This window comes from Pleurodeles waltl, chromosome 10, assembly GCF_031143425.1.
Source record: "Pleurodeles waltl isolate 20211129_DDA chromosome 10, aPleWal1.hap1.20221129, whole genome shotgun sequence".
Classification (NCBI taxonomy): Eukaryota; Metazoa; Chordata; class Amphibia; order Caudata; family Salamandridae; genus Pleurodeles; species Pleurodeles waltl.
This window is the reverse complement of record NC_090449.1, coordinates 368,894,157-368,966,245: the sequence shown is the minus strand read 5'-3', so window position 1 is coordinate 368,966,245 and position 72,089 is coordinate 368,894,157.

Below are 72,089 nucleotides of genomic sequence, written 5' to 3'. Positions count from 1 at the left end.
CAAGCGCTACACTAGCCAACCCAGGTGTCTGTCCATTGGGGGACTGTGCTCTCTTGGAACACTGGGAGTCGCCCTTAGAGTCCCAATGCTGATAGCACTCTAAGCATTTGGGGATGAATTTCCCTAATGTTCTATCAAAGTACTCTGGCTTGTTCCCAAATCTAGAAGAGGAATGTTTACCAGCCCCCCTTGGGAATTCTTTTGTGGGCCTTTTGAGAACTCCTTATCTTTAAGTTTTTCTCCCCCCTCTTTCTTCTGTTGGGATCCCTGGCCACCTTTGTGGGTGTCCACAAAGATGCCTTCTTGGACACTGTGGTGCTAACCCAGAAGTCCGCCTCCTCAGCAAGCTTCCTGGGATCAGTCAGCTTGCTATCTAGTAAGTGCTGGCGCAACTCTGTAAATGAAATACTGAGCATATGCTCTCTCAGAATCAAGTCATATAACCCTTTGTAATCATCTACTTTGCTGCCCCGCAGCCATCCATCCAGTGCCTTATTAGAGAAATCATAACAATCTACCCAAGTTTGTGTTGAAAGTTTGGTGCTGTCCCTGAACCTCTGATGGTATTTTTCAGGGGTCAGCCCAATCTTGGCCAGTAAAGTGGCTTTCACGGGTGCATAGACGTATCTATCTTGTGGAGCTAGTGTATGAAGTGTGTCCCTCACCACTGCTGGTAAGTAAAACCGCAAAGCCGCCCCAGTGCTCTTCAGAGGTCCCATGGGCCCTTAGTGCAACTTCATAGGCAGCCAGCCACTTGTCAATGTCATCTCCCACAAGAAAACTTGGCACCACATTCTTTAGTATACAAACCTTTTTCTCCCCAACAGGTCCTGCATGTATGCTGCCACCATCACTGCTGGCCTCAGGGTGTCTCGCCTTGATCTGCAGCTTCTTGAGACTCAGTTCATGAGTCAACAAAAGCTTTTTCTCAGCTATGGCTCTCTCAGCTGCTTTTGCTTCTCTCTCTGATTGTCAGCCTTGCCATTTGCAATTGAAATTCCCTCTCATCTCTCCTTTCCTCTGCGGTCAGGCCTTGATCAGAGACAGTGCTTCCCGGTTTGGCAGGGGGCACAATTGCAGTGGTAACATCATCCACTGATGGCAAAAAATCATCTGAGGAGCCATCTTCTGGCTCCTCCTCCTCAACATCCTCCTCTGAATGGGCTTCTGCCAAGGTACTCAGCGCCATTTGAAATTCCTCCTTTCTGGAGGCACCTTGGGTGGGTACTCCAATATCCCTCCAGAACCCCTTCAGCTGTTTGACAGTATATGTCTCCAGCAGGGCCAGGTCAAAATATCCTGCTTGAGACCCAGCCTGAGACATGTTGAGTGAGGATTTTGGTTAAAAAATTGACAGGAAAAATGAAATTGCAGAAAAAGATAAAAGTTAAGTTGACCTTCAACTGGGGGTAGGCAGTGAAATATTTAGCTACTGTATGTCACTGCACAAATACAAGGCCTATCACACCGCTGATCACCAATTTTAGATATAGGGTCTTTGTTTGGCAGTCAAGTTACCCCCTGTCCAAACAAGGACCCTCACTCTAGTCAGGGTGAGTCACACACAATCCAATTTATCCTGTACCCACCCTTGGGTAGCTTGGCACTGGGCAGTCAGGTTTAACTTAGAAGGCAACGTGTAAAGTATTTGTGCAATAAATCATACAATACTACCATATAGCACCACAACAATACACCACACAGTGTTTGGAACAATATATAATATTTATCTGGATAAATGCAGGTCAAAATGATCAAAGATGCAATAAGTAAATGTAGAGATATCACTGAAAAGTGATGTAAAGTGTCTTAAGTCTTTAAAAGCAAACAAAGGGACAGATGTAGGTAGGTTTCCTTTTGTGAGGTGCAAATTGCGAGTCCCAGCGACTCGCAATTTGCACCTCGCAAAAGGAAATGCAGAAAGGTGTCTCAGACATCTTCTGCAACTCGCTATGGGGTCGCAAAGACACACCTCATAAATATTTATGAGGTGGGTCGCAGTTTGCGACCCTTTAGCGAGTCTAGGCACTCACGGGGATGGTGGCCTGCTGGAGACAGCAGACCACCATGTCCGTGACTGCTTTTCAATAAAGCAGTTTTTTTTTTTCTCTTTGCAGCCCGTTTTCCTTAAAGGAAAATGAGCTGCAAATAGAAAAAATACCGAAACCTTTTAGTTTCGTTTTTTTTCAGAGTACGCAGTGGTCCATACGACCACTGCCTGCTCTGAAAAAATATTATTGTGAGCATTCACAAAGGGGAAGGGGTCCCATGGGGACCCCTTCCCGTTTGCGAATGAGTTACCATCCACTTCAAGTGGATGGTAACTGCGGGTTGATTTGCAACCGCTTTCGCGGTCACAAATCAACCCTACATGGCGGTGCGACTCGCAAATAGGTAGGGAATGCCCCTTCCTATTTGCGAGTCAGAAACACATTTTGCGAGTCGGTACCGACTCGCAATATGTGTTTCAGCATCGCGTGAGGGCATTAGCGCCTCGCAAACGGCATTTTTCGCCGTTTGAAAGGCGCTAATGCTTTCCTACATCTGGCCCAAAGTCTCTTTCAAGCACAAAGTACCTGGTTCACCTGAAAAATCTCTGCAAAGGGCCACACAGGAGGAGAAGCGTGGAAACAAAGGGGTGTGCATCAATTTCTCGGGCTGCACACATCGATGCGTTGTTTAGTTTCCACGCAGTGATGGCTGTGTGCCGATTTCTGGCACTCAGTCATGGATCTTCTTTGGGTTGCGGGGTTTTCAGATATCCCGGGGACGGTGCATACATTTCCTGTGCTGGCAGGACGAAGTCACAGGAGCTGCGTTTATCCGGTGGGTCAAATTTTCTACAGCAGGGCAGGTGCTGCGTCGATTTTTCTCTGGAAGTCAGGCTGCGTTACTATGGCTCGGCTATGCTTCGATCCAGTGGGCCGTCGAATTTCCGGTCACTATGCTGGTGCTGCGTCGATCTTCTTGTTGCGAATTTGGGCTGCGTCATTCCGGTTTGGAGTGCAGTGAAAGTTTCACTGTGGTGCAGGCAATGCGACATTTCTAGCAGGCTGCACATTGAATTTCACAGTTGCTTGCTGGAGCTGACGTTGCAGAGGAAAAGTAGCCCTTCTGGATACTTTGTTGCTGTTACAGTGGTTCCTAGAGTAGTCTGTGGTCAATCGGAGGTCAGAGGATGAAGTAGTAATTGCAGAGGATTCCTCCTGGAAACTTGCAAGTAGAATCTGAAGAGAAACCCACAGGGGAGACCCTAAATAGCCCTGAGAGGGGAATTGGCTACCTTATCAGGTATGGACTTTTCAGGATGGGTCTCTGACATCACCTGCTGGCACTGGCCGCTCAGAGGCCTCCAGAGTGTCCCTACACCTTATAAAACAAGATGGATGAAGCCTGGAACACACTGGATGAGCTCTGGGCACCACACCTGGGGTGGTGATGGACAGGGGAGTGGTCACTCCCCTTTCCTTTGTCCAGTTTTACATCAGAGCAGGAAATGGGGGTCTCTGAACTGGTGTAGACTGGCTTATGCAAGGAGGGCACCATCTGTGCCCTTCAAAGCATTTCCAGAGGCTTGGGGAGGTTTTCCCTCCCCAGTCTGTAACACCTATTTCCAAAGGGAAAGGGTGTAACACCCTCCTCCCAAAGGAAATGCTTTGTTCTGTCTTCCTGGGACTGAGCTGCTCAGACCCCAGGAGGGTAGAACCCTGTCTGTGAGGTGGCAGCAGCAGTAGCTGCATTGCAAGCCTCAGAGAGCTGATTTGGCAGTACTGGGGGTCCATGGTAGAGCCCCCAGGATGCATGGAATTGGCTCCCCAATACCATTTTTGGAATGGGGGAACTATTCCATGATCTTAGACACCTTACATGGCTATATTTGGAGTTATCATTGTGAAGCTACATATACGTATTGACCTATATGTAGTGCACGCGTGTAATGGCGTCCCCGCACTCACAAAGTTCCGGGAATTGGCACTGAACTATGTGGGGGCACCTTTGCTATTGCAAGGGTGCCCTCACACTTAGTAACTTTGCACCTAACCTTCAGTAAATGAAGGTTAGACATATAGGTGACTTATAGGTTACTTACGTGCAGTGAAAATGGCTATGAAATAGTGTGTGCACTATTTGACGCAGACTGCAATGGCAGGCCTGTGGAACGGTTTGTCTGAGCTCCTTATGGGTGGCAAAAGAAATGCTGCAGCCCATAAGGATCTCCTGGAACCCCAATGCCCTAGGAACCTAGGTACCATATAGTAGGAACTTATAAGGGAGGTCCAGTGTACCAACTGAAATTGGTAAATGAAGTCACTAGCCTATAGTGACAAATTTAAAAGCAGAGAGAGCATAAGCACTGAGGTTCTGGTTAGTAGAGCCTCAGTGACACAGTTAAGCACTACTGACAACACACACATTAGGCCATAAATTATGAGCACTGGTGTCCTGACCAGCAGGATCCCAGTGAGCCAAGCAAAAACATACTGACATACGAGTAAAAATGGGGGTAACATGTCAAGAAAGATGGTACTTTCCTACACTTGAAACATAACCTTAAACCTCTCCATTCTGAGCTAACTGGACGATAATAAACTTCTCTTTAAACCCTTTTCATTTTGCTTCTACATATTACTGTAATATTTTGCATACTGTAAGATCTCATCTCAACCGGCTTGCTATGTAAGCAAAGGACATCCTGGATGAGTTGGCTGTTAATCTCTGGCTTAGTCCATACATAAAGGATGCTAAAAACCCTGCCATATTGTTTCCCTGTGAGTAATTCATCCCACTTTGCTCTTGATACACCGTCATCATTCTCTCAAACTATGTATGCACTGATTACTTCAGTTCTTCAGATGTTCAGATAAAACTTAGGCCAACTTATCTCCTTTTGGGGAAACTTTGTTTTTAGGTTCTTTATAGCCTTGTTGTACTTGGTTTTAACAATTGGCAAAAGTCCATTGGTGTCTGCCACTCAAGGCCATTTGACTGCCCTCAGATCCTTTGGGACTGCCACTTCAAATAACACATCCAAGTCATCCCACAGAACCTTTGAAATAGTCACAATCTGTTCCATCTGGGTGTCCACTTATTGGGATTCTCTTTAAGCTTTGGAAGAGTGTTTGTGAAATGAAGACGGTCCGATCGAGACCATGGGATATGTACATAAGCTCCTCCCTGTTCATCAGGCAAGGGTAATTCCTTTACTATTCCCTCGCATTTCCTTCCTCTCCCTCTTTTGACTTTTTTCTCTTTTGCTTGACCCTCTCTTTCTTAGACCAGATTTCCCTAAAATGTTTGATGAAGCGCAAATTTTAGGTGTTTTTAATCAGAACCCTCACATAGATCCTCAACTCTCTCAACTTCATAGCTCCTTCTCACTCATGGCTATCTTAGCATTCTTCCACATCTTCTTTTCCTGGGTTACATCAATTCCACATTAATCCGCCCCTTCTAAATTTGTGCATACACCTCTCCCATTGCTTTTACAGCTTACTCGCTCAGGTAAAGAAGCTCTTGCTTCCGGTAACATCCTAGAAAATCCATAAAAAAATTTCTCTTCACAATTTCTTCAAATTCTGTTTTTATCTGTGCAAAATGTATTCAGTGTAAAGTCTGCCCTGCGTTTAGAGTTTATTGGACGGGGTTACTCCATTACAAATGTGAGGGATAACCCAACCGCCATATTTTGATTTCTATAGGCTATTATGTGATCGTAATACAGTGGAGGGATATTCCTCACATTTGTGACAGACTAACCCCTCTGCCAAACTCTAAATCAGCCCCTATGTTCTCTTGTTGGGGAACTAATGCAATGCCTCCAGGCGTTGATGCTAAGTCCTGAGTTACAATTAAGATAAGTTGATTTGGGATGGTATTAACACATGCTTTAGCTTGGGGAATGATCAGGGCACTTAACAAAGGCAAAGTACTTATTGTGACAGACTGTTCTGTGCGAGCCACTCACCTGAATTCCAGGCATTCCGATAGGGGGATGACGATTCCCCAATCCTGGTGAGAACTAATGTGACCGCGATGTAGAGTACATTGCCTTCTCGCAAGTCCTCAAGGGGAAGGTCGTTTTGGGAAGAGAAAAAAAGAAAATACCAGCTTCTGCTTTGTGGACTGCAGAATTGAACTGCTAGACCTTGGACTGTGTGTAGTGTTGAGAGTCAGAAATTCTGATTTCTGAAAATACTGGGTTCTTGTTTTTTTAAGATTCTGGGGTGCAAAAGAATTACTTCATTATTTCATTGAACTTTGAACTTGTATAACCTATTGTACATTGCATAATGTCACTTATTGTTGACACATTATGCATACGTTTCTATAAGGCTGACAAGTACCTTCCTCTCTTTACAATACTTTCAGAGTCTCTGAAGCAATGTCCAAAGTCAAAAACAATCAACTTGACTAAAGAGTCTTTTTGTGTGCTGGCATAAGCTCTTGCCAATAGTAGTTCTGATTAAGTTGCTCTATTTCCAATCTCCTAATTCTCAGGGAAGCATTTGTTACAAGAAATACATCTTTCCTTAATGTGTCTGTTTAGCAGTATCTTGGATTCCCACCAAAACGATAAATCATGCTAGTTCTTACTGTCATAAATTATTTGAAAGACAGAGGTCTGTTTTGTTACATTTGAGTGATTAATCTTTCTTTTTCTTGAAATGAACGTACTTGCTTGAAAATTCTAGAAGAACCCAAACTGAGGGCCGTATTTATACTTTTTGACGCAAAACTGCGCTAACGCAGTTTTGCGTCAAAAAAATTAGCGCCGGCTAACGCCATTCTGAAGCGCCATGCGGGCGCCGTATTTATTGAATGGCGTTAGCCGGCGCAAGCAGACCGGCGCTGCCTGGTGTGCGCGAGAAAAACCACGTACACCAGGCAGCGCCGGCGTAGGGGGAAAATGGCGCATGGGCGTCTTAAAATGGGGCAAGTCAGGTTGCGTCGAACAAATCATCGTAACCCGACTTGCGCCATTTATTTTCGACGCCCATCCCCCATCAACATGACTCCTATCATTGTAAAGATAGGAGTCATGCCCCCTTGCCCAATGGCCATGCCCAGGGGACTTATGTCCCCTGGGCATGGTCATTGGGCATAGTGGCATGTAGGGGGGCACAAATCAGGCCCCCCTATGCCACAAAAAAAAAAAAATATATACTTACCTGAACTTACCTTAATGTCCATGGGATGGGTCCCTCCGTCCTTGGGTGTCCTCCTGGGGTGGGCAAGGGTGGCAGGGGGGGTCCCTGGGGGCAGGGGAGGGCACTCTGGGCTCATTTTGAGCCCACTTGTCCCTTAACGCCATCCCTGACCCAGGCGTTAAAAAGCGGCGCAAATGCGCCGTTTTTGGCCACGCCCACTCCCGGGCGTCATTTTTGCCCGGGAGTATAAATACCACGTAAAGGCCTGGGAGTCATTTTTTAAGACGGGAACGCCTCCCTTGCATATCATTAACGCAAGGAAGGGGTTCACGCTAAAAAATGACGCACATTCCGGGAACTTTGGCGCTAGACGCGTCTAGCGCCAAAGTATAAATATGGCGTTAGTTTTGCGTCGAATTTGCGTCGAAAAAAACGACGCAAATTCGGCGCAACCAGAGTATAAATATGCCCCTGAGTTTTTTCACCTTTCGTATTTTCTCTCTTTTACAGGAAATACGGGATCGTCAGCAGAAGATGAAAGAGGAGAGCTGGGACTCCGCAGGAAGCCAACTGGAGGGTAAGGATTGCCAGAACTCGACTGGAAGCTGGCCGGAGGACAAGAAATGCTGGAACTTGACTGTAAGCTGGTCGGAGAACAAACAACACTGGAACTCGACTGGAGGCAAGCTGGAGAACAAGGAACTTGACTTTGCCTGGAACTCGACTGGAGATATTCTGGAGGACAAGGAACTCGACTTGACTGCAAACAGGTAAGCAGAGCAATGGGCACGAAGTCAAGCAAGGCCTCAGACTCACAAGTATAAAATGTGCACATGTGCCTTTTGGCATTGGATTGTTAAGGAAATGAGCATTTATCTTGCTGAATGTGGCATGTTCAATACAGATCACATTGTGAAAAACACATGTTTTGGCAGTTACCGTTGGAGAAGGTGAAAAGGCATTTGGTTGCTTGTTAAGGAAATTAGCAATTATTCTCCTGATTGTGGCACATGTTCAATACAGATCACATTATTAAGAGCACATGTTTTGACAGTTAGAGTAGGAGCAGGTGGAATACAATGTGCATAATCAACTAGCATTGGTTATAATAAATAATACATTTAACAATCATTTGTTATTGCAAACTTGATATTCAAGGATGTAATGAACATACCCAAATAAGTCTGAATGTTGCAAGCAACAGCCTCTTACTTTAATCAAGCACTTGGATGTGCTAGTGTACCAAAAACACAGAAACAGATATCTTCACAACAGGTAAAACAGCAGTTTCAGAATACTTTTGAGGGCTCCACAACTGTTCCCATTTTTGTCAACACCAAGGCAGTTGCTCTCGGTGTAGTGGCTGTCGCATTGCATGGGTAGAGTCTTATGCTAAAGAGCTCATCTATGAAAGTGTCTTCCTCCTCGCTCTGTTTCTTGAATAAAAACACCAACTAGCATGAGCCCCTCTCAACTGACGCTCTCTATGCAAGCACACCACTGAGATTTGGGACCTCATCTCCACCCTCACATCCGACATCCTCTTCTTCACTGAGATCTGGCTCAACCCTTCTGCATCTGACATTGCCACTGCAGTACCTGAAGGATACAAGATCATCTACCATGACTCCATCACTGCATCAACAAACCTGACAGAGGAATCTCCATCATACACATGAAATCCATCTAACATACCACCACAAATGAGAACATCACACCAGCCAGACAACACTTGCACTTCTGACTCCAAACAGACAGGAAAACCACCATCAGTGGCACCCTCGCCTACTGTCCTCCAAGACCATGTCCAGCCTTTTGCAACTTCATCGCCCCCCCCTCACCATAGACTCTAATAATTAAATTCTAATTGGTGATTTCAACTTTCATCTCAACATCAACACTACCAATCTCCTCAACAGCATGACCAACATCATATTCACCCAACTCATTCTCAACCCTATGTACAATGCAGGCCATGGAACTCACCTGGACTGACCACTTAATTGTCTACTTCAACATCACCAGCTCATGGACTTCTGACCTCAGTCTGTCCAATGCCCCCTACTGCACCTGTAGCAAAGGACACATGGACCAATGCCTTCAACACCACCCACCTCAGCTCCTGCAACAATCTAGACCAGAACATCAGAAACTTCAACAATTGGAATACCAACTGCACCAACAGCATGATTCCTGTTGGCAACAACACCCACAGAGGGTTCACCAAGGTCACCAACCAGGCTAGCTGACATATAGAAGACCTCCAAAATGCTAACTCATACTGTAAACAACTGGAAAGGAGATGACATACTAGCAAGGGCACAACCAACAAGAACACCTTCAAGACAACCCTCAACTCCTAACACAGACAGTTGAGAGAATCAAAGAAAATTGCCTTAGTTTCACACATTGAATCAAGTTCCTAAAACTATTCAACATCATCAAAGAATTTACCAAGTCCTCAGCTGCAAGAAAAAACATTACTCCCTCACTGGAAGTTTGCAACAACTTTGTAAACTTCTTCCACAACAAGATTGCCAACATCTATAGAAACTTGAAACCCCAGCCCAAGACCATCGACCTCTTCAAGCAACACAACAACCTTGCTACCACCATAAGCATTTGACTAACAGAAAGGAGCTTGCTCAACCCCCAGGCACCGCGTCCATCATGATCTCGGTCCACTCAGGGGCCTCAACCGATGCATGCCCTAACCACATCTTCAACCTAGGCAAAGCCAGAATCACCTACGTACTCATCACCTTGTCCGACACCTCAGTTTGCTACAGCCATCTTCCCTGATGACTGAAAACACACAGACGTCCATGCCCTCCTAAAGAAACCATTGGCAGACCCCAGCAAACTCAACAACCTGACCGATCTCCCTGCTCCCGTTCCCAGCCAAAGTATTAGAAATAGTCATAAATCAAAAACTCGCCTCACATCTGGAATGACTTCTCCAAATCCAAATGCTGCAGCAGTCCCAACACCGAGGCAGTACACATCACAGCTACGGACAACATCTGAGACCTACTCGACGAAGGTGAGACTGCAGCTCTGATCCTCCTAGACCTCATGGCAGACTTTGATATCGTCTTCCACCACACAGTCATCACAAGGTTGCCGAACACATGTATCCAATGAGCCACCTTCAGATGTTTTGCCACTTTCCTCATCAGAAGAATGAAAAAGGCCCGCCTTACCCCCTTCTCCTCCGAACACAAAGAAATCATATATGGAGTACCCCAAGGATCCTTGCTCAGCCCAACCCTCTTTAATACTTATATGACATCTCTGGTCAACATCGCCAAAACCTACAGACTCAACATCATATCATATGCCGATGACATACAACTCATCCTCTCCCTCTCCAAAGACAACAGCAAGAAAAACTCTCACAACTGTATTACAGACGTCGCCAAATGGATGAAGGTCACCTGACTGAAGCTCAATACGGTCAAGACAGAGGTACTGATTTTCGGAAACAAACTCCCCATGGGACACATCCTGGTGGCCATCAGAACTTGAACCTACTCCTACCTCCACTGACCTTGCTAGGAACCTAGGCACCATTCTGGACTACAAGCTAACCATGGCGACTCTGTTCAACTCCGTCTCCTTCTCCTGCTTATTTAGCCTCCACATGCTTTGTAAAATATTCAAATGGCTGGCTCCAAACGCACCATCTCCCAGGCCCTCACTCCAGCCGACTGGACTACGGCAACTCTCACTACGCAGTGAACAAAGTTCACCTCCTCAGAGTACTACAGACCATACAGAATGCTGCATTCAGACATATTCTGGATTTCCTTAGATAAATCCACATCACCCCTCTACCTCAGGGAACTCCACTAGCTCCTTATAAAGAAAAGATGCAAGCTCTTGACCACGCCCACAAGGACCTACACAACTGCAAACCTGTCTATACATGAACCACCACCCAAACTTCTATTAGCCCACCAGACACCTTTTCTCAGCATCCCTATCTTTAACCCACACCCCCCACATACGGCATAGCAGATGCGGAGGTCGCTCCTTCTCCCGCCTACCAGCGAAGACATGGATCACACTACCCTTTCATCTACAGACCACCCCATATTTTCCAGCATTTTCAAAATCCCCGAAGATGTAGCTGCTTGGAAAATCAACCAGACCCTGCCAGTGCCTTTATACCCTCATGTGTAACAAGTAGTGCTCTACAAATCTTCTGATTGATTGACTGAGGAGGTCCAAATTTCTTTCTTTTCTTCTTGCTTGCCATCTGTTCCCAAAAGTTAAGACTTCAAAGTGCGTGGGACTAGGCTATTGTTTCATGTTGTAGATTTTTCTCCTTAAGTCTTGTATTCCATTGATATGGAAAGTACCAATCAAGGGGGATTTAGAGTTCCCCATCTTTGCATACATATCCGTGCCATAAGTTCAACAACATGCACATCTGAAACTCTTTCTTCACTGCCATTTCCCTGGCTGGAATGCCTTTAGGAGGAAACTTTTGCTCTCTATTTACTCCTTTTCCTTCTTTTTCAAGAGATTCCTCATTCCAGCAATATCTCACTGACTCCTTGGATTCAAACTCCCACTCTTTTGGCAACAATAAGCTCACAGTCCATCCATCAATTCTAGTGCATCTCTGTCAAAGGTCACCCTATCACAGCATGGTTACAGTGTCTGTTAGCATATTACTGTGTGGCACCTTAGTGATACAATGCTGCAATACCACCAGTCCTTTTCTGAACACTTTTTACATCATTTCCATCATCTGCTTCAACAGATCAAGGCCCTGATTCTAACTTTGGAGGACGGTGTTAAACCGTCCCAAAAGTGGCGGATATACCACCTACCGTATTACGAGTCCATTATATCCTATGGAACTCGTAATACGGTAGGTGGTATATCCGCCACTTTTGGGACGGTTTAACACCGTCCTCCAAAGTTAGAATCAGGCCCCAAATGTTTCTGCAACAATAAGAATGCTACTTACTTCAATCCAATAGTGAGCCTTCAACCTGCAAAAGACATTATACTTGGTGTGTTCACTCCCTCTGCACTCAGGAATGAATCTCCACCGAGCTCATTTAGTACACCCTTGCAAGAAAGGATTAAGAGGCATATGTATAAGTGGGGTTGCATAGATCTTGCAACACCCAACATGGTGCATGAGCAGCACAAGCCCAAAATGCAATTTGTGCAAGGCTTAATAAATACAGAGTAATGCAACACAGTGCAACTTACTTTGTTGCGTTACTCTGCCCCAGGGTGACATTCCATACGTGCTGCAGTGGTGTTCCCACGCAACACCCAAGCAGTTTCATGCATTCCCAGATTTACAGTCGTAGACCTGGAATGAGCCAAAATGCTACACCTTTCCAGGTGGGGCCTAACGAAGAAAAATATAATGATTTCTCCTTATTTTTACCTTTTTCTGTGTGTGCGGCATTCTGCAGCACACATAGAAAAAGGAAAATGCCTCAGGAAATTGTGACCCTTCCTGCACAAAAACAATCCTTCTCACAACTAGGACACCCTTGCACCAGAGTGAAAGGTTGCCTTTGTTAGTGCTAGGCAGCCAAAATGCACCAGCACAGGGATAAAGGCAAGAATGTGCACATTCCTGCCCTTTCCTGTCACGCAGTAGTGTGCAGCAAGTTGACTTGCTAATCTGTGCTACATCACTTTCTTTAAAATATGGCCCTAAGTGTCTAATTTGAGTATCTGATGCACCTCACAATACACCTCACCTAGCAGGCAAGTTCAACAGTTCAATGTTCTACTTGATGTACCTCTTCAATAGTCCAAAAACAAAATAACTATTTCTCCAACATGTCCATATAATAATTTCTCACATTCTGTCACTTCATCCCACTGTTAAGCACTTTGCACCATTCCCAACATGCACTTTTCCATGACTATTTCATTTTTGCTTTTTTTCATGCAATCTATATAGATACTCATGTTATTGCTCTCTTTCAGTCACCTAGGCCCATATTTATGGGAAAAGGATGGAGCACAATGGTGCGCCAAAATTGGCAGCGCCAAAATTGGCAGCACCACACTCCATCCTTTTCATAAAGCAGGGATGCACCGTATTTACGTGAATATGGCGCACCCCTGTGTTGTCCCCTGCGCTGGCGCTAAATTTAACTGCCAGTGCCATCACAGGCATCCTTGCATCATCGTTCAAGGATGTCTGCACTGAGCAGTGTGATTGTTTTTATGTGCGGGAAGGTGTCCCTTCCCGCACATAAACAATCACTAATGGCGCTTTGGCACTTCTGTGTGTGCTGCAGAATGCAGCACACATAAAGTGCCAAAGCGTTGTTTTCAAATAATTATTTATGTGCAGGAAGAGATATCTTCCCGCACATAAACAATCATTTCTGGCATTTTGCTCTTTCTATGCATGCTGCAGAATGCAGCATGCATAGAAAAAGCAAAAAACACAGAGAAATAAAAGTATTCCTCCTTGTTGTGCCTTGCTAACGCCACCCTGGCGTTACACCTCCTTGTAAATATGGAGCAGAGGTTAGCACCACATGAGCGGAAGAAAAGTGACCCTCCAGTGGAACTTAGGGGATCATAAATATGTCCCCTAGTCTCTCTGGAATCAGGATAGTGTTGGGACTGGGCCAATTTAGCTCTTGTGCCAAACCATCACGACTATGAAGGTGCAGTACTTGGTTCTATGGCCAATTCATTTGTCAATTTGGGTCGGGTTTAGTCATAACTATTACCGCTGCTGTAGAAAGCAGGTCCAGGTATCCTTCTATTAGTGAAGTGTAGTCATTGCCTAGGAAGCCAGGCTCTAAAGAGGTAGCTGTGGATGAACAGCTAAGACTTAGCCAGGAGAAATGCAAAGCTTATGCAATACCACAGCACACCTCATTTACACACATGAAAGAACCACATAGGCCCTCATTCTGACCCTGGCGGTCTATGACCGCCAGGGCGGAGGACCGCGGGAGCACCGCCGACAAGCCGGCGGTGCTTCAATGGGGATTCCGACCGCGGCGGTAAAGCCGCGGTCGGACCGGCACCACTGGCGGGGTCCCGCCAGGTTACCGCGGCCCCATTGAATCCTCCGCGGCGGCGCAGCTTGCTGCACCGCCGCGGGGATTCTGACCCCCCCTACCGCCATCCAGATCCCGGCGGTCGGACCGCCGAGATCCGGATGGCGGTAGGGGGGGTCGCGGGGCCCCTGGGGGCCCCTGCAGTGCCCATGCCACTGGCATGGGCATTGCAGGGGCCCCCGTAAGAGGGCCCCTAAATGTATTTCACTGTCTGCTGCGCAGACAGTGAAATAGGCGACGGGTGCAACTGCACCCGTCGCACAGCTTCCACTCCGCCGGCTCGATTCCGAGCCGGCTTCATCGTGGAAGCCTCTTTCCCGCTGGGCTGGCTGGCGGTCTGAACGAGACCGCCCGCCAGCCCAGCGGGAAAGTCAGAATTACCGCCGCGGTCTTTCGACCGCGGAACGGTAACCTGACGGCGGGACTTTGGCGGGCGGCCTCCGCCGCCCGCCAAGGTCAGAATGAGGGCCATAGTGTTCCAAAAATAAGGTACGTTACTATGGTAACTCAAATACCAAAACACTATATAGTCAATACCCCAACTGGAGGTAAGTAAACACACTATTATAAGTACATTAGAAGGCAGGAATTAGCAAAAAGGGTAACAGAAAACAGTGAAAGCAATAGTAGCACTGAAGGCCCTGGGGGAGACCAAACCATATACTAAGAAAGTAGAATGAGAAAGTCAGGCCCCCACCCAAGGAAGTGGAATCGGTAGAGGAGCTTCAGGAACTAAGAAGCCCAAAATGTAAGTACCAGAGTGCCCCCAGCAACCAGGAGAAGAGAGGTAGGTACCTGCTCCCCCCAAACCCACCAAAAGGACTTCAGAAAAAGATAATGCAAGACCCAGACAAGACTACAGGAAACCAAAGATGGATCCTGGGAGAGGAACACCTGAAAAGGAAGGGGATCATGTCCAATTCATGTTGGAGTGTCCGGAGGTGGAAGGAGCCACTACGCACCCGTCAGTGGATGCAGGGCCAGGTCAACGGTGGACGTAGACAGTCAGCACTGCAGCGCTGGTGCAGCTGAAGAGAGTTCCTGGACTGATGCAGTCAACGTACCACACCAGAAGAAGGACTGCAGTCAGTCAGTGGTGTGGAAAAACCAACAATAAGCCTTGGCAAAGGAAAATGTTGTGGAAGAAGAAATGCAGAGCTGCTGGGGACCAGCAATGTCCAGGAGGACTGAAGCCATAGCGGGGAGTTCCAGGTGACCCTCAGCAATGAGGAGAGTCACAGGAAGAAGAGGCAGCCCCCACAGGTAACCCACATGCAGCAAGCACAGGAGTCGAGGTGCGGCCCATGCAGCACACCTAGAAGGGAGTCCCACATTGCTGGAGAAGCACACACAGGGCTGAGCATTGCAGGGAACAGTGGTAGGGCTGGGGCTGCACAGAGCCTGAAGATCCCTTGGAGGAGATGCCAACAAGCCTTGGTACCTGCAAGAGATGCAGTGCATGCGGTACTGTCACACCTAGAGAGGCAAGGGCTTACCATCTCCCAAGTTGGTCAGCTAGTAGAGAGGACCAAGGGGACCACTCAAGACTACCACCCGTTTTGCAGGTTCCATGCAGCTCTGGAGGAGAGGAGATAAATCAGCCAGTCATTGTTTCAGTTGCTGCCTGCGGATGCAGGGGAGTGACTCCTTCACTTAAAGGGAGATCCCTTCTTGCTTCTCAGGCAGACTGAAGACTTGTCCCACTCAGAGGATGCACAACTGGGGAAATGTTGCACTTGCTGGAAGGTCCCATGAAAACAATGTTGCAAGCAGAGATGTCACTGTGGATGCAGATTGTTTGTTCCTGGTGGGTCCAGTTGCAGTTCCAGTGCCCAGAAGATGAAGTAAACAATGGCAAAGGAATCCTGCAGGAATGTTGCACATTGAATCTGAGGACCCACCCAAGAGGGAGACCCTAAATAGCCCTGGAAGGGTGACTGTTCACCTAGCAGGGTGACCACCTATCGTGAGGGGCCTGTTAAGTCACCTGCCTGACCTGGCCTCTCAGATGCTCCCAGAGGCTTCTTCCCACCTTGGATTCAAGATGGAAGAATCAAATGGCCACCTGGAGGAGTTCTGAGCACCACGCCTGGGGTGGTGATGAACAGGAAGGTGGTGAGGGACATTGTCCAGTTTCGCACCAGAGCAGGGACTGGGGTTCCCTGGACTGGTCCACACCAGTTTATGCAAGGGGTGCACCAAATGTGACCTTCAAAGCATACCAGTGGCTTGGGGATGCTACCCCTCCCAAGCCAGACAACACCTATTTCCAAAGGGAAAGGGTGTTGCCTCCCTCTCCCAAAGGAAATCCTTTGTTCTGCCTTCCTGGGCTTGAGCTGGTTAAGTAGCAGGAGCGCAGAAACCTGTCTGTGGGATGGCAGCAGCGCAAGCTGCCTAGGAAAACTCTGAAAACTAGTAGGAACAAAGCTCAGGCTACTCTAAGGAGCCCCCAGAGTGCATGGAATCTTACAACCAACACTGGCAACAGTATCGGAGTGTGATTCCAACATGTTTGATACCAAACATGCCCAGGTTCAGTGTTACCAATATGTAGCTGGACGTAGGTAGTGACCTAGATCCAGTAAGCGGGTAAAATGGCTTCCCCGCACTCACGAAGTCCAGGTAAATTCAGCTGGAGTTTGTGGGAGCACCTCTGCTCATGCAGGAGTGCCCTCACACACAGGTACTTGCACCCTGCCCTCTGGGCTCGGAGGGCCTTCCATATGGGTGACTTATAGTGACCTTGTGCAGTGACCTGTAGTGAAAGGGTGCATACACCTTTTCACACAGGCTGCAATGGCACACATGCAGACACATTCTACATGGCTCCCAAGGGTGGCATAATATATGCTGCAGCCCATGGGGAACCCCTGGTGCCCTTATGCCCTGGGTACCTAGGTACCATATACTAGGGACTCTCATGGGGGCACCAGTATGCCAATTGGGAGGTGTACTAAGTCAGGAACAACCACAATTAGGGGAAGAGAGCACAGTCACTTTGGTCCGGGTTAGAGGTCCCAGTGAACACAGTCAAACACACTGACAGCAGGCAAAAAGTGGGGGTAGCCATGTTAAAAACAAGGTACTTTCCTACATATGCAGCTAGTCTGTCAGTGGTGAACACTCTACATTAAATCCATTTCATGGGGAGCACCAACAACTAGGTTTTGAAGTGGTGTTGTCCCGAAGTGGACTTTGGTTCTCACTGACTGGCGCTGTCACTTAGGTTATCTCAATTTACTTTAGTAGCAAGTGATAAACATTCTGGTAAGAATGACAGACAAGGGTTACAGTTTCAAAGCTTCATATAAAGTGTCATAGGCAGGTTACAGATTATGGCCCTCATTCTGACCTTGGCGGGCGGCGGAGGCCGCCCGCCAAAGTCCCGCCGTCAGGTTACCGTTCCGCGGTCGAAAGACCGCGGCGGTAATTCTGACTTTCCCGCTGGGCTGGCGGGCGGTCTCCTTCAGACCGCCAGCCAGCCCAGCGGGAAAGAGGCTTCCACGATGAAGCCGGCTCGGAATCGAGCCGGCGGAGTGGAAGCTGTGCGACGGGTGCAGTTGCACCCGTCGCGTATTTCACTGTCTGCGCAGCAGACAGTGAAATACATTTAGGGGCCCTCTTACGGGGGCCCCTGCAATGCCCATGCCAGTGGCATGGGCACTGCAGGGGCCCCCAGGGGCCCCGCGACCCCCCCCTACCGCCATCCGGATCTCGGCGGTCCGACCGCCGGGATCTGGATGGCGGTAGGGGGGGTCAGAATCCCCGCGGCGGTGCAGCAAGCTGCGCCGCCGCGGAGGATTCAATGGGGCCGCGGTACACTGGCGGGACCCCGCCAGTGGTGCCGGTCCGACCGCGGCTTTACCGCCGCGGTCGGAATCCCCATTGAAGCACCGCCGGCTTGTCGGCGGTGCTCCCGCGGTCCTCCGCCCTGGCGGTCAAAGACCGCCAGGGTCAGAATGAGGGCCTATGTGACCTTTGGGAATTTAGCTGCAAAGCATATAAGTAATAAATAAAAGAACCCAGTACATTTCTAAGTTAAATCTGACAAAGATTCACCTTCTAAAATTGGGGAAGAGGTCTCCTCCAATATAAATGTATGCATCCTACTATAGGATTTTAGACAAATATAGCCATACACATTCTACATAGGTATAGATTTCTCAGGACATGCACTAATAGGGAACAAGCAATAAGAAACATTTTACCACAGAATGCATTAGACGATTCCTTCATGGTAGCACTACCTTGAATGTGCAAACATTCTCACAGTTAGTTCAGTTGTTCAATTAATACATAACATAGGAGAGTTAAAGTGTACTTGTTACACAGCAAAGAGTTCTCTGGGAAGAGTTTGCAGTTCATTGGTGTGTGGGTTCTGCAATTCTTTATTTGTAATGATAAAACAACAACAATAACATGTGATCTTGGTGACTTTGGATAGAGGACATTGTAAAGAAAAATCAAGCTAGAATAATCCTTGACGTGAAAGGAAATCCGCATGCACAACCTTATCAGGTATTCCAACATTTGCAAATAGTAAGATGCAAATATTTTGACAGCATGTGTAGACAAATATAAATATAGAAATGTTAACCTCAGCAGAGTGCTCAATTACATATGTGTTTTAGTGGCATGGTTTTGGACACAGGGTACGCTTCAGACATTGGCTGATTAACATTGATAAACTGAGAGTTCCATGGTAATGAAGAACTATGCAAGGAACATGCACAGTATAAACAATCATGATGTTAAATGTTCAATTTTACAATAAGGCAATAGCAGGATGTGTGTTTTGCTGCTCAATGTATAAAACATTGAGGCCCATATTTATACCTTTTGACGCAAAACTGCACCAGCGCAGTTTTGCGTCAAAAATATTACCGCCGGCTAATGCCATTTTGGTGCGCCGTGCGGGCATCATATTCATACTTTGACGCACGGCGGCGCAAACAACAGGTGGGAGTCATTATTTTTTATGCACACCGCGGCGTCAAGTCGTAAAGGAAAACTACGTTAATGCGGCAGAAATGACTGTGGGTCAATTTACAACACCGCAAACCGGATATGCACCGTTTTTTTTAATGCAATAGCATCAAAAAACACAGCAAACACAGCCATTTCACCTGAGGAAAGCCAAAATGGATCCCAGACGCCACTACAGACCCCAGGAAGATGACAGCAGAGCAGGAACCAGCCAGGAGGACCCACACAAGAACCAGGACACTTTTAAGAAGAAAAGAAAGTGTTGCTTTAGTGCAGAGGAGCAGGAAATTCTGGTTAAAGAGGTGATGGAACACCAGCACCAACTGTTTGTCACATCAAAGTTGCCAATCAGTAGGAGAGAGGCTATATGGCAACAAATTGTTGACAAGATTAACAGTGTGGCTGAAGTATGGAGAACAGTCATCGAGTGCAAGAAACTCTGGCATGACTGCAAATGCAGGACCACGGAAAAGATGCCAAGGAACAGGAAGGCAGCACTGCAGACTGGAGGGGGAAGTCCAGCACACCAGGAGGCCCTGGACCACATGGAGGAGATGGTTGCAGCCGTCATCCCTGAGGAGATCATCACAGGGATTCAAGAACAGGACAGCGCAGACTACCAGGAGACAACGCACATGCTGGGTAAGTCGCATGGGGAATTAAAATGCAATAATGTCATCTACAACCGGGGGGGGGATACCGACCACTAAATGCATGGAAGTCATCTAATACATGGAGTGGCATGGGTAAAGGGGCATGGCAGGGGGGCATGGCCTGCACAGACAGAAGCTGGGGCACACCATTACACTACACCAACAACAGTCCCATGGGGGCATGCTGTCATGCCAACGATGGAGCAAAGGGAAAGCCACGACAGGAGGGAAGGCCACTACGTCAAACTGACATCCTGGCACTCGTCAGCCAACATACCTCCTACATTAACTAGGGCACTATTAGCAATCCTCTAGCCAAACCAACAACTGCAATGTAAATGCGTTAACAGTTGCCACTACCACCTCTGATCTGTGTGCAGCTCAAGTAGCCAATGGCAGTAACCTCCCCATGGATCATACACACCTAAATTAGGGGGTGAGGATGACATCTGCAACAATCCCCAGAAACAAGACAAAGGCCCCAGTACACTCAAATGTCAATGCCCATAGTTGTCAAAAACATCAGCCAAAGTAAACAACAATAGGAGCGACACAGCACTAAGGACACACCCATGCTGCATATGTCAGGGTCCATCCTGTGCCTGGGTAACAAGGCAACATCCCAAATGTCATACTGCTCAGACAACAGCATAGAGGAGGGGACACATGTAACTGGTCACTTAAATACACCTGCACAGTCAGAGGACGAAATAGGACACTGATACGACTATCAGGGCAATCCAATGTAACACACATTACCCAACATCAGCAGGACCCATTAACAATGTCACCATCCATATCGGATCATAACATTGCCATGCATAGGATATGCCACATGTCAATTACATTTAAGTCGATGTGAACGATCAGGGATTGGGGCAGGTCCAGATTGTTAAGTGTGCTGCCAGGGCCATCAGAACACCCCACAGCCAGTGAAAGGTCTCACCATGAGAATGGATGTACACGGAGGGTCGAGTAAGAAAAGAAGGTGGCAATCCTCTATTTGGCTAAAATCAACTCCTAGAGGCGATGAGGCTGACAAGTCTAATAACTCAATAACATACATGTGAGACACAGGTGGGCCATAGGCCTGAAACAAAGCCCATCTAAAGGACTGCAGATATTAACACAAAACAAGATCACAAATTGAATTCATCAAAAGGCAGGCACGTCACATCCAAATTGCCACAACACAGACACACTAAGTGTACCCTGTTTCATTGCAGAGGAAGATGGATCTCCTGCCGATATGCCTGTCCCAGATTTCCCTGATGACATGGATGACAAGCAGATAAACATTCCCCAGGAGACTATCCAAAAGGTCCTTGAAACCTTCCAGACCCCACCTTTTGTCACAAGGAGGAGCACAGAACAAGCAGCCATCGCAGAGGAACCACCCACCACCCCAATTGTAAGACCTGCCATCTCCAATACAGCTGAGGACTCAGACGACACTGGCACCAGCTTTGAGAGAACTGTAGTTGGAGTACAGCGGGAGCTGGCCAAGGAGGTGCGGGTGGAGATGCAAAATATGGCAGCCAGCCTTGAGGGGGTGCGTTCGTGCATGATGTCATTTGCAGATCAGGCAGCAGCTATGCAAGCCCTAACATCTATCTTGCATGAACTGCAGAAAACCCAGAAGGAAATCAGCAAAGCTGTAATAGAGTTGACCCAACACCTACAACAGCAATCCTGTCAATGCGTGCACGAATGCAACATTGAACCCCTCAGGGCCGACCTGGCTGCCTACCATCGTGACGTAGCTGCTATTCTCAAGAACCAGCAGGCCCTCCTTGCAGCAGTACTGCCCTTAAGACCTTCACAGGGGGCAGCGACCGGGATGTCTGACTCCACGTCTTCTAACACTGAGGTGTGTGTTTCCCCTTCACAACCAACAACAACAAGGACAAAGCAGGCAACACACACATCAGAAGAAGACATGGAACAGATCACATTCACACAGAAAAGTACCCGGAAGCACTAGTCCCTGCCACATGGCCAACTATTACCAAAGTCCTGCGTTTTGAAACATGACAGTCTTACAACAACTGTACTCAAGCACTGTTCTGCTAACCACTGTATATCTTGTCACCCAGCCCAGTGATTGTCTCTCTCCTACTCATTGGCTAAGTCTGTCTCTCTGCACTGTCTAAAACAGCAACCCCAGCATGACAAAAGCATTTTGGTAAACCCTTGTGTTGGATCACAATGGAAGATATCACTATTATGGACTAACAATCATGGACAATGTACATATAGCACTACAGCACTTTTCAATAAATAAATAGCATTTACGCAGCAAATCTGTCTCTGGGTAATGTGACATATCAACTGTGCAGAAGATAACTGAAATGTGCCTACTGTCACATTACGTAGCTTGTCAATACAACTGTCCAGATATTATGTAGTTAGAGAAATCTGCACAGTGACCATGATTGCATCATACTCTGCCCATCCTGAGGGAATAATCTGATGAAGTGAGAAACCATACACCACCATGCCGTGTAGGACAGAAGAATGCTTCCTCAGGGGATAACTAAGTCATCAAATAGTGCCTGCTAAATGTTGTCAACATGCAAAAATAACACAATTAACATGCCACACTAATCTAAGGAAATATAAAACAAAACTGCACAAATGAAGGTGTCTGAGTTAACATACAAATAGGTAATCATGCCGAACTGTGTCACAAATGATGTATGAGGGTCATGAAGACAAGAATACAAGATTGCCAATTAGAACTCATCTTATAAGGGTGTGCATGATCATCACACTGCAGTCAGACCTAAAACTGTTTCCCCAATATCAAGTCTGGAAGCACTGTTAGTGACTTTGAAAACACACTTATCAACAGAAACACATTGTCATCCATATTAACTGTGATTGGTGGTTGCAACAAAGGGTAGACACTTTGCAAGGTAGCTCTGGGCTAGCTGCCAATCGTACAGCTCAGTTGCGATTTGTTTGTAGCATAGGACACAGATGTTATAGCACAAAATTGATGTACACTGAATCCAAACCCACGATCAAGTACCATTCAAAACATACTATTAAGGGGCAACCAAATATTTATTAAAAGCTAACCATAGATGAGGAAACTGAAGGAAAAATCTTACCTACCCTAATCTACCATGACTACTCATTACCCACAACTGTCCCTAACTAACCTAAGCTACACTTACTAATCACATGTAACAAAACGTTCTAAACATCTACCCCCCACCCCCCTTATGAGACGGGACACATTGAGGACAACACATACTAACCTAAACACATACTATACTATCCTAAACAAAAATATATTTTTTTGCTATTTTTTTTTACACACAAGAACCCCAACATAGCCCCCCACCCACCCACACATGTAATAAGTCAAAAAAGAAACAAGCAGGACCCCCCACCACCCACCCACTAACACTAACTAAACTAACAGCCTATACCTAACACTAAGCCCCCTAAGCCCACTAACTATAAGAACAAGGAATGAGGAGGGAGGGGAGGATATCATATCCATCAAATCAACTCTCTAGAGGTTGGCCCTCAGGAGGGTCCTCTTTATATCCTTGACCCGCCGTTTAATGTGCCGCACGTCCCGGCTCAGGTGGCTCACCTTGCGCAGCACTTTGTCCATCTTATGTTCAAGTCTATTGAAGGCTGCATGGTCAATAGCTGGAGCAGTGGCAGTCTGGGTACCGGTGGAGGTCTGTGTGGGCTGTCCTGCACCGGTGGCAATGCTGGGGCCAGGAAGTCCAGCAGATGTTGGATCAACAGTGGCAGCTGTGGGTGGGTCCACCTGGCTCTGATTGGTGGTTGTTTCTGTGGTGGCTGTGATGGGCAAAGTAGGCCCAGCCTGTGGGAAGGCTCGCCATGCCCCAGAGGCACGTTCATGGCGATATCGCCGGGCCATCCTCCGGAACCCCGACTCCACCAGCAGGATGTGCTGGTATCGCATGTCCCGACGCTGAAATTCACAGACCTGGTCTGGAGTCATGTTAGCTGCTGTGAAGACAAATGCAGATATGCTACCTTAGTAACTGCATTGTGTGAAACGGCACAGCAAGTTAATCAGACATTACATCTACTGTACTTGTAACAGCTTATATCAAGATACAGAGCATTGAATGTCCCTGAGGAAGTATATGGCAGCCCAGACAACAAAGGTGACATCACACAAAGCACATCCATAACCCACAAGATGGGTAACAACTGGCTTTGACTTGCAATCTGAGTTCTAACACTTAACATCTAAGAATCATGCTGCATATCCTCCACCAAGAGCTGGGCTACAAATGTCAGTGTACGGAAAGCAAAACTAAAACCACATGGTCTGCAAGTTGTAACTGGACTTTCCAGTATGGTACCAAGTGCCAAACCTGAGTGTGTATACTAGTATGCATCCAAACCGTCACTTATTCACAGGTATGTGTAACATACTGGTAGCATCAATACTAGGTACCCCATTCACAAACCCATGGCCATGTTTAAGGGGGGGTGGTGGATACACAACTATAATTTGCCAACAACATGTACACCGAGGAGTGTATAGGCAACTCCACACATGTTTGTCTCTACAGACACACCACAGGTAAGGTCTATCTACAATTTGGAGTCAGCAAACCCTAGAGCACTCATAGGGTCAGACATGTCAGGAAATGCAGAACTTAGTACACAACATATACTTCCAGTGAGGCCTGACTTACATCAGACACAGAGTTGCTAGAACACCCATGATCATGAATTGCATGCACACCTAGGCCATTACACTCAGGTTCCACAGACTTGATGAACTACATGTGGAAGTACATGCTGCTAGGAGGTTCTACCTACTGTTTCAAACTTACGTAGGTAAATAGTGAAGCAGATGTCTTTTGGGAAGCTATTAGCTCCACCAATCTTAGAGAATGTGAGTCTGACAGGCTGACTAAATAGGGGCTGACTTCCATTGCGACTCTTGGTGATACAAGTGTCAGACACATGACTATCCCCTGTACTCACAGTGGGGCCTACAGGGATGTCCTACAATCCCTACATGATACAATTGGATACGCATTGGCAAACTCAAAACATGTGAGAACTGCATTCCCACTCATGGAACAAGTGAAAAACTTGCCCAACGCATCACACCTTGCTATACGTCCAACTCATATGAGTCCATAACCAGCAAACACAACACATAACAGACATATCAACACCTACTGGAGTGGTCGGGGTCCTCAAATGTCACCACTTCTCCCACAGTGTAGGGTGCCGGTCCACCTGTAAGGTATGGAAGGCTGAAATGTGCTCCAAATCTGTGCACAGTGCAACAATTTCATAATCATTTACAATGTGTAGGCTGAATAAGGACATGGCAGCCATTCAGGCATGATGGTACTGCATCTGATATTTCACGGCCAACTTGTACATAGCATGGGTCTCCTGTCACAGTTACACACATATCTGCACACATACATTGGCCCTAACTATCATGTGGTTGCAAACTTGCCCCATAATTGGTGAGCACTAAAAAATATGGAGTATAATCGTCTCATCATGTGCATCCAAGAGAATCACCCAACGCCTGGTTACTTGAGGACTGCATTACCAGTCAAACATGCCTTGTGGCCATGACACATTTATTGCACATAGGCCCAATGTACTGAGGGAGGGGCAGGGACTCCTGTAAGCCATCCTGTTGTTACAGTATAGTCAATTGATGTGGCCCAGCTATGGTGATTTGCACCAACCATGGAGATGTGAAGCCATGTGCATACACTTGGACTGACATCCATATTTGGATTGTGGCTCAACTAATTCCAACAAACATCTTAAGGTGAGGGCACCTTACACCTTTTCACAATGTTTTAAAATCCTGAACTGACATGTATCCAAAAAGATCAAGAAACCAAATAATCCCACACATTCATAGTACTTCTGTGAACGCCTTCCTTCCACACTCACCAGACTAACATGAGACCAATGTTTGAGCCACTTTGCTATTATAAATTGACATGAAGGCAGCACTCATTTTCAGCATCATGTAGTGATTCTAAAGTCAGTCTAGCAATTGCGTCAACATAGTTGGCCTAAAGGTTGGTACATCTGTACTTTTCTGTCAATAATACCCTATATAGATATGATTGGCTCCTATTTTGTTAGCTGTGCTGACAAAAAGGCTGCACCAATTTCCTTCATGGTAAAGTTACCTGTAAGTTTGCTGAGCATGTGCTACCTGACAGTTAGCAATTGTGATCCTTGCCATAGTGCATCAATGATCCCCTTATATTTCCCCAGCATTACACACAGTCATCAAGTTAGCTGGCAGACATTGCACTAATCCCCTGATGTCACTACAGAGCATTTAATCGTGCACATTAACAATTGTCGTACTCACCAACAGTGCCACCAATCATGATTCCCAGGTGGTCCAAGAGATCCTGCTCCCTGGTGATGAGGTCAGCCCACCGGTGCTTCAGCTGGTGGTCACTCCTCTGGCTGGCATACACACGCTGCAGGTGATGCAGCACCTTTTCCCACCGGATTCTGCGTGCCTCTGTTGGGTACCCCTGTATGACCCTGCCCCCTGCCTGGATCATGAGCGGCAAGAAATTTGTCACCAGCCAGATGAAGCCCCCAACTCCTCTTCGCCCATCCTGCCAAGACGTGGCCTACCAGACATACTTATGGTTGAAGATAAGGAATAGGGGTAAAAGAAATAGAAAGGGGAAATGGGTGAAAGTAGTGGTAAAAAGACAGAAAAAAAGTTAGCCTAAACACTAAAAGAGCCCAACTATCCCCAAACTAACACTACCCACAACAGACTCCCACAAACAAGAAATACACAAGATAAATGGACAAATGTAGACAAAACACAGTACTACAGTATACACAAACAATACTTATTTCACAAAAGGACTTTACTGATAGCACACAGGACAAATACAACACAAAATCTCTGGACAACACTCTCTACACAGCCACACAGTCTAGAAGGATCATAGACTGCAAAGTGAAAGTGAAAGTACACCCACAGTACATGATCTGTAAACAGGATATCCTATTACATCACTTCCTGTATGAAAAGTCCTGCCTTTTTCGCGTTATGCGTCATTTTTAGTTGCACAAAACTGTATTTGTGTCATTTTCTTTTGACGCACAGACGTGAATATTAACCCGCATCCACATAATGATACATGGACTGTACAAATATCTGGATGCGGGCTAAATTTCACTCCTGTGCGTCAAAAAAAATGACACAAATACAGTTTTGGTAAACAAAAAATGACGCACACCGCTAGGGACGTCAAAATTACAGTGCATTAACTGGTTTGGGTCATTTTTACTTGTTTTTTGGTTATTTTACATTTGGAACACTTCAGAGATTGGCTAATTGAAGACAGTATGGTGTTGATGGTGTATGTTCACATGTGTGACATCATACTGCAGCGGAACATCATCCACTACACCCTTCACAGTATGTTTACAGTTGCTGACGTCATAGATGGTCATAAGTGTGGCCTACATGCATGTGTGGCACAAATTGTGCATGTTTGTCATAAGGAGAGGATAGCAATGTGACGCACATATGTACAATACCTAAAAGCCTTTGGCTCAAAGTGTGTGCTTTGACAACTAATGTGTTGGTTGACCAAGTGTGTGTGTATATCACATGAAGCATTATTGTACATATGGCTGTATGAATGTGACGTCCATTCGTCCAATCCTAAGATGCAAGTCAAATTTGGAATGAGCAAGGGCATGTGTTAGTCATACATGTAACAACACCCGTAAAGTATACTTCCAAGTTTTAGGGTCACGTAGACACCACATGTGACATAGCATGCACCAGATGGATGGCAGACGCATGTTCATGTCAATGGTCCACATTTTCTACATCCTATGTCCTAGAGTATTGGTAAGAGCTTCCTATGCACTAGTTGATGAATCCCACAGTGAGTCATACACATGCATTGAGGAAGTGGGTACCATGTTGTTTGCACCGAAAGACAAGGGTCAATCTCATATGTATGATGACACCACAGTTGAGGCCATAGAAGTAAGCCCCAACTATCAAGTGGCTGTGGTGGACCAGCATACAAGACAGCACGTGTCCACATATTTCCAGTGATCAATTGCACATAGGTGTCTTATTCATGTGTGTGGTCCAATGATGATCCTGTAGATTGTTTGGGGTGTAATTTGTCACAGTTCAGACCAGGACTCATCATAAGTCAGTGGCAGCTATTCCTGTAACTACTGAGTATCCTTTGTTGATCAATGTGAGTAAAGTAGATGTGGACATGTGAACCAACATGTGGATGGTCCCACCCTGTCACTAAAGACGTGTAATGAGACAGTCAACAGGGCAACCTTGGTGTGCTGAGTGAGATAATGTCTCTGTGCTGTTTATTCTCGCAGCTATTCACCACACACGGCCCATCATTATGTTGTGCGCACTGTGATGCTGTGTGTGAACTGTCATGGTTCTGACATCTGTGTATTATTCGTGTACATTATCAGAGGTTGCTGGTTATGCTGAAAGCCCCGTACCCAATCCCTGCCTATGACCCTCGGACACTGTCACACTTTGTCATTCATGCATATATGCAACCCAGACAAGGGATGGGCCATGAATTTTGCATTTCCAAGAGGATGTAACTCAAATGGTACAGTTAAAAGGCAGATGATGCTATACAATGTATTTGGATATGCACGGAAGAAGCCCATGCCCAATGCCCCCTGATGAATGGGAGGTTTTCTTACGCACATGTGGTACATATGTAGACACAGGGATACTTTAGTGTGACGCACAGACAGTTGCCAGTCAGGCTGACAGAATGCAAGGTGATTCAGGAGCCAGCTACTGGACAAGTTACATAATCAGTGGTCTGACTGATACTGTTTGGAGGACAAACTAGACAGTTGACATGTAAAACTGTGTACGTCCTGTGTTTTTGAAGGTGACAAATGAACCCAGTGGCTGTGTTACACGGCTCAATTAGTATCAATGGTTGACGGTGTATTTGACATAATGGCAACTCCTATGCTGTTCCAGTCATCATCAGGGGCAGTGCTTTTTGAAATGGGTGGTGTGCATGGAGGTGATCACAGGTGTGGGCTGCATCTGTTTCTCACCAGTCCTGTAGGTGAGACTTGCATTCTAAGGGCCAACAGACATTTTCACAAGGGGAAGCAATCTACATGTGCTAACAGGGCTTTGAAACTAGAAGACAGTGTATAAATTGACCTGATGTCCATGCAGTCAGATGTTATATGACAATGGCATACCTTAGGAAAGGGTGTAGCACACTGGTTTGCTAATGTTGTTCTGTGTGTGTAGAGGAGGTATTATCAGGGTACACACCTTAGTATTTCAGGGACCTCTTCCAACAGGTGAGTTGTGACCAGGTGCATGGGTGTGTCAGGAGTTAGGAAATGGGCTGACGTGCATGGAATGTCATGTGCGCAATGCATGTCATATGAGTGGCACTTGTGCTGTCTATGTTCTGCTTCTATGGAACTCTAGTCACAGATATTCCTTGCAAATATTGGATGCAGTTGGACTAACTGCTGTCAAGGGTCTTGTCAGACATTCCTGTTAGTGATGCCAAAGCACATTGACTGCCTCATGTATGAGGCTTGTTTTCCCCTTATTGAGTGATGGTATCATAGTTGTGTGCCATATGCTGCGTTGGACCTTGCTTTCAACATGTATGTGTGAAATAGTTGTGGTCCTCTGCTATTGGCCTTCAAAGGAGATATGTACATGATATATGCCATTAAGAGTGTGTGTGTACGTGACCATTGTATGTTAGGCATCACATTAGCTCTGGGATGTTCCTTGTACTACTCAGTATCTCAGCAATGCTCCATGAGGCAACACTCTTATTCTGATAAGTAGAGATGAAGGTGTGCAAAAAGGAATAGCCAGACCATGATATGGTGATTAGAATAGGTGTTCATTTAAATTAGTTAACTAAAGTGGTGAAGGTGATCATATTCAGAAGAAATGATTTACAATCTGTTGCCACCTGCGTATACCAGCAGCTGTGTTCTGTAGTTCCCCCTCCTGTTGCAGGCCAGCATCCTCCTCTTCCTCCTCTTGAGGCATGTGTGGCTCTGGTTCCAGGAGGGGAATGTTTCTTCTGATACAAATGTTGTGCAATATTGCACATGTGAGGATGATCCTACAGACCATCTCGGGGAATATAGGAGGCTACCACCGGTGATGTCGAGGCAGCAGAACCTTGACTTGAGGATGCCGAAGGTCCCCTCGACAATGCTGCGTGTCCTCCTATGGGCCTCGTTGTATGCACGCCCTGCAGCTGTACTCGGGTTGCCAAATGGTGTCATAATCCATGGCTGGATGCCATACCCCTGATCAGCTGCAAGAGAAAATGAATGGGATCATGTTGATGTAGCTGGCACTATTGAAAAGACCTTTAATGGCAGTAGTTGTCTTGTGTTGTCTGTGACTCTTTTGTGTACTAATGTGACATCCTATGCTTGTAGGCTGTACCATCTGCATTGTGTTGTTTCCTTGGCTGAACGAGTGTTTGTCTGCTAACCGTTTGTCAGCAGTATGTTTTGAGATTTGCAATACGGTGTGCCCTCCCTAGCATTGTGACTTGTGATACAGGTGTCCGTGTGTCTTCACTGGGGGTGAGATGATAGTTCCATGCACAGTTAAAATTCTGGACATCCCATACCTTGAAACTTATGCAATGTATTAATGTAAAGGTCATTAGGACACTTACAATTTGCAAGGTGACATTTAGGCAACCACACTCATTGACATCTTCACATTAGGCTGTACAGTAATTTCCAATGTGTGACAGGTTCAATGGTGACTTAAGAAACATGGCTAGTGATGTCACGACCCAAGTGTGTTCCTGTTCACATGTTGCTGTTGTGGTGTATGTGTTGTGTGTCCTAGAGGGTTGCTGTGCAGTGTGTATATAAGTAGGTTTTTGTACTTACCCACAAGTAGTCCATTGCCATACTGTCCATCCTGGAAATGTTCATTGATGGTGCAGTGATGGAAGATGTATGTGTCATGAACACTCCCAGGATATTTAGCCACAATGTTGGTGATCAATCCCTGGTGATCGACTATGGCCTGCACGTTGATGGAATGTGTGTGCTTCCTGTTGCGGTATAGGTGTTCAGTTGCAGCAGGTGGCACAAGGCGTACATGTGTGCAGTCGATTGCACCAAGGACGTGTGGGAAGCCACTGATTGCGTAGAACCCCTGTTTTGTTTCCTGCTGCTTCTGCAGTGTGTTAGGGAAGCAGATGTGGCGGGTGTAGGAGGCTGGACTGGCTTGTAGTGAGTACCAAGGGGTACTTGCACCTTGCACCAGGCCCAGTTATCCCTTATTAGTGTATAGGGTGTCTAGCAGCTTAGGCTGATAGATAATGGTAGCTTAGCAAAGCAGCTCAGGCTGAACTAGGAGACGTGTGAAGCTACTACAGTACCACTTAGTGTCATATGCACAATATCATAAGAAAACACAATACACAGTTATACTAAAAATAAAGGTACTTTATTTTTATGACAATATGCCAAAGTATCTTAGAGTGTACCCTCAGTGAGAGGATAGGAAATATACACAAGATATATATACACAATAGCAAAAATATGCAGTATAGTCTTAGAAAACAGTGCAAACAATGTATAGTTACAATAGGATGCAATGGGGAAACATAGGGATAGGGGCAACACAAACCATATACTCCAGAAGTGGAATGCGAACCACGAATGGACCCCAAACCTATGTGACCTTGTAGAGGGTCGCTGGGACTATTAGAAAATAGTGAGAGTTAGCAAAATAACCCACCCCAAGACCCTGAAAAGTGAGTGCAAAGTGCACCAAAGTTCCCCTAAGGACAAAATAGTCGGGTTAGAGGGAGAATGCAAGGAAAACACAAATCAGCAATGCAACAACGATGGATTCCTGTCTGAAGGTACCTGTGGAACAAGGGGACCAAGTCCAAAAGTCACAAGCAGCTCGGAGATGGGCAGATGCCCAAGAAATGCCAGCGGTTGGTGCAAAGAAGCTCTTACTAGGCTGAAGAACTGTGAATACTGCAGGAACGACAAGGGCTAGAGACTTCCCCTTTGGAGGATGGATCCCCCACGCCTTGGAGAGTCGTGCAGAAGTGTTTTCCCGCCGGATGGATGCCAACAAGCCTTGCTACACGCAAATCGTGCGGTTGGCGTTTTTGGACGCTGCTGGGGCCCAGGAGGGACCAGGAGGTCGCAAATTGGACCTGCAGAGAGAGGGGACGTCGAGCAAGACAAAGAGCCCTCACTGAAGCAGGTAGCACCCGAAGAAGTGCCAGAAACAGGCACTACGAGGATGCGTGAAACGGTGCTCGCCGAAGTTGCACAAAGGAGTCCCACGTCGCCGGAGACCAACTTAGAAAGTCGTGCAATGCAGGTTAGAGTGCCGTGGACCCAGGCTTGGCTGTGCACACAGGATTTCCACCGGAAGTGCACAGGGGCCGGAGAAGCTTGCAAAGTCGCGGTTCCCAGCAATGCAGCCCAGCGAGGTGAGGCAAGGACTTACCTCCACCAAACTTGGGCTGAAGAGTCACTGGACTGTGGGGGTCACTTGGACGGTGTCGCTGGATTCGAGGGACCTCGCTCGTCGTGCTGAGAGGAGACCCAAGGGACCGGAGATGCAGCTTTTTGGTGCCTGCGGTTGCAGGGGGAAGATTCCGTCGACCCACGGGAGATTTCTTCGGAGCTTCTGGTGCAGAGAGGAGGCAGACTACCCCCACAGCATGCACAAGCAGGAAAACAGTCGAGAAGGCGGCAGGATCAGCGTTACAGAGTTGCAGTAGTCGTCTTTGCTACTATGTTGCAGGTTTGCAGGCTTCCAGCGCGGTCAGCGGTCGATTCCTTATCAGAAGGTGAAGAGGGAGATGCAGAGGAACTCGGCTGAGCTCATGCATTCGTTATCTAAAGTTTCCCCAGAGACAGAGACCCTAAATAGCCAGAAAAGAGGGTTTGGCTACCTAGGAGAGAGGAAAGGCTACTAACACCTGAAGGAGCCTATCACAAGGAGTCTCTGACGTCACCTGGTGGCACTGGCCACTCAGAGCAGTCCAGTGTGCCAGCAGCACCTCTGTTTCCAAGATGGCAGAGGTCTGGAGCACACTGGAGGAGCTCTGGACACCTCCCAGGGGAGGTGCAGGTCAGGGGAGTGGTCACTCCCCTTTCCTTTGTCCAGTTTCGCGCCAGAGCAGGGGCTAAGGGGTCCCTGAACCGGTGTAGACTGGCTTATGCAGAATTGGGCACATCTGTGCCCAACAAAGCATTTCCAGAGGCTGGGGGAGGCTACTCCTCCCCTGCCTTCACACCATTTTCCAAAGGGAGAGGGTGTCACACCCTCTCTCAGAGGAAGTTCTTTGTTCTGCCATCCTGGGCCAGGCCTGGCTGGACCCCAGGAGGGCAGATGCCTGTCTGAGGGGTTGGCAGCAGCAGCAGCTGCAGAGAAACCCCAGGAAGGGCAGTCTGGCAGTACCAGGGTCTGTGCTACAGACCACTGGGATCATGGAATTGTACCAACAATGCCAGGATGGCATAGAGGGGGCAATTCCATGATCATAGACATGTTACATGGCCATATTCGGAGTTACCATGGTGAAGCTACATATAGGTAGTGACCTATATGTAGTGCACGCGTGTAATGGTGTCCCCGCACTCACAAAGTTCAGTGAATTGGCTCTGAACAATGTGGGGGCACCTTGGCTAGTGCCAGGGTGCCCTCACACTAAGTAACTTTGCACCTAACCTTTACCAGGTAAAGGTTAGACATATAGGTGACTTATAAGTTACTTAAGTGCAGTGTAAAATGGCTGTGAAATAACGTGGACGTTATTTCACTCAGGCTGCAGTGGCAGGCCTGTGTAAGAATTGTCAGAGCTCCCTATGGGTGGCAAAAGAAATGCTGCAGCCCATAGGGATCTCCTGGAACCCCAATACCCTGGGTACCTCAGTACCATATACTAGGGGATTATAAGGGTGTTCCAGTAAGCCAATGTAAATTGGTAAAAATGGTCACTAGCCTGTCAGTGACAATTTGGAAAGCAATGAGAGAGCATAACCACTGAGGTTCTGATTAGCAGAGCCTCAGTGAGACAGTTAGTCACTACACAGGTAACACATACAGGCACACTTATGAGCACTGGGGCCCTGGGTTACCAGGGTCCCAGTGACACATACAACTAAAACAACATATATACAGTGAAAAATGGGGGTAACATGCCAGGCAAGATGGTACTTTCCTACACAACCCCCCCCCAAACGAAGGACAATAAGACTAGCCATTACCTGATGAGTCTTCATTGTCTAAGTGGAAATATCTGGAGAGTCCATCTGCATTGGAGTGGCTACTCCCAGGTCTATGTTCCACTGTATAGTCCATTCCCTGTAGGGATATGGACCACCTCAACAATTTAGGATTTTCACCTTTCATTTGTTTTAGCCAAAGTAGAGGTTTGTGGTCTGTTTGAACAATGAAGTGAGTGCCAAACAGGTATGGCCTCAACTTCTTCAGAGCCCAGACCACAGCAAAGGCCTCCCTCTCAATGGCAGACCAACGCTTTTCTCTAGGGGTCAACCTTCTACTAATAAAAGCAACAGGTTGATCCTGGCCCTCAGAATTAAGTTGTGATAGGACTGCCCCTACTCCTAATTCAGATGCATCAGTCTGGACATAGAATTTTTTAGAGTAACAAGGGCTTTTCAGGACAGGTGCAGAGCACATGGCCTGCTTCAGCTCCTCAAAAGCTTTCTGACAGTTTGCTGTCCATAATACCTTTTTAGGCATTTTCTTGGATGTGAGGTCATTAAGAGGGGCTGCAATGGAGCCATAGTTCTTAATGAACCTCCTGTAATACCCAGTGAGGCCTAGGAAGGCTCTCACCTGAGTCTGAGTGGTAGGGGGAATCCAATCAATAATAGTTTGGATTTTCCCCTGAAGTGGTGCAATCTGTTCCCCACCAACAAGGTGTCCCAGATAAACCACCTTACCCTGCCCTATCTGGCACTTTGAAGCCTTGATAGTGAGGCCTGCCTTTTGCAGGGCCTCCAAAACTTTCCAAAGGTGGACCAGGTGATCATCCCAGCTGGAGCTAAAGACAGCTATATCATCCAAATATGCTGCACTGAAAGCTTCCAGCCCTTGCAGGACTGTGTTCACCAACCTCTGAAAAGTGGCAGGTGCATTTTTCAAACCAAAAGGCATTACAGTAAACTGGTAATGTCCTCCAATGGTAGAAAATGCAGTCTTAGGTTTAGCATCTTCTGACATTTTGATCTGCCAATACCCTGCAGTCAAATCAAAAGTGCTTAGATACTTGGCAGATGCCAGTGTATCTATTAGCTCATCTGCCCTGGGTATAGGGTGAGCATCTGTTTTGGTTACCAAGTTGAGACCTCTATAGTCTACACAAAACCTCATTTCCTTCTTTCCATCTTTAGAATTGGGTTTTCGTACCAGTACCACAGGAGAAGCCCATGGACTGTCAGAGTGCTCAACCACTCCTAGTTCCAACATCTTCTGAACTTCTTGCTTTATGCAGTCCCTGACATGGTCAGGCTGCCTATAGATCTTACTTTTGACAGGTAAACTGTCTCCAGTATCTATAGTGTGCTCACACCAAGAAGTGGTGCCTGGCACAATGGAGAAGAGTTCTGAAAATTGTCCTAGGAGATTTATGCAATTATCTTTCTGCTCAGCAGTAAGACAATCAGCCAAAACTACCCCTTCCACAAGAGCATCTTGTTCTGTGGAAGAGAAGAGATCAGGTAGAGGATCACTGTCTTCTTCCTGTCCCTCATCTGTTGCCATGAGCAGGGTGAGATCAGCCCTGTCATAGTAGGGTTTCAGGCGGTTGACATGGAGCACCCTAAGGGGACTCCTGGCAGTGCCTAAGTCAACCAAGTAGGTGACTTCACCCTTCTTTTCAACAATTGTGTGTGGACCACTCCATTTATCTTGGAGTGCTCTTGGGGCCACAGGCTCCAAGACCCACACTTTCTGCCCTGGTTGGTACTGAACCAAAACAGCCTTCTGATCATGCCATTGCTTCTGGAGCTCTTGGCTGGCCTGAAGGTTTTTACTGGCCTTTTTCATGTACTCAGCCATCCTTGATCTGAGGCCAAGTACATAATCCACAATATCCTGCTTAGGAGCTTTTAAAGGTTGTTCCCAACCCTCCTTTACAAGTGTGAGTGGACCCCTAACAGGGTGTCCAAAAAGAAGTTCAAAGGGGCTGAAGCCCACTCCTTTCTGGGGTACCTCCCTGTAGGCAAAAAGGAGGCATGGTAGAAGGATATCCCATCTCCTGCGGAGTTTTTCAGGGAGTCCCATAATCATGCCTTTGAGAGTTTTATTAAATCTCTCCACCAGTCCATTTGTTTGTGGATGATAGGGTGTTGTGAACTTGTAAGTTACACCACACTCCTTCCACATGGCCTTTAAGTATGCAGACATGAAATTGCTTCCTCTGTCTGATACTACTTCCTTTGGGAAGCCCACCCTGGAAAATATTCCCAGGAGGGCCTTTGCCACTGCAGGAGCTGTAGTGGTCCTTAAAGGAATAGCTTCAGGATATCTTGTGGCATGGTCCACTACCACCAAGATAAACCTATTGCCTGAAGCAGTAGGAGGGTCAAGGGGGCCAACTATGTCAACCCCTACCCTTTCAAAGGGAACCCCAACCACAGGCAGTGGGATAAGGGGTGCCTTTGGAGTGCCACCTGTCTTGCCACTGGCTTGACAGGTTTCACAGGACTTACAAAATTCTTTTGTGTCCTCAGACATCCTAGGCCAATGAAACAGTGGTACCAATCTGTCCCAAGTTTTCATTTGACCCAGGTGCCCAGCTAAGGGAATGTCATGTGCCAGTGTTAGGAGGAACTTTCTGTACTCCTGAGGAATCCCTAATCTCCTGGCAGCTCCAGGTTTAGGATCCCTTTGCTCAGTGTACAAGAGGTTGTCCTCCCAGTAAACTCTGTGTGAGTCACTGACATCCCCATTAGCCTGTTTGACAGCTTGCTGTCTGAGACCCTCTAATGTGGGACAGGTTTGCTGTGCCACACTCAGCTCCTCTCTGGCAGGCCCCCCTTCACCCAAAAGCTCAGCAGTGTCTGCTTCCAGCTCCTCTGGTGTAGGTTCTGCACAGGGAGGGAATTCTTCTTCCTCAGAAGTTGAATCCACTGTAGAGGGAGGGATAGTAGGAAGTGGTTTGCTTCTACTAGCCCTAGCTTTAGGGAGCACTTGGTCCATTGTTCCAGGATCCAAGCTTCCCTGTCCTTTTTGCTTTTTGGCCTGAGCCCTTGTCAAAGCAAAAATATGCCCTGGGATGCCCAGCATTGCTGCATGGGCCTCCAACTCCACATCTGACCAAGCTGATGTCTCCAAATCGTTCCCTAATAGACAGTCTACAGGTAAATCTGAAGCTACCACAACTTTCTTTGGACCAGATACCCCCCCCCCAGTTGAGATTTACAACAGCCATGGGGTGGCTTTGTGTTATGTTGTGAGCATCGGTTACTTGGTACTGGTGTCCAAGTATGTGTTGTTCAGGGTGCACCAGTTTCTCAATCACCATTGTGACACTGGCACCTGTGTCCCTGTAGGCCTGGACCTCAACACCATTTATTAGGGTTAGTTGCTTGTACTTCTCCAAGTTATGGGGGCAAGCAACCAAAGTGGCTAAGTCAATAGCCCCTTCAGAGACTAAAGTAGCCTCTGTGGTCTCCCTAATCAGACCAACCCCAACTAAATTACCAAAAGTGAGCCCAGCTACTCCCTTGGATTGGCTATTAGTAGGTTTGCTCCCACCACCACTGCTATTAGTAGGGACACTAGGTGTAGCAGTAGGGGTTGTAGTGGTAGGAGCTGTGGTGCCTTTCTTTGGACAACTGGGATCTGTTGTCCAATGGCCTTTTATCTTACATAAATAGCACCATGGTTTCTTTTCCTTGTTCTGATTAAAGGAGGATTTGGGCCCACCACCCCCACCAGAGTGTTTTTGTGGGCCTGATGAAGACTCATTTTTAGATTTGTCCCCACCCTTGTCAGAAGACTTACCATCCTTCTTTTTGTTGCCATCTTTGTCACCCCCTGTATGAACTTTTCTGTTCACTCTTGTTCTGACCCATTTGTCTGCCTTCTTTCCCAATTCTTGGGGAGAGGTCAGATCAGAGTCCACCAAGTACTGGTGCAACAAATCAGACACACAATTATTAAGAATATGCTCTCTCAGGATCAAGTTATACAGGCTGTCATAATCAGTAACTTTACTGCCATGTAACCACCCCTCCAAGGCCTTCACTGCCTGGTCAATGAAATCAACCCAGTCTTGTGAAGACTCCTTTTTGGTATCTCTGAACTTTATCCTGTACTGTTCAGTGGTTAAGCCATAACCATCCAGGAGTGCATTCTTAAGAACTTGGAAATTGTTAGCATCATTTTCTTTTACAGTAAGGAGCCTATCCCTACCTTTTCCAGTAAATGATAGCCATAGGATAGCAGCCCACTGCTTTTGAGGGACATCCTGTACAGCACAGGCCCTCTCAAGTGCAGCAAACCACTTGTTAATGTCATCCCCCTCCTTGTAAGGGGGAACTATCTTATGCAGATTCCTGGAATCATGCTCTTTTGCAGGATGACTATGGGGAATACTGCTGCTGCCACCATGGGTATCTAAACCCATTTTCTGTCTTTCCCTCTCTATTTCTAAAGACTGTCTATCCAAATCCAGCTGTTGCTTCTTGAGCTTTAGTCTGGTTTGCTCCACTCTCAATCTATTGAGCTCCCTTTCTAACAATCTGTCATCAGGGTGGGTGGGAGGGACATTTCTAGATACAGAGGTATGATGGGAATGAACAGAAGGAGACCTGTCCCTTACAGAGGGCACCCTAACAGCTTGGCTACCAGTATAATGTGAGAGCACATCATCAGTATGATGTGATTCAACCTCTGTACCAACTATGCTAGACTGTCTAGTAATGGGCAGGCTGAGAAGTTTCTTTCCTGAACCTTTTCCTGGGGGAGTCCCTGGATCAGATTGAGAACCATTAGCTACTTTTTCTACAGATTGGGCACTTATGGCCTTATCCTGTACTCTAAGCATATTAATTAACAGTTCTAAGGAAGGATTCTTCCCTACACTCAAACCTCTCTCTATGCAGAGACTCCTTGCTCCTTTCCAGCTAAGGTGATCATATGCAAGTTTGGACAGTTCAACTTTTTGGCCTGTGCCAGACATTTTTAGAGAGAGTTAAAGTGATAGACAAAGAGAAAAAAGTTTTCAGAACTTTTTGGAAAGACAGAAAAAAACTTTTTAAACTTTTAAGAACTTTTTGAAAGTTTAGTAGTACTTTTCAGCACTTAGAAAACAGTGAGAAGAGGAAATGCAAAACTTTTTGTCTATGTGTATATACACTGACCTTGTTTTGTATATTTTTCTCTTATGAAAAGTACAATGACAAGAGTGGTAAGTAGTCTCAAGCACTTATCCCACCACTGCACAACCAATGTAGGAGGCTGGACTGGCTTGTAGTGAGTACCAAGGGGTACTTGCACCTTGCACCAGGCCCAGTTATCCCTTATTAGTGTATAGGGTGTCTAGCAGCTTAGGCTGATAGATAATGGTAGCTTAGCAAAGCAGCTCAGGCTGAACTAGGAGACGTGTGAAGCTACTACAGTACCACTTAGTGTCATATGCACAATATCATAAGAAAACACAATACACAGTTATACTAAAAATAAAGGTACTTTATTTTTTATGACAATATGCCAAAGTATCTTAGAGTGTACCCTCAGTGAGAGGATAGGAAATATACACAAGATATATATACACAATAGCAAAAATATGCAGTATAGTCTTAGAAAACAGTGCAAACAATGTATAGTTACAATAGGATGCAATGGGGAAACATAGGGATAGGGGCAACACAAACCATATACTCCAGAAGTGGAATGCGAACCACGAATGGACCCCAAACCTATGTGACCTTGTAGAGGGTCGCTGGGACTATTAGAAAATAGTGAGAGTTAGCAAAATAACCCACCCCAAGACCCTGAAAAGTGAGTGCAAAGTGCACCAAAGTTCCCCTAAGGACAAAATAGTCGGGTTAGAGGGAGAATGCAAGGAAAACACAAATCAGCAATGCAACAACGATGGATTCCTGTCTGAAGGTACCTGTGGAACAAGGGGACCAAGTCCAAAAGTCACAAGCAGCTCGGAGATGGGCAGATGCCCAAGAAATGCCAGCGGTTGGTGCAAAGAAGCTCTTACTAGGCTGAAGAACTGTGAATACTGCAGGAACGACAAGGGCTAGAGACTTCCCCTTTGGAGGATGGATCCCCCACGCCTTGGAGAGTCGTGCAGAAGTGTTTTCCCGCCGGATGGACGCCAACAAGCCTTGCTACACGCAAATCGTGCGGTTGGCGTTTTTGGACGCTGCTGGGGCCCAGGAGGGACCAGGAGGTCGCAAATTGGACCTGCAGAGAGAGGGGACGTCGAGCAAGACAAAGAGCCCTCACTGAAGCAGGTAGCACCCGGAGAAGTGCCAGAAACAGGCACTACGAGGATGCGTGAAATGGTGCTCGCCGAAGTTGCACAAAGGAGTCCCACGTCGCCGGAGACCAACTTAGAAAGTCGTGCAATGCAGGTTAGAGTGCCGTGGACCCAGGCTTGACTGTGCACACAGGATTTCCGCCGGAAGTGCACAGGGGCCGGAGAAGCTTGCAAAGTCGCGGTTCCCAGCAATGCAGCCCAGCGAGGTGAGGCAAGGACTTACCTCCACCAAACTTGGGCTGAAGAGTCACTGGACTGTGGGGGTCACTTGGACGGTGTCGCTGGATTCGAGGGACCTCGCTCGTCGTGCTGAGAGGAGACCCAAGGGACCAGAGATGCAGCTTTTTGGTGCCTGCTGTTGCAGGGGGAAGATTCCGTCGACCCACGGGAGATTTCTTCGGAGCTTCTGGTGCAGAGAGGAGGCAGACTACCCCCACAGCATGCACAAGCAGGAAAACAGTCGAGAAGGCGGCAGGATCAGCGTTACAGAGTTGCAGTAGTCGTCTTTGCTACTATGTTGCAGGTTTGCAGGCTTCCAGCGCGGTCAGCGGTCGATTCCTTATCAGAAGGTGAAGAGGGAGATGCAGAGGAACTCGGCTGAGCTCATGCATTCGTTATCTAAAGTTTCCCCAGAGACAGAGACCCTAAATAGCCAGAAAAGAGGGTTTGGCTACCTAGGAGAGAGGAAAGGCTACTAACACCTGAAGGAGCCTATCACAAGGAGTCTCTGACGTCACCTGGTGGCACTGGCCACTCAGAGCAGTCCAGTGTGCCAGCAGCACCTCTGTTTCCAAGATGGTAGAGGTCTGGAGCACACTGGAGGAGCTCTGGACACCTCCCAGGGGAGGTGCAGGTCAGGGGAGTGGTCACTCCCCTTTCCTTTGTCCAGTTTCGCGCCAGAGCAGGGGCTAAGGGGTCCCTGAACCGGTGTAGACTGGCTTATGCAGAATTGGGCACATCTGTGCCCAACAAAGCATTTCCAGAGGCTGGGGGAGGCTACTCCTCCCCTGCCTTAACACCATTTTCCAAAGGGAGAGGGTGTCACACCCTCTCTCAGAGGAAGTTCTTTGTTCTGCCATCCTGGGCCAGGCCTGGCTGGACCCCAGGAGGGCAGATGCCTGTCTGAGGGGTTGGCAGCAGCAGCAGCTGCAGAGAAACCCCAGGAAGGGCAGTCTGGCAGTACCAGGGTCTGTGCTACAGACCACTGGGATCATGGAATTGTACCAACAATGCCAGGATGGCATAGAGGGGGCAATTCCATGATCATAGACATGTTACATGGCCATATTCGGAGTTACCATGGTGAAGCTACATATAGGTAGTGACCTATATGTAGTGCACGCGTGTAATGGTGTCCCCGCACTCACAAAGTTCAGTGAATTGGCTCTGAACAATGTGGGGGCACCTTGGCTAGTGCCAGGGTGCCCTCACACTAAGTAACTTTGCACCTAACCTTTACCAGGTAAAGGTTAGACATATAGGTGACTTATAAGTTACTTAAGTGCAGTGTAAAATGGCTGTGAAATAACGTGGACGTTATTTCACTCAGGCTGCAGTGGCAGGCCTGTGTAAGAATTGTCAGAGCTCCCTATGGGTGGCAAAAGAAATGCTGCAGCCCATAGGGATCTCCTGGAACCCCAATACCCTGGGTACCTCAGTACCATATACTAGGGGATTATAAGGGTGTTCCAGTAAGCCAATGTAAATTGGTAAAAATGGTCACTAGCCTGTCAGTGACAATTTGGAAAGCAATGAGAGAGCATAACCACTGAGGTTCTGATTAGCAGAGCCTCAGTGAGACAGTTAGTCACTACACAGGTAACACATACAGGCACACTTATGAGCACTGGGGCCCTGGGTTACCAGGGTCCCAGTGACACATACAACTAAAACAACATATATACAGTGAAAAATGGGGGTAACATGCCAGGCAAGATGGTACTTTCCTACAGCGGGGTGTCAGTCGAATGATGGCATCCAGTACTTTGGGCAAAAAGGGTGAGAATGATGGTTGTGATATTCCGCCAACCAGGGCACCAGTTGTTTGGAAAGAGCCACTTGCCAGCATGTGAAGTACGGCAAGCAGCTTTGTTTCTGTTGGGATGGTGCGGGGAGTCACCAAAGTGGGGGCCAACTGCGGTTCAATGTTTCGCAGCAGCTGCTGAATGGCCTGCCAGTTCAACCGGTACCTCTGTATGATGTTGTGTTCCCTGAGGCCCTGAAGGGTTGTTCTTGGGCGGAATATCCTCTCCTGGCTTCTGCGCTGCCTTTGGGGTCCCTGCTGGTGTTGTTGTAGCTGCTGTTGTTACTGCTGGGCTCTACGTCTGCGTGCACGCTGGATTAGAATCACCTCCATGGCTCCCTGTTGCTGCTCTGCTGTTTGTTCTGTGTGTTCTGATTAAATACAGGTGTGTTTGCCCCATTTTAACGCCTGCCCTGACCCAGGCATTAATTTTTGACGCAAATCGGGCTGTGCGTCATTTTCTGGCTCCGCCTCCCGGCCGTGCGTCATTTTTGCCCGAAAGCATAAATACGACGCACGGCCGTTTAAGCCATTTTTTGGATGGAAACGCCTACCTTGCATATAATTAACGCAAGTCGGGTTGCCGCATCCAAAAAATGACGCACACGGCGGAATTTTGTCGTCCGCGGGCTCGGCGTCAAAGTTTAAATACGGGGCAACGTTTGCGCTGATTGTGCGTCAACATTTTTGATGCACAATCGGCGCAGACAGAGTATAAATATGCCCCTGAATTTCATAAATTTTTGAATGATTACTGGTTTCCTGTTTCTTTGTTGAAATGGTAGTATGTCCCCCAGGTGAAGGATCACAAAGGTCTGAAATGCATTGAGATTTAGAATTATGGACATACTCATATGAAAATTCTGTTTGAGTTTACATGAAGGATTAACTAACTTTTGAATGAACAGTCAAGGAAGGAATTTTTAATGATTTATAATGAATCAGAGAAGTGATTTGTGCAAATAAATCAGATGAAATTGGGCATAAGTTTGTTTGTTTACTTTACACAAGTTAGTGCACATGTAGTCCACCATTTTAAATTTCTGCCACCAGTTTGCATCATTTTATACTCCTTAAGAGGCAGAAGAAGGAAAGTCCTGCTGTAATAGTGTGTTCAAAGACACACTGGACATCTCCTTTCTAATACCCATAATAGGTGAAAAAAAATTCATAACCAACAAATATTTTAGGTACATGTAAGGGACGGGAGGGGTTGTAGCTTCAGAGGAATATTTGGGGTGTGACACCCTTCAATTAATAGCATTCCTGGTTTAGTAGTTGTGTCTGAGGGTCTTCAGTTAGGTCTTCTCTCTCTGTATTGGGTTTTCTCTTGGTCCATCTTTCACTAAGAGGATGTAACTTCTTAATTTTTTTTGATCAGGAACTAAGATTTATATTGTGACCAGTTTACCTAAAAGGTAGTAAGTCTACACCCATATGAGTACTCCTTGAATGGATGCACATGAGCTACATTTGGAATTCACAGACATTAGCAGAAGAATGCTTGGAAAATGGCATCAATCTCAGGTTTCATGGCATTGTACCTGCATTCAAATATCCAAAGGATAATGAGACCAATGAAAGTAAATATTATAACCAATGGCAACTATTCAGGGTAGCATTCCAACCCATCATTTTTCACCCACTGTGCCACTGTAGACATTAGGCCCGATTTAGGGGTTAGCTGTAGGAGGAAGCATCAAACTTTTCCAAAGTTTTGTTTTAAAAAATAATCTTCTAAAGTGGAAGTTAGTTTTAGTGAAATGAAAAAAAATACCCCTACACTATGAGGGTTTTCTCTCATTGTGTTTTACTGTCCCTCACCAGCAGGATATACCTAGAAGTGATGGACAGTTAAAAAAAGCCATCTGAACCGATACTCAAAATATGACAGACATTCGGGTGTCTTACATCAGATGGCCTTTCCTTCATCAGGCCATTGGAGGAAGTGTTACAAAAATGGATTACATTTTACTCAGCCTAAACCTTGCTGTCTGCCTTACTCAAAATCTGACCTTGAGTTTAGAGGACGGGTTACTCTGCCGGAGTTGTGATGGAGTACTGTATCTGTGAAACTCTAAATTAGCCACAAGAGCCCACTTAATGCACATCAGTACTGCCCCTGCTCATCATGGGAGAAATCCAACCTGAACCTTGGTCATCTCACTTGTGCACTCTGTGGCTCAATGCTTTTTTTTTTTTACTTCGGAAACTTGAAATTCACCCCACCTCCTCCCCTACCCCCCGAATTTCACTGACTAAGCTACTCCTGTGAGAATAGGACTATTCTTTTGGGAAAGACATAACCCCATGAATTCAATAAACATATTCTAACTAGAGAAAAAAAACAAATCTGGGGCAATCTATGCTCAATCCCTGGTAGCAACAGTGTTTTACGTTTGTGTACTACCAACATTTTTAGAGGCACAGAAACAACATGTTACATTTCCAAACCCAATATAGAAACAAAGAGAACATTTTGTGAGTAAAAGAACACCAAGATCATTATAATTGGCTTCAAGAAAACAGATTAATTTTTTTAATGTTAACGAAAAATGTACCAAGAGAAAGTAAAACCTAATCAAAAGTCACTGTTCACTGTTGACCAGAACCTAGAATGATTTGAAGCTGACCACAATGGAGTGGATGTTGAATACACCATGCCAGCTGTCCTAGACAAAGAGTTTTTCTTTGAGTAAGGCCCTGAGTCTTAGTTGGTCAGTGTTTATTGACCCCCCCAGACCACTGATTTTTTGATGGATGGCTTATGATTCTGAGTTAGGTGGTATTTACAATTCCCAGTCATCACCAAGCATATTAAATACCTCACGTTTGACTAAATTTAGGCAGATCAAATATACTGCAATTTAGCAATGAAAAAAAGTATAGTATTTAACTTACTATTCAGGTTTTAGTGTGTTATGTACCAAAATCCACAAGTTATTTCCCCAATGCTCTGAAAAGGTGCTGCAAATTGTATCCAAAAAATTACAAACCCCATTGTGTTGTATTTTATTGAAGTGATAAATACCACCTACAGACTAAACATACTTGCAATCATGGCCTATGTCATTGAAATGGAAGGCAAAATGTTTCTTAGAGGTAAAGGTCAAGGCTGTAGGAGGCACGGGCCGCTTGAATATTTTGGCATCAATTCTAACTGAAGCTATTGATTTTGGTGCCAAAAGCTCAGAGCGAAACAAATCTGAAGTCTGTAGCCATCACTTTCTTGGTCAGAAGGATTTGTGCCCTCATCTCAATCTGAGGTTTTATCTTAAAACTTAGTCACTTATTTTAAAAGTCAAAATCCTCCATGTGAGCAAGGTGGAAGCTGTAGCCAGGTAGGGTTCAATGATGATGGATAACCTTGTAATGAGTTCCAGCTGAACCCGTTTTCAGCATGGCAAAAATGATTCATGCAGGACAAACTTTGTTTACTTGTCTGACATGGGTGCTACCATTTCGAGCAATCCTCAGCACATTGTCTCAGTCCTCTAGAAATGGAAAAAAATGACTAACTCCCACTTCTTTCCAAAGTCTACAAAAGTTCCTTCTCGTCAGTACTGCAGCCCCAAACTCTTGAGGACAGGTTTCTAGGCACATGGTCTCTCTTAATCAGAGTTCAGTCCTATGAAGTCAGCATGCGTCTCTTGGAGGTAGCCATCCTTTTGCTGTTTGTGTCCTTGAAGAAGGCAAACAGGAGGTAAGCAGCTTGTTCCTTGGAGTGAAATTCCAGTCTTGGAGTGCTAGCAGGATTTAGGAGTCCTTGGTTCCTTAAGAGATTATTTTTTTTCCAGCAGGCGTTAGGGGTGAGGAGAAAAGAATATCCATCTCCTACACATTCTTCTTCAAGGGAGTTTTCCCAGGTCCTTTAATGTTCTGGGGAGGTGGTGGCTGAAGTTCCAGATTTATCATGTGCTCCAGCTTAGTGTGTTTGGAGGTTGGCTAAAAGGAGGGTCTATGTATTGAACAGGGTATGTCCTCCCTGACATCTCCAAATCAAAAGAGGTAACATTCATTATGACCTTTGTTCTTCTAACTATTCCTGTCAACTTCTAATTAACCACTGCCTGCTAGGTGGTGAACAGTTAACATCCATCTTTTTTCAAGGGCTCAGAGGCAAGCTATTGCCCTCTGAACCAGAGTTGTCATCTCTCCCAGCCAAGGATGTGTATTCCATTTCTGGAGGGGCTAATGCCCATATTGATGAAAAATTATGCAAACCTGCCCTAACACAGTTTTACGTAATTTTTCCTAATGACAGCTAACGCCATTCCTCAAAGCCATCTTAGCACCATATTTATTAAATGACACAAGATGGCACTAAGGAATGGCTAGTGTAAAAAAAGAAGACGCTAGCCGGTCAGAGATGGCATTAGGGAAAATGGTGCTAGTGGGTCTGAAGTTAGGTTAGGCTGGTTAGTGGCAAAAAATATGCCGCTAGCCAGGCTAATGTCATTTATGACACCCAAGAAGCCAAAAAATAACTCCTATCTAAGTGTAGATAGGAGTCGTTACGATTACCCTAATGCCCACCACAGGGGTCTAGTGTCCCCTGGGCAAGCCCAACATACCCTGTGCCTGGAAGGGGGCCCCATGTATGCGGGCCCCAATGGTCATAAATACAAAAAAATGCATACTTACCTAAACTTAACTGGGATGGGGTCCCCCTTCTGTAGTATCACTGTGGTGTGGGTGGTGGTGTTCCTGGGGTTTGGGTTGGGCATCTTTGTGACCATTACATGGGGTTCCACCATGGAAATGGGCCTACTTACACCCTAATGCCCCCAGGGAAACCCTACAACATCTAAAAAAAATATTGCCCCCACAGGGGGTCATCCTGCCCACAGGCGACCACCTGTCCATTTTTTTTTTCTTTTTATTCTTTTTTTTTTTTTTTAAATACAATTTAGCCCCTGGGGGGCGCAATCGCTCAGCACCTACCTTTTTTTTTTTTTAAATATGCCTCCGGGGGGGAGGGGCCCGTTTTCCGAGGGGGCCGACCCCCCCAATTGAAATCGCTGGTGTCTAGTGGTGTTTCCTGGCACAGCTGCGATCGGGGGCCAGGAAACACTTTCAGGAAGGCCTCGTAAGAAAGGGGAGAGTCCTTCCCGAACGTGGGGAAGGCTGTTTGGGGCCGTTTTCAACAAAGTGACGTCAGCGCGCCCAAAGGGGCGGGGGGAGACACGGAACAGCTTCCTTGTCTCCCGGGGTTTAAAAAAAAAAAATCCTCGACGCACCCGAGGATTTATTAACCCCCTCCCTGGTGTTGGCCACTGGTCGTGACCCGCACCAGGGAGGTAGTGTGGGAAGCGAAAGACAAGACTGATCAACGAGTAACAAACGATCCATTAAATATTTTCAATATTCCATGTAATCACATCTCCTTAAGTGATTACTTTGTTACTCCTTAGTGTCAACAAAGTTTCGAACCACACTCGATACAGGGGTCTCATCAGGACTGTAAGGTTACGGGGACATCTGCAACAAGGGAAAAGACATTAGGAAAAGGTGGTGGTCCCAAAGAAAACAGAAATATCGGGATAACAAGAAGGGTCATATCTGAGATGTCCAGAGTAGGACAACTGGTGCCCGATAGCCACAATGTGAACTCACCTCAGTGAAAAGGTGAAAAATTATATAATAAGGTACTTACTCCATTGGATCAATCATGTGGGGGTAAAAAAGTGACAACTGTTAATAATATACTGTATGTGTTTATAACAAGCCCATTATGGGCAAAAATAGGATTAATAAGGTGCACTGATCCCAGAAAGTACCGAGGGTAGACGTACAGGGGTCAGGAGGGCTGCAGAGGACTCCCCCCTCCGTGCAAAATGACAGTCACGTGGCCAGAATGAGCCGGGCTGGCTCCAAATTGCAGTTAATGCCCCAATACTTCTGCAGGCCGGAAACTGTTCCAGTTACTGCTACGAGATCGAGTGCGCCTGTAGATGAATCTTGATAAGGTCTTCATCCAAAACGAGACTTTGGGAAAGAATATGCCCAAGCCTCACTCTGAACAAGAGCACAGAGGGGAATTTGGGGGTATAGGGAGGACAAGGGAGGGGTTTGGTGCTGGAGAAGGAACCAAGATTAGGCGGGGATGCACCATGCTATAGAAACATGAAATTTTAAATCACCATCAAAAGATAACGCCGGCACATCCAATCCAAATTTTTTTAGATGAAAAAAAATCATAAAGCTGAAACGGAAGGAAACAAATAGGTTTCTAAAGTGTGTAGAACCTCCTTGCAGAATAAAGAGGGAGCTAATGGTAAAACACATGAGGCATTGCAAGGTTACAGAGGAACAGCAATCTTAACTATAACACTATGGTGGTCATTACAACCCTGGCGGATGGTGTTAAAGCGGCGGTAAGACCGCCAACAGGCCGGCGGTAAAAATTTTGCAATTATAACTGTGGCGGAAACCGCCAACAAAGACAGCCACTTTAACACTCCGACCGCCACAGCGGTACAAACAAACAGTGCAGCGGTCACTGCCAACAGACAGGCGGGAGACAATGTACCGCCCACACTATTATGACAGGCCAATCCGCCACCTTTTCCGGGGCGGATTCACAGCGGATAAAAACACGGCGGAAACAGGAATTTCGAAGGGAAAACGCTCACCTCTACACACCCCACGAGGAACGAGGACATCATGGACCCAGAACTCCAAATTCTACCAGCAATAGTCTTCCTGCTCCTCTACCAGGAGCACGAACGCCAGCGGCGAAGACCACGGTGAGTACTGCACCTACGACACAAGGGAGGGGGGAGGGAAAAAACAGGGACATACACACGCAACACACCCACCCCCACCCGCACCCACTACAACACACACACTAATGCATATTAACACATCACATATACACCCCCAAACCCCTCGGAAGAATGCAAAGACAATAGAAAATGAGAGTAACCATTGTAATATATTCAAATCAAGTAGGCAAAAATATATATATACACCATTTACAAAATATATACCAAGCATAGTAGTCCAGGTAGTGCTCCAATTAAGTCCGTGGAACACTGGGCCCACACGGTATGGGAGAGGCCCATGCAAGATCCCCGACCATGACGGAGAGGACACTGCAGGGGCATCAGACAGCAACTAAACAGTCACCTCAGGGGGAGGGAAAGGGGGGGCACCTCAGCCACTTGAGGGCACGACGCAAAATCCACGAGGGGGCCACATGCCCACTGTTCAATCCTGGGGCGTGCAAAGCCACAGACACTCAAGTCTCTACAGTGGGTGGGTTGCCCACTGCTTTATCCTGGGGAGTGCAAAGGCACAGTCTCTCAAGTCTCTAAAGTGGGTGGTCTGCCCACTGTTCAATCCTGGGGAGTGCAAAGCCACAGTCTCTCAAGTCTCTACAGTGGGTGGGTTGCCCACTGCTTTATCCTGAGGAGGGCAAAGCCACCGTCTCACAAGTCTCTACAGTGGGTGGTCTGCCCACTGTTCCATCCTGGGGAGTGCAAAGCCACAGTCTCTCAAGTGGATAACAGTCTCCACTGGTTCTGGAGGGGGCCTTGTGCCCAGAGTGCTTCATCCTGCCAAGGACTGAGATAGTGGATGTATCTCTCCACTGGTTCTGGAGGGGGCCTTGTGCCCAGAGTGCTTCATCCTGCCAAGGACAGAGGTAGTGGATGTATCTCTCCACTGGTTCTGGATGGGGCCTTGTGCCCAGAGTGCTTCATCCTGGCAAGGACAGAGGTAGTGGATGTATCTCTCCACTGGTTCTGGAGGGGGCCTTGTGCCCAGAGTGCTTCATTCTGCCTGTGACGGACTCAGTAGCGTCAGTGGCCTTGGTGCTCATGGGCCAGCGGTGATTGAGGCGGCAGTGCCCTGTTCAGCAGTGCTTGAGACGGCAGTGCCCTGTTCAGCGGTGCTTGAGACGGCGGTGCCCTGTTCAGCGGTGCTTGAGACGGTGGTGCCCTGTTCAGCGGTGCTTGAGGCGGCGGTGCCCTGTTCAGCGGTGCTTGAGGAGGCGGTGCCCTGTTCAGCGGTGCTTGAGACAGTGATCTCCATTGCAGGGACTCAGCTGCTAGTGGTCCTTCATGGCCCAGCGGGGCTTGTGCTGACGGTCCTTCATGACCCAGCGGGGCTTTTGCTGGTGGTCCTTCATGGCCCAGCAGGGCTTTTGCTGGAGGTCCTTCATGGCCCAGAGGGGCTTTTGGTGGCGGTCCTTCATGGCCCAGCGGGCTTTTGCTGGCGGTCCTGTATGGCCCAGCAGGGCTTGTGCTGGCGGTGGCCTCCTGGGCAGCTGGGCTTGTGCTGGCGGTGGCCTCCGGGGCAGCTGGGATGATGGCGGTGGCCTCCTTGACAGCGGGGATGATGGCGGTGGCCTCCTGGGCAGCGGGATTATGACGGTCTTCTCCGCCGTGCTGCTGTTCCCAGACTTGGTGGGTTTCTTGTGGCCCTTCCCCACCTTGGAAGGTGTCACAGCTGACCCCACATTCCCACCGGGACCCCTGGGAGCGGCTTTGGTGGCTGGAGTCTTCCCCCTCTCCCGTCGGGCACTGGCCAACTTCTGATGCTTCACAGGTGGGGGACTGTCTGTGCTGTGGCTCCGTGCCACACTGGCTGCCCTGGTGGCCGGTGCACTCCAGATTCCGGTGACTACAGGCACCACTGGTCCCAGAGATGTTGTGGCTGAGGTGCTAGTTCGGGACCTATGAGACGGACGGGGTGGGGGAGGTGTGGGAAAGAGGTCAAGGTTGGACAGGAAATGTTTTTTTGACACACTGGGACGGGTAGCTGGAGGGGGTTTGGGAGTGGAGGAAGAGGTTGTGGTTGTAGGAGGTGTTCGTTTGCTGACATTGGGTGAAGGTGCATGCGCTGGAGGCTGTCGTGAGGTGGATGGCTGTTGGGTGGGTGTGTGCCTGCATTTATGTATCTTCGGAGGGGACATCACAGACACACTGAGAGTGGACACAGGGGACGTGTGAATGGTAGTGGGGGTGGTGGCTGCACGTGAGCGGCGTATGGTGGTGGGTGTGCTGGAGAGGAACGTAGTGGCTGGAGAGGTAGTGCATGCAGGTGTGAGTGTAGACGAGACTGGGAGGGAGGAGGGAGACAAGGAGGAGGGGGACACAGTGGAGGCAGTGGATGTTGGTGTGTCTGTATGTGTGTGATGCTTGTGTGAGTGCCTGTGGGATGTGTGGTGCTTATGTTTCCCTGAGCTTCCCTTGTGTGTTGAGGTGTGTGCATGCTGGTCTGTAGGTGTGCATGGGATAGGCTGAGGTACAGGGGATTGGGTCGGGGTGGAGGAAGTTGGAGGTGGGAGGCTAGACACAGGGACAATGGCTGCCATCAGTGCTGAGGCCAGAGTCTGAAAAGCTTGCTGAAGGGCAGCCTGACCAGAATTAATGCCCTCCAAGAATGCATTTGTTTGTTGCAACTGCCTTTCTACACCCTGGATGGCATTCAAAATGGTAGACTGCCCAACAGTGAGGGACCTGAGGAGGTCAATGGCCTCCTCACTGAGGGCAGCAGGGGTAACTGGGGCAGGGCCTCAGGTGCCTGGGGCGAAGGTGATGCCCACCCTCCCGGGTGAGCGGGCACGTGGCAAAAGCTGTGGGGCTGCTGGGAGGGTGGTGCTGGAAGGGGGGGTGGCAGCTGTACCTGTAGATGGAGGGGGCACAGATGTTGCCGCCACCACAAGGGAGCTCCCATCAGAGGATGAGTCTGTGTCACTGGTCTCAGCTCCTGTTCCCGCCGTGGAGCTCCCCTCACCCTCCGTCCCACTGGTGACCTCCGAGTCCGTTGTGTGACCCTCCATGGCCATGTGGGATACAGCTCCCTCGTGCTCTGGTGCCACTGCTCCTCCGCCTGGTGATGCTAATGCAAACAAGAATAGGGAGACCACAAAAAGGGGGGGGGCGACAGAAGAAAGACATGTTGAGTGCATGCATTACCGCTACCGTTGGCGGACACGACAGACACAGAAGCCCCCTGCAGTACGCCGCGCTCTTGGGCTCCACTGTTCAATTCCTGGGAAACGGCCTACAAGGCTATGGACGACATCTGCACACATAGATGACACAGGGGCATGACTAGGTGTACTTGGCACTCTACAGAGGTGGGCTGGGGTGCCACATGGCCTGCCTTATGGAGGGACCTTGCCTACGGAACTCGCCCTGGCCCAGGGAAACCCACAGCCCACCTCCCCCAACCAGACCCTCCACTGCATGCTAAATCAGCAGGATGAGAGTGTACTCACCTCCTTGTGGCTGCTGTGATGCCCTCAAGTGCCCATCCAACTCCGGGTACGCCACCGCCAGGATCCTGAACATCAGGGGGGTCATGGTGCGATGGGCACCCCTCCCACGTTGGGAGGCCATCCCCAGCTGAGCCTCCGCCGTCTTCTTGCTCCAGCAGCGAATGTCCTCCCATCTTTTCCGGCAGTGGGTGCTCCATCTGTGGTAGACCCCCAGGGTCCGGACCTCCTTGGCGATGGCGCGCCAAATATGTTTTTTCTGGTAGGCGCTGACCTACATGATTTGTACAGGGGGAAGAGAAAGTAATTACCAACTGCACCGTCAAAGTGATTGGCCCCCATCCCTATCCTTGCCATGTGGCACATGCACTCACCGTCGTTTCATGCACGCCTCACTCTCCCACCTTCCTTCTTACATCCACCCCACTCCACAGAGGCATAGCCCATACAGCATGCTCCCAGTGTACTTACCTGTTTGTCTGGAGGACCGTAGAGTAGCGTGTACTGGGGGAGGACCCCATCCACGAGTTTCTCCAACTCCTCCGATGTGAAGGCAAGGGCCCTTTCCCCAGACACTCGAGCCATTGTCTCTTCCAGACCGAGGTCACAGCAGCACTTGCAGTGTAGGTCCTCTCCTGTCGAAGATCAGATATTGAGTGATTGAACAGATAGAAAATGGCGGTCACATCCGCAGTGGTGCGTACCGTCACCACCGGCATACATCGTCATTGGCTCCTGGGACCCATAGGGTCCAATGTTAACCAATGCAGCATTGCACCGCGGTCTTCGACCACCTACCGCGACGGTGTACAACGCCAGCCCAGTTACCTCACATCCCATTGTCCCACTTTAGAGGTCAGGCAGCCGCCATTTCAAGGTCCTCATGGCTTAATTTTTAAGTGTGTCACACATACCTAGGCCTAGACTAAACACACATACAGGCCACTTTTTGTGTATGAATGGTGTTCTGTGTAAGCTGTGGGTACGTACCTCTGAGTTGTTTGACTCTATGCTCGCTGTTGTCCTTCAGAGGCACCGTCCGCTGGGACATGTGAGGAGATGGCGGCATCCTCCGGTGTACCGGCCGTTGGTGGACCTGTCGACAATGGAGGAAAGACACGTGATAATCACATACAGGCTTGACCGTGCCACAATCAAGGAACTGTGTACCCAGCTGGAGCCAGACCTGATGTCAGCTATCTGCCATCCCACAGGAATCTCCCCTCAAGTGCAGGTGCTGTCAGTGCTCCATTTCCTTTCAAGTGGGTCACTTCAAACAACAGTGGCCATGGCATCAGGGATGTCCCAGCCTATGTTTTCCAATGTGTTGTCAAGAGTGTTGTCTGCCCTGCTGAAACACATGCGGAGCTCCATCGTTTTCCCTCAGGTTGAGGATTTGCCTACAGTGAAAGGTGATTTCTATGCCCTGGGACATATCCCCAACATCATAGGTGCCATTGATGGGATAGATGTGGCTTTGGTCCCCCCCCCACAGGAGGAAACAGGTGTACAGGAACTGGAAGAGTTATCATTAGATGAATGTACAGATGTTATGTTTGGCAGACCAGTACATCTCCCATGTGAATGCCATGTTCCCTGGCTCAGTGCATGACGCTTACATCCTGCGGAATAGCAGCATCCCTTATGTGATGAGTCAACTCCAGACGCACCGTGTGTGGCTATTAGGTGAGCACCTGGAAGCTAGTCAGTGGGAATGGTTGTCTGGGTCTGGGGATATCCCTCCAGGTTAGTTTGTGTCTAACAGTTGTCCCTCGCCATTTGCAGGTGACTCTGGTTACCCCAACCTGTCATGGCTACTGACCCCAGTGAGGAATCCCAGGACAAGGGCAGAGGAACGCTACAATGAGGCACATGGGTGAACTAGGAGGGTGATCGAACGCACCTTCAGCCTCCTGAAGGCGAGGTTCAGGTGCCTCCATATGACAGGTGGATCCCTATTCTACTCACCAAAGAAGGTGTGCCAGATCCTCGTGGCCTGCTGTATGCTTCACAACTTGGCTTTGTGATGACAGGTGCCCTTTCTGCAGGAGGATGGTCCAGATGGCGGTGTTGTTGCAGCTGTGGAGCCTGTGGACAGTGAAGACGAGGAAGCAGAGGAAGAAGCCATGGACAACAGGGACTCAGTGATCCAGCAATATTTCCAGTGAGACACAGGTAAGAATACAAACCTGCCTACTACATGTACTTATACACTACTACCTCTCTACTGTTTGTCTTTTTCACCCAGTGTATGGTCACTGAGTTGTCACTTTCCCTTACGATTTCACAGATGTGGGACCCACAGTGTGACATCTGCATTGATTCCTCATGGACTAGAGCTGTGTGACATAGGTATGTCGACATAACAAATGAAAGAGCTTTTTGCCACAGTTATTGCTAATACAGTATTCTGAAATCACAGACTCCAGATTGTTTTGTGCTTTAAGGGTGTTTATTTTAGTGCTCAAAATTGGATGGAGGTGGTAGCAAAATGGTGAGGGGTGATAGCAGAGGAATGTCCATGGCAGAGTCCAGACTATTAGTCTCACAGGTGCATTGCCCAAATGGGCATAGGAAGTGGAGCTGGGGCAGTTTAAGGATGGACAGGGTGACAAAGTGGGACAGTAGGATGACAATCAGGGTGGTCTCATTTCTTGGCTGGGGTCTTGGCATGGGGTCTTGGCATCGTTCTCTGTCTTGTTCCTGGATCTCAGGGACCGTTTGCGAGGTGGTTCTCCCTCTGCAGGGGGCGGGGTGCTGGTGTAGTGGTCCTGTGGTAGTGCCTCCTGTCCACTAGTGCCGGCGGAGGTGGTGGGCCGTTCATCGTCCAGGCTAGTGTCAGGGTCCCCTTGTAGTGCCACAATGTCCCTCCTGGTGTTGAATACTTCCTTCAACACCCCTACGATGGTGCCCAGGGCGGAATTGATGGTTCTGAGTTCCTCCCTGAAGCTCATATACTGTTCCTCCTGTAGGCGCTGGGTCTCCTGAAACTTGGCCAGTACCGTTGCCATTGTCTCCTGGGAGTGGTGGTAGGCTCCCATGATGTTGGAGAGGGCCTCGTGGAGAGTGAGTTCCCTGGACCTGTCCGCTCCCTGTCGCACAACAGCCCTCCCAGTTCCCCTGTGTTCCTGGACCTCCGTCCCCTGGACCGTGTGCCCACTACCACTGCCCCCAGGTCCCTGTTGTTGTTGGGGTGGTGGGTTAGCCTGGGTTCCCTGTAGTGGTGGACACACTGCTGATGGACGTGTCCTGGGGACGGAGGTATGGGCCCGCTGGGTGGGTGCTGTGCTGGTGTTTCCAGAGGGGGGAAGCTCTGTGGTGGCCTGTGACTGTGTCAGGGAAACCGACTGTCCGGAGGTCCCCGATGGGCTGGGCTGGTCACCTAGATCCAGTTGGACAGAGATGCTGTCATCACTGTGGGCCTCTTCTGTTGGTGGTGTGGACATGTGTGGACCCTCCTGTCCGGTGACGTTGGGTAGGGAACCTGCAGGGGTATAAAGGCATGATTATTGCATCTGTGTGTGTCAAGGTGTGCAATGGATGTGTGACCGTGTACCCAGGGCTAGCATTCCTGTGTGGGACCTTGTGTGATGGTGGTTTAGGGGGGTGTATGGGTATGTGAAGTAGGCATGCTTTAGTGATGGGTGTCCATGCTTTGGTGTTGCATGCAGGGCCTGGTGTTGGGATGTGTGGTTTGTGATAGTGGGACATTTGTGAGGAGTAGGAGTGATGGGGGTGAGGGCGAGGGTGGGGGTAGGTGATAGCATGCAGGTGGGTGGGGGATGAAGTAGTTAAAGGTTTGACTTACTGGAGTCCATTCCTCCACCTACTCCTGCAAGGCCCTCAGGATGCAGAATCGCCAAGACCTGGTCCTCCCATGTTGTTAGTTGTGGGGGAGGAGGTGGGGGTCTGCCGCCAGTCCGCTGAACCGCCAGGTGGTGTCTGGAGACCACAGAACGCACCTTCCCCCGTAGGTCGTTCCACCTCTTCCTGATGTCCTCGCGATTTCTTGGGTGTTGTCCCACTGCGTTGACCCTGTCCACTATTCTTCGCCATAGCTCCATCTTCCTTGCAATGGAGGTGTGCTGCACCTGTGATCCGAATAGCTGTGGCTCTACCCGGACGATTTCCTCCACCATGACCCTGAGCTCCTCCTCCGAGAACCTGGGGTGTCTTTGCTGTGCCATGGGGTGGTGTAGGTGATGTGTGGGGTGGTGTGTGTGGTGATATGTGTGCTGATATGTAGTGGGGTGTTGTGTGAGGTGTGTGGAAGTTATGTGGGTGATGGTGTTGTGTGCCTGTGGATGCTAGTGTTGTTGATGGTGGTGTCTCTCTCTGGCTTTCGTTCGTGATTTGTTGTTGTAAGGGTTTGTGGGTGATGTGGGTGTGTGTTTTATATTGTATTGAGTGTGTGGGAGTGGTGTGTGTATGTGTATCAGGTGTGTGTATTTGGAATTGTCCAATGTGGCTGTGTTTTGTATGTGTGTGTGTATTTTGAGCGCGGTGGTGTGTACCACCAATGGAATACCGTGGTTGAAAGACCGCTGCATGGATTCGTGTGTCGTGATAGTGTGGGTGTATTTATGTTGGCGTGACAGTGGAGGTTTTGCTATCTCCAGTTTATCACTAACCTTTGGTGTGGCGGACTTGTGTGGGTGTCTGAATTTTGGGGGATTCCGAACTGTGGGTCATAATAGCTGTTGCCGAATTCCGCGGCCGCTGCAATATGGTGGCGGTCTTCTGCACGGCGGTAAGCAGCTTTTACCGCCAATGTCATAATGAGGGCCTATATGTTCTTTTAGAGGTCATGAACAGACCAGCCAGCCTCATGGTCACAAATTTGACAATTTCTTACTATAAAGTAATTCCTCCAAAAATTAATCCTAAAAAGGAGGAGACATTTCAAGTCCTTCAATGCTTGAAATAACCTTACTCTTGAAGCAGGGAAACCAGTCCTCCCCATTTCTCCTTGGAGTTTAAAACATCTGAGATAGAATCATATAGTGTAATCCATTTGCATTAAAGTATTGATTTTACTGCCAGCTGTTGATAATCAGCACAACACTGCTATTTTCTCAGTAAATAAATACATACAAAAATGTGCCACTGACCTTTTCCCAGTAACAAGATAGTTGACTGAATTAATCACTCTCTGGTGAAATCTTTATGTAGCTTGCAGTTCTCAAGGTAGAATTCTAGAAGAGCCATCTTCGCCTGGATGATTCGTTTTTTTAATGAGTACCATTGAGTTCGACCATAGTAATGGGGTTTATTTACAATGTTATCTAACTCTGTAATAGCAAACAACATTTAAAAGTACATTTCAGTTATACTATTGGGTGAGAGGTTAGTGGTACCTTTTTGTAGTAAAATCTTCTGATCACTACAGTCACCAATCGTCTTTGCTTACGGCTCCCCACTACACAGTTGAGGACCTTTGATTCTCTCAGATTAAGGGCCTCCTTAAGAATTGCTTGAAGCTATTTCCATTTCAGCCCAATCATAATTAACGGGCCACTCCTAGTGACAGTTTAAGCTGTTTACTGATCATAACACTGTGGTGGTGATTACAGTGCTTTGCATGTGTGATTATTTCCAAAATATTCGCAAATACAAGACGGGGAAAAAACATTTTCAGTAAAAATGGCATGTGTGATAAACCACCTTAGCCAATGGGGAGGTGCTGTGGGGTTGGGGGTGCGGGGCGGGGGGAGAGAAGTGAAGGTAACTCACATATTACAAAGACAAACGACATATTTATTCTCCCTTTAGTTCATCACTAGTTCAGATACATTGAAGCATGCCGCCATGCCAAAGAAGGCGCGCACTTAAAAATGGACGACTTTCCTCATTGAATAAAAGGGACAGCTGACTCGGAAGAACTCCAATCATACAGCTTTCAGAGTAAAACGCCACTCGGCATTTGTCTCTGAATGCGACGGCCGAGATGTTCATGTAGTATTCAACTTTTTCCTGATTAATGAGTGGATACATTAAAATAAAATGACATAAAGCGTTTAACATGAGGCATTTTAAATACACCATGTTGAGTGGTAAAATTAATTAGGGGCGTAGCTTCAGGTGGTGTTTGGGGTGTTGCCCACCCCCCAAAAAAACATGGATTTTGTATTATATTAGTAGGTACAAGTGCTTCCAGTCCGGTATGGTGAGGTGTCTGTCAGATTTCAATGGGGAGTTTTACATAAATACAAACAATAAAAGCACATACTTGCTCTCTTATCTTGTTTCAAGGCCTTGAAATAGTTGGTTCATTTGAAAAATACTGTTTTTAAGTCTACTAACAATATGCACTGCCTCTTAAGCCCACCTTACTCCCTGCTTCTTATATAATGGTGAGATTTAAGAAACGTAGCGCTGCACCCAGGGCAGCGCAACTTTCCCTGCACTCCTTAGCGCCCCCTACCACCACCATGTGTGCACCATATTTAAAATATGGTGCACCATGGCGCAGGGTAAGGGGCAATAGCATCAGAATTTTTTATGCTATTGATTTACTGTTCAGGTTTAGCACCAAAATTTTGGCACTAACCCTGAACAGTACATAGGGGCCCATTGTAATCAGTAATGTGCCCCCTTATAACCCCTTCTTCGAGTAGGCATTAAAAATGCCGCAAGTAAAAGCGCAAATAAATCTTTTGGATTTTTTGTGCCATTTCTTCGGCCCTCCTATGCACAAGCTTTAATTTGTTACAAACCATGGGGCTTCGAATCTGTTGAAATGTATAGGCGCTGGAAGTAGGGGTGCTGTGGGTGCTCCAGCACAGGCAATGTATTACATGCTGGAGTTCAGAAAGTGAATGAGCAATAAAGAAGGCTTTAACTGTTGATTTTATCTAGTCACATTTGCTATGCAGTCAAAGACAGAGTTCAAATTTTAGACTATGCCATGTGACAAATTGCTTTAAATTTTTAACTTGAGACTGGTGTTTATGTCTCTTTGTCTAATTGCAAAGATAAACGATTTTTTAAAATTGAACTATCTGACAATAATGGTGAGGTACTGAGAGTTAAAAGAAAGGTTGTAGGATGTCACGTTTTACTAACACACAACAAAATCCAAATGGTTGTAAATTAACCTACTGTTTCAAAATACATCATAAGTTGTGAAAGCAGAAATGAAGCACATTTTTGTAATTTTAAAATGTGATGAAAACAAAGATTTCAACAGGATCAAAATAAATCTCTATACTTTACTTCCTAACATGAAAATCATTTTTTTTTTCGCTGATTCTCGTTTTCGGCTCACCATTGTTTGTGTACTATTTATTGTTATCAGCAAAACTGCATGTAGTGTGGATTTTGTGGCCATTTTAATGGCAAATGTGTTGTCTACAAACAACGGTTTTCTATCACTCAATGTTTCAGTAATATGTGTGTTACTCCAAAATGCACCATGGCTACATACTTCATCTATGTCATTCTCCTGCTGAATAGGTGCAGCTCATTTGTTATACTTGTACATTATGGGACACTTGCATTATTGACAACCCCTATGGCTTCAGTGATGTAACAGTGATTGTACACCCCTCTCTGAAAATTGTTCCAGCACCACTGTTGAAAGGATTCGAATTATTATAAAAGCAATACAAAATGGTTTGAATGAGTCAACACCTGATTCAAGCATCTCATTAAGAAACGAGTACTCTCACAAAGTTGAAGTACTAGAATGCTATCTTACATAGCAGAATATGTCAGCACTGGGTGTCTTGCTGCTGCACACATAAATAAGCTTCATAACCCTACACTTATCGATATGGCAGTCGGCATTTTCGAAAAAAAACAGTGCAGGGAAAACAGTGTTTTTGCAGATGGAAGGTGCTATAAAGTTTCATGACCTAGTCACGTCCAGGCAATAGCGTTTTAAAATGCATTTTCAGCCCATAAAACTCTTGAATTCTTCAGAATGTTTTGTATTTGAAAATAAATGTCACAATTAATTATTTTATCATTGGCATGGTGCCCATATAACTAGAACACATATGGAATGGTTATTTATTTAAGAAATATAGGAGGTCATTATGACCCCAGCGGTGAGTGGTAATGTGGCCGCAGTACCGCCAACAGGCTGGCGATACATATTGCCACATTATGAGAATAGCGGGTTGGCGCGAGAAAACCCGCCACTTCTCCACTGAGACCGCCATAGCGCTAGCAGCCGCCAGGCCGAGGATATCAATCTCCAGCCTGGCGGTCAGCATAGTACCACCGGCGGCATTTTGAGCCAGCCTACCACCATGGTTAGAACCATGACGGAAGGCCCTACTGGTGACAGGGAATCCCTTCCCAGCCACCGGTAGGCGGCTCCCTCACTCCCCCAACACTCACCTGACACCCCCCCTCCATCCAAACTCCCCCCTTCCACCCCTCCCACCCCCATAAACTCACAAACCCAAAGACACGCACCACGCATACACCCACTCACTCACACTGGCATACATGCATTCATACATGCATACATCCAGTCATGCTCACACACATCCATACACACATTCACACTGACATGCAGACATGCACTCACATTAACATTCATACACGCATTCTCACACATGCATACACCCACGTAAGCAACACTACACACACAGCACACAGACGCATTCACGCACACATTCAGTCATTCATGCACAGAACCACACATACACACACATCCCCCCAACCCCCTCTTCCCTGTCGGAACCCCAACTTACCTTCTTCTAGGTGGTTTTCTGGCAGGGAACGGGAAGGGGCGCTGCTACCACCAGCAGTGCCCGCCAACAGAACACCGGTCATGATACGGCTGGCGGTATTCAACTGGTGTGGCGGTGCTGGAGGTAGCAGCGCCAGCTCACCACCATCCACCAGTATGATCATTGCTGGATTTCCGCCCTTCTTGTAGCTGAAGTCCGGTAGTGATCATAGCTTGGGGGACGGATGGTAGTCGCAGTGACGGCCGCCAAAATAAGGCGGTTTTTACAGCCAATGTCAATATGACCCCCATAGTCTTGACGTACCAGTGTATTTTTTGGTAGTAAAGCCGTTCATAGGCAAGTTTATGGGTTTTACGCCTGTAACATGCAAGGATGACATGTATCTAATACTTTTTGTCAGTCATGACAGTCACTCGGATATCAAAAACACCTTTTGCAACTCAATATGATTCTCTGTCACGAAGGGATGTAAATAGGTTGTTGTCTCGTAGTAGGGAGTTGCAATGACATGTCTCAGTGCTTTGAACCTGCAGTTGTTGTAGCAAACCATTGAAAGGTTATCTATTCCCTAGCTGAGGTGATAATGGATTTGAAAAACTGAAGCTGTCCCTGTCAAACAGCTTCCTCTTTTATGTTCCTTTTTGATGGCCTTGTGGGAAGCAGGCATGAACCAATTTGATTTGATTTGAAGGAAATGTATAGATGGCAACAAATGCCCAAAGGCATCTAGGCGCTGTAGTCTCAGAAGTGCGGGTTCACCCCTGATTTCCTAAAGCATAAGAAGCCAAGTTTTTATGACCTTCCTAAAGGGAAGGAGTAAATGAGTACCTGTCAGATAACTGGGTAGCGAGTTCCATGTCTAGATGCCACTACTGAAAAGGCTCATCCCACCTTCTGAAATCTGGATACCGTCACCAAATTAAGGTGAGCAGATTGGAGATTTTTTCGAATCTTATATCTAGGAAACAGAGACTTGATTCCCACCGGTCTACGGTGGTAGAGGGCCTTATCGACTATACAGGCAACCTTAAAAAGAATACGTTTTCTTATAGGGAGCCACTGGAGGGCCTGAATCCTTCGGTCATCAACTGACTTTTCGGTATATCCAGTGTGAGTCTGGCTTGCGAGTTCTGCACCAACATCAGCTTGGTTTGGATGACCTTGTTCACATCCAGATAAAGGGCATTACAGTAATCAACACTAGACATAACTAATGCAAGAGTCACTTGTTTCCGAGCTGAGAAAGGAATTAGAGGAAAAATCTTCCTCAGCATTCTGATCAGCCAGAAACAAAATGGCACAATACGGGTGACCTGCGGATCTAACGAGATCTTAATGTCCAACATCACCCCTAGATTCTTAGGCTTTTCAGTTGGTTTAGGGGGTATGTAGTGACTCAGACCAACCAATTTGTATTCCAGATGGAGGATTGAAATCTAAAGAGCAAAACCTCCATATTTTCCCCTTGAACTTATGGTAATTCCTCCCCATCCACCCAGATATAACTGTCATACATTGATTGAAATTCGTAGCAACAGTTTTTGTATCCTGGGTAATTTACTTGATGAGCTGGGTGTCATCTGCATAGGACACCACCTGAAGCCCAAAATAATGAATGATATTACCAAGGGGGGAAATGTACAGGTTAAGAAGGGTAGTGCTTAAAGGTGAGCCCTGTGGTACCCCCACAAGGCAAGAAAAACGGATCTGATAAAATTGGTTTACTGCTACCCTCTGGGATCTGTCCTTGATGAAGGAAGCCAGCAGCTGCAGGGCCATACCTGAAACCAACAGATCCTGAAGGCTTTCAACTAGCAGAGATGGGAGATGGTGTCAAGGGCCCCGGACAGATCTAACAGGATCCACACCACATCTGGCCCCTCATCTATGCGCCGCCTTATACTGTTGGTGACCACCACCACTGCCGGTTCAGTGCCGCAGTCTTTTTGGAACCCACACTATGACCAATCCAGCCAGTTCTGTTCTTCTGCAAATGCAATCAAATGACTATACAGATGTCTTTCCAGAATCTTAGCAGGAACTAGGAGTAAAGAAATAGGTCCAAAACTTTTAAGGTCAGAGTGGTCCAAATTGGACTTCTTCAAACAAAGCTTTTCCACAGCTTCCTTCAAAGCTCGAGGGTAGCACACTGTGGTGATAGCCTTATTCATTAGAGAAGCGAGGGGATGAGCTACCAAATAGGCACCAAATGAAGGGTGATATTTACAAGAAAGTGGACCCTCAAAAGTGATGCACCACTTTTCTTGCGGCCCCTTTGTGTCCCCTAACACCACCATGGTAGAGCCGTATTTAGAAATACTGTGCACCATGGTACATGTTTGAAGCATTTATTTAATTTTTTTGATGCTATTGTAATGCAATACTGGATAAGCTTGAAAAAAAATATGCTAATCCAGTATAGTGTTAAGAGGCCCATTGAAATCAGCAGTAGCCTAATTTTAGCGTCTGCTTCAAGCAGGAGTTAAAATGATGCTAGAAGGGAGCATTCAAATATTTTAGATTCCATTGCACCATTTTTAGCTACCCACTAATGAGGGAACACCCCCTTTGCATACATCATGCATATACTATGCATGATGTGGTGCAAAGAGTTAATAATATTTTGCTGCAAATGTGGCGCTAAGGGGCGCAAGGGCCTTTTGAATCTGGCCTGAAGTATTTTAGGATTTCATGGCTTCTTAGGAGAGCCTGACTTAGTATTCAGAAGGTGCTGCTCTTCGTATTCTGAAGTAAGAAGGGGAAATACTGATAGGGTCTTTGCCATTGTTTCCCTAAGTTTGAAGGAGGGATGACCCTCCATCTCCCCATCATAGCTGGAACTCATTGACCTCTCTGTGGCCATTATTAGCTCTTCGAGTTTCTAATAAATGTTTGCGATTTTTGATTATATGAAGTCGACAAGCTGATTACATAATTCTTGAGAGCCAGCAACTATATAGGGGGCTAGAGGTAAGGATAATTGCTGCACCTTCACGAAGAGATCTTTAGTTGAGCTTGTTGCCTCAATTATTGTAGTGCAGAATTTAGATTTTTCTTCTATGAGGGCTTATTTATATTCTCTAACCAATGCCCCATAGGCAGAGCTTTCCTGCTCATCATAGTTCTTCCTCCAGTAATTCTCCTGGGGACAGAATGACTGCCTGAAGACCCTCAATTTGTCTGTGAACCAGGGTGATGAGGGAGCCCTTCTCTGTTCACCTCCTGTATGGGGGCTACCTTATCCACTGCCTTATCAAGCCAAGCATAAGGATTCTCCGACCCCTGTCAACATTCTCCTGCATATCTGGGGATGTACTAACCAATGCAATCCTAAGCGATTTCGCTGATACCCCCTTCCAATTCCTCTAATCAATGGGGAGGGTTCCTTGCATGGGAGCAAGGAGGATTAAAGAACAAATAAACTGTAAGATGATCTGTCCATCTAAGGCGAATCAGGTACTGAAATGCCACCTCAGAAAAAATACCATCAAAGGCATGTCTGGCTATATGAGTAGCCACTGAAACCAGCTGGGAATACCCTAGGCAGGCCATGATCTCTTTAAGAACTGTAGTATCCATATTAGTCCAGTCCTCAAGATGAAAGTTAAAATCTCTCAGACTTGATAAATTGCCCTTACCCAGGTAAGGCTCAATAAGATTTGCTATTTTATCCAAGAAGTGTGTCTTGGGTTCTGGCGTCTATATATCAACATGCCAGAGAAACAACTAATGGGCAATGAAGTAATCTTAAAATGGAGAATTTCACAGGACTTGCTGCAAACGTTAGTTTCAATGAAACATTGATATTGAGCTTTATAAATCACCCATAGTCCTCCTCCTGGCCTACCTGCTCTGTCCAAATTAAGGATTAGGAAATTAGGAGGAACAGAATCTATTAAAGTGGGGCCCGACACTTCATTGGCCAAGGATCCGATAATGAAAGCACAATCAGGATCATGGGTCAATAGAAAATCACCAAGTTCTACTTTGTGTTTTATCAAAGACCTAGAGTTAATGAGGAACCCATTTACTTTACCTTCCAGCCTTCCTGTAGCATCCAAGAGTCTGGCTGAAATAGTGGAATTGAAACCATTCCCCAGAGCCCCCACTAGCGAATAAGGCACCTTAAAACCACATACACTACACTGACCAGAACTAAAGTCATATATTTCCTCAAATCCAAAGGAAGAGCCATGTCAAGACTCACTACTAAGAAGCAGGTAAGGTCCCACTATATGAGTGATATTTTTGATCTCTGATTGCCTTGAATTCAGTGAAGTTCATGAAAGGGACTGCAAGAAGAAACTTTGTTGCTCCAATTTGAGTTTTATTTTTCAAGACTCACCCTTCCCACATATTTTCAAAAGCTGCTCTCTCAAATACATGAGAAGTAAAGGATTAGCTCGGCTCACAAGACGGGGTGGTACTGGAGAACGGACACATTGCCTTTGCTGCTCAGCGCATCACCCTTGGAACCAACACATTGCCTGTTGCATGGACTTTCCTGAAACAAGGACTGCATTGCCCATCGGAGTCTATTAGAGCCATGTATCTCCACCCAAGGAATTAGCCTTGCCTACCGCAGCTCCCCAAAACTGCTGTTGTGCAACACATCTTCACACAAGGACAACTCCTCGCACTCACAGCTCCCTGGACCTGCCATTGTGCAATGCATCTCCTCTCCCGGACATCGGATCGCCTCTGCTAAGCAGCGCATTTTCGACATAGTACTCTATGGGGGTTATTACAACTTTGGAGGAGGTGTTAATCCGTCCCAAAAGTGACGGAAAAGTGACGGATATACCACCAGCTGTATTACGAGTCCATTATATCCTATGGAACTTGTAAAACGGCTGGTGGTATATCCGTCACTTTACCGTCACTTTTGGGACGGATTAACACCTCCTCCAAAGTTGTAATAACCCCCTATATCTCTCCACAACCGTGATTAAACTAATGTGTTAAACTGGCCTAAGTGGGTCCCTGAAGTAGGTCCATGCTCCATCACAGTCAGCCTGATCTGATTTGTCCCGGCCCTGCAGGACCAGAAACCACAGTCGACCCATCATGCTTTTTGGTGCTATTTTCACTGAAATCTTTAAACTTGCATATTTCCAGTTCTACTGATTGGATTATTGTTGTTTGGTCTTGATTTATTAATTCAAATTTACTCTATTTTCCTAACCTGGTGTGGATTTTTTCTCGTGCTGTACTTTCACTTTACTGCAGTTTGGAATTCTATATACATACTTTACATATTGCCTTTAAGTTAAGTCTGACTGCTGTGAGACAAGCTGACAGAGGTTTCAGCATAAATAAATTTGGGGTTTGCTTGTGACTTCATCCTGACAAGGACTGTGGTTGCTGTTTCACACCACTCAACTAGTAACCCAATTTCTCATGTAGATTATTCATTGTTTATAGATATTAATATCTACAAGTTTTTATTGCTGTTCAAAACACCACCATTTCTACAACTACAGCAATATGTGTTTTCTATGAACTAAAATTACAGGCAGAATTATTCGAAAGCTTATAGTGGATCTGTGAGTGGGTGTGCGAGTGTCTAAGTTGATTTAAAAGTGGATGTTTGAGTCTCTGAGTGGGTCGGTATGGGTGCATGAGTGTCTGAGTGGGTGTGTAAGTGGGTGCATGAGACTGAGTGCATGTATGAATGAATGAATTAGTGTATGAATGTGTCTGTGTTTTTTCTTTAAAATCTTTTCACATTCAGAAATATTTTGTGAATAATTCACCAAAAGTCGTGAATTTTCACAAATATTGTGGATGGTGATGCAAAATTATTTCAACCCCATAATTTGCCTCTAAAACTCACCTATATCACACCTCTGGGGCCAGGGTACCTTCACCCTGACCCCTTATGCCAATTTCAATTAGGCTTTTCACCCCTGGGGACCTTGTCCCATGAAATAAAATGGCATCCGCAACTTTCTAGTCAGGTTGTGGTCAGCCAATTACTGCAGTTCTTTTCACACATGCAGTTGTGAAAATTTGTGAATTTCCTCTAAAATTTAGCAAAATAATCACAAAGTGGCCGTGGCCAGAGATACCCAAATATAAGTTTCCCTAAATTTCTCTACAACTACTGAACGGATTTACACCAAATAAGCAAAAGCACAATCTGCATACCGAAAGCTAGCTTTTTGCCTCATGTGGTGTAATTCCGTCCAGTGGTTCGGACTGTAGTCATGCCTAAAGATACTATGGGAATTACCATGGGAAACAACTTTTTTCACTCCCCTTTTTCTCTGCCCCCACTTCACAGATCACCCCAAAACCTTCTGTACACAACAAGAATGACTGCAACACATTTTTGGGAAAAGCTTGTGAAGATTCATCAAACGGCAACAAAGAAATTGGTGAGTCAAAAAACACTTTTTCTATGGAAACATGGTCCTAACTATAACTACCTAGTGGCAACCGCCACAAGGTAACTGTCGAATGCTGGTATATTTAAAAGTAGAAGTTTATAACAAACACAAATACATTTTTTTATTAACTACATTTTAAATTTGAGATAATATTTGAGCACATCAACTGAAAACATTCTCCTGGTCAATGTCCCATACAAAGGGCCTCATGTCGAGTTTGGCAGACAGGGAAAGCCCGTACGCTAAACTCTCGACAGGGTCGCTGCCACCTTCGTGGCGACCTCCCACCGGAGTTATTATGAGTTTCCCACCAGGTCAGCAGGTGGAAACCTCAGTTTCTGCCTGCCGGTCTTTCGGGAAACAGACTTAGCATTGTCTCTGGCTCGTAATGGAGCAGGCGGCAATGCTGTAGCCAGCAGGGTGCACCAGCACCCTTGCAATGTTCATTGCAAAGAAGACAGGGAATATTGAGATAGCAATGGGCAGGGGGGCCCTGCACTGCCCATGCCAAGTGTATGAGCAGTGCAGGGCCCCCCTCTGACCCCCTGCTCCTGTTCTCTGCCATCCTTTTCATAGGGGTGTAACCACCATGAAAAGACTGGCAGAGAACAAGGTCGCACTCCACAGGGCAGCACTGCCCTGGCGGACTACAATCTCTGCCACTGCCAGGCCACCGGGATCATGGATCCTGGCAGAGCTGGTGGTCTGACTGCTGTGGTTGTAATGTGGCAATCTGTAGGCTGCCACACTCTTAATGAGGTCCAAAGTCTGTCTTGCACATGGGTTATACTACGGAGCACTGACTTCTAGGGAGTCATTACAACCCTGGCGGACGGTGTTAAAGGTGCGTTAATACCGCAAACAGGCCGGCGGACTAAAAAAATGGAATCATGACCCTGGCGGAAACCGCCAACAAAGACAGCCACTTTAACACACCGCCCGCCACGGCGGTACAGACAAGCAGCGCAGCGGTCACGGCCAACAGACAGGTGGAACACAATGTACCGCACATAGTATCACAACCTGCCAATCCGCCACCTTTTCCGGGGCGGAATCACCGTGGATAAAAACACGGCGGAAACAGTTTCTGCAATGGGAAAATGCTCACCTGAGCACATCCCACGAGGAAGGAGGACTCCATGGATCCGGAATTACAAATCCTACCGGCCCTTATATTCCTACTCATGTACGAAGAGCAACGCCGGCGAAGACAACGGTGAGTACTGCACCTACGACATAGGGGAGGGGGAGGCAAAAGTCAGGGGGGGACACACGCAACACCCCCACCCTCGCATATTACAACACACACACCAATGCATTAAAAAACATCACAGTAACAACCCACAACCCCCCGGAAGAATGAAAACACAAAACGAAATCAGTTCAAACATTGTAATGTTTCAATATACATGTCTCAAATATATACAGATCTATTATAAAATAATTCAAAAGTATATTACGAGAAGTAGTGCAGATATGCACATATCAATGTCCGTGCACCACTAGTCCAAAAATGCATGGGTGAGGCCCACACAAGATACCTGTCCCCAAACGGAGAGAACACTGCCGGGGCATCAGAGAGAAATACAAAAGGCACCTCAGGGGAAAGGGAAGGGGGGGCACCTCAGCCGGATGAGTGCAAAACCAGATCCACAACGGGGCTCCATGCCCATTGATGTATCCTGGGGAGTGCAAAGCCACAGTCTCTCAAGTCTCTACAGTGGGTTGGTTGCCCACTGTTCAATCCTGGGGAGTGCAAAGCCACAGTCTCTCAAGTCTCTACAGTGGGTGGTTTGCCAACTGTACCATCCTGGGGAGTGCAAAGCCACAGTCTCTCAAGTCTCTACAGTGAGTGGTTTGCCCACTGTACCATCCTGGGGAGTGCAAAGCCACAGTCTTTCAAGTCTCTACAGTGGGTGGTTTGCCCACTGTTACATCCTGGGGAGTGCAAAGCCACAGTCTCTCAAGTCTCTACAGTGGGTGGGTTGCCCACTGTTACATCCTGGGGAGTGCAAAGCCACAGTCTCTCAAGTCTCTACAGTGGGTGGGTTGCCCACTGTACCATCCTGGGGAGAGCAAAGCCACAGTCTCTCAAGTAGATAACAGCCACCACTGGTTCTGGAGGGGGACTGGTGCCCAGACTGGATTAGTCTCCCCGTGACAGTTCCTGTCCCATCACTGTCCCAGCTGCACATGGGATAACGATGCTTGATGTGGCAGTCTTTTCCTTCTTCAGCGGTGCATGCCCTGTTCAGTGGTGCTTTGCCATGGCGGTGTCTGGACTGTTCAGCGGTGCTTTGCCATGGCGGTTCTGGACTGTTCAGCAGTGCTTTGCCATGGCAGTTCTGGACTGTTCAGCGGTGCTTTGCCATGGTGGTTCTGGACTGTTCAGCGGTGCTTTGCCATGGCGGTGTCTGGACTGTTCAGCGGTGCTTTGCCATGGCGGTTCTGGACTGTTCAGCGGTGCTTTGCCATGGCGGTGTCTGGACTGTTCAGCCGTGCTTTGCCATGGCTGTTCTGGACTGTTCAGCGGTGCTTTGCCATGGTGGTCTCTGGACTGTTCAGCTGTGCTTTGCCATGGCGGTTCTGGACTGTTCAGCGGTGCTTTGCCATGGCGGTGTCTGGACTGTTCAGCGGTGCTTTGCCATGGTGGTCTCTGGACTGGGCATTGGTGTGTGGCATGACGTTCTCTGGACTGGGCATTGGTGTGTGGCATGACGGTCCCTCATTGCCCAGCGTGGCTGTGGCTGCCGGGGCCCTCCTGGGCAATGACTCCGGCAGTGGCGGTGGTCTCCTGACCAGTGACAATACTTGGGCCCTCCTGGGCACTGACTCCGGCGGTGGTCTTCTGACCAGTGACGATACTTGGGCCCTCCTGGGCACTGACTCGGGCGGTGGTCTCCTGACCAGTGATGATACTTGGCCCTCCTGGGCACTGACTCCAGCTGTGGTCTCCTGACCAGTGACGATACTTGGGCCCTCCTGGGCAATGACTCTGGCGGTGGCGGTGGTCTCCTGACCAGTGACAATACTTGGACCCTCCTGGGCACTGACTCCGGCGGTAGTCTCCTGACCAGTGACGATACTTGGGCCCTACTGGGCACTGACTCCGGCGGTGGTCTCTTGACCAGTGACGATACTTGGGCCCTCCTGGGCACTGATTCTGGCGGTGGTCTCCTGACCAGTGACGATACTTGGGCCCTCCTGGGCAATGACTCTGGCGGTGGCGGTGGTCTCCTGACCAGTGACGATACTTTGGCCCTCCTGGGCAATGACCCTGGCGGTGGCGGTGGTCTCCTGACCAGTGATGATACTTGGGCCCTCCTGGCCAATGACTCCGGCGGTGGTCTCCTGACCAGTGACGATGCTTGGGCCCTTCTGGGCAATGACTCTGGCGGTGATCTCCGGACCAGTAACGACGGTGCTGGCGGTGGTGTCCAGGCCGCCGGGAAGGATGCCGCCCTTCTCCGCCGTAATGCTCACAGCATGCGGTGCAGACTTCTTCTGGCCCTTCCCCACCTTTGAAGGAGTCACAGCTGACTCTGCAATCCCCCTGGGACCCCGGTGAGTTGTTTTGCCTCCAGGAGTCTTCACAAGGTCCCGTCGGCCACTTTCCAACTTCAGAGCCTTTACAGGGGGTGGACTGCCAGAGCCTTGGCTCTGTGTCACACTGCCTGCCCTGGTGGCCGGTGCACTCCACACACCTTGAACATGCACCACTGGTACTGGAGGCTTTTTGGCTGAGGCGCTACGACGGGACTGATGAATTGGAGGGGGGGTGGGGGCAAAAAGGTCAACTTTGCAGAGGGACAGTTTCTGACGAACACTGGGATGGGTAGTTGGAGGGAGTCTGGGAGTGGAGGAAGAGGAGGTGGTTGTAGGAGGTGTCACTTTAGGTGTTTTGGGTGCAGGTGCAGGTACTGGAGGCTGTCGTGAGGTGGATGGATATTGGGTGTGTGGGTGCCCGCGTTTGTGTACTTTGGGAGGGGGCGTCACAGACACACTGGGAGAGGACACAGGGGACGTATAAATGGGAGTGGAGGTGGTGAGTGCAGGTGAGCGGGGTGTGGTGCTGGGTGTTCTGGTGCGAGTCCTGGTGCCTGTAGATGTAGTGCATGCAGGTGAGAGTGTAGACGAGACTGGGAGGGAGGAGGGAGACGACGAGGAGGGGGACACAGTGGAGGCAGTGGATGTTGCTGTGTCTGCATGTTGTTTATGCGTGTGTGTGTGCCTGTGGGTTGTGTGGTGCCTATGTTTGCCTGAGCTACTTTTGTGTGTTGAGGTGTATGCATGCTGGTCTGATGG